Genomic DNA, 51,841 nt, shown 5'->3' with positions numbered 1-51,841 from the left:
AATTTTTGTCGTAACAAGATTAACTATCGGGCATGACTCATTCGGTCGTTTGGCCCTTACAACAGATCTTAATGCAGGAATTTTCATAAAAACAATAACTGATGTGGCCTCGTTGGGCTCATGGTATGATAGTCCCTAGTGTTTTTGTTTGAAGTATGAGAAGAGAAACACTATCATAGACACCGAGCAGTCCTCGATCCTAGCACTTGGCTAGTCTTCTTTACTAAATTAACACACTGTACGTTGTTGCCTCATTAAAAATCTTGCCGAAAAACCCGCTTTGGGACAAAATCGAGCTAAGGGGAAAAGAGTGCAACACTTGTTTTCACGTCTAACTTCTAATCTTCCCAACTTCATTTGGGCTTTTGCTCCTGCAAGGACAAAAAAGCGGTAAGTGGAAAAATTTATGAAGGGGATTAAGGTTGTACCTTAGCAATAGTATCGCTTTAAGTGTGCGACATTCCAATTGCTTGACAATTGTTGGCCATCCTCTGACGCGAGCTGGTACGATCCTTTACTGGTTATACCAATCACTTTGTACGATCCCTCCCAGTTTGGACCAAGCTTCCCCTCATTAGGGTCTTTTTTGTGTAATGTGACCTTTTAGAGGACCAGGTCCCCGATCTGGAAATGCTGAAGATTAGTCCTTTTGTTGTAGTACCTACCCATCCATTGTTTTTGCGCTGCCAATCGGACTAACGCTGCCTCACATAGCTCCTCCGTTAAATCTAGTCTTACTGTCGTCGCTTCATTATTTAACTCCTCGGTGGCATTATAGAATCTCACACTTGGTTCTCCGACTTCAACGGGGATTAGAGCCTCTACTCCATACACCAAGGAAAATGGCGTTTCACCGGTTCTTGACTTCGATGTTGTCCTGTACGCCCATAGTACTTCCGGCAAGATTTCATTCCACCTGCCTTTGGATTCATCTAACCGTTTCCTCAAGTTTTAGATGATTGTCTTGTTCGTTGATTCTGCCTGTCCGTTTGTACTTGGATGATACGGAGTGGACATTATCTTTTTGATCTTTAGGCCCTCGAGAAGGTTTTTGACTTTGTTACCTGTGAACTGTTGGCCATTGTCACAGGTGATCTCAGTTGGGATATAGAATCGACATATGATGTGATCCCATATGAAATTGATATCCTCCTTTTCCTGTACTTTTTCGAAGGCCTGTGCTTTAACCCATTTGGAAAAATAGTCAGTTATAAACAAAATAAAACAAGTCTTACCTAGTGCCCAAGTTAAAGGGCCGACAATATCCATTCCCCATTTCATGAACGGCCATGGGGATAATATTGAATGGAGCAATTCTCCCAGCTGATGGATCATAGGGGCGTGTCTTTGACACCGATCACACTTCTGAACGAAATTCTTCGAGTCTTCCTCCATGTGATCCCAGTAGTAACCGGCTCGGATCAACCTTCAAACTAATGATTCAGCCCGGAGTGATTACCACAGGTTACTTCATAGACTTTGTGCATCGCGTAGTCTGTCTCTCCGGGCCCCAAACATCTAGCTAATGGTCCGTAAAACGAACACCGATACAGTTTTCCTTCGATCAACTTGTATCTTGCTGCCTTGGTCCTAAGGGTTCGTAACTCCTTAGGGTCCACTGGTAATTTTCCATCCTCCAGATAGTCTATGAACTTGTTCCGCCAGTCCCAAGTTAAACTCGTCATGTTAACTTCAGTGTGGCTACTTTCAACGGCGAAGTTCATTAATTGGACCACAGTCCCCTAGTTAAATTCACCTGTTCCAACCATAGATCCTCGGTTTGATAATGCATCTACCTCGAAGTTTTGTTCCCTTGGTACATGCTGCATAGTCCACTCTTTGAATCGGTACAAAACTATCTGTATCTTCTCTAAATATTTTTGCATTCGATCATCTTTCACATTGAAAATATTGTTTACTTGATTCACGACCAAGAGTGAGTCGCATTTTGCTTCGACAGTTTCCGCTCCCAAACTTTTGATCAGTTCCAAACCAGCAATCATAGCCTCATACTCGGCTTCATTATTAGTTAATTTTAAAGTCCTTGTAGACTGCTAAATGATATTCCCCGCAGGGGCTTTAAGTACAATACCGAGACCAGTCCCCTTTACATTGGTGGCTCCATCCGTATACAAGGTCCAAATCCCCGAGGTTTTACTCGAGGTTAAAAGAAGTTCCTTCTCTACCTTGGGCACCATTGCTGGGGTAAAATCTACCACAAAGTCCGCCAAAATTTGGGACTTTATAGTTGTTCGGGGCTTATATTCGATGTCATATCCGCTGACTTCGACTGCCCATTTTGCCAACCTACTTGGCAATTCTGGTTTATACATAACATTTTTAACGGGTATGCCGTTACCACATAGATAGGGTGACATTGAAAGTAAGGTTTTAACTTTCTAGATGCACTTAATAAAACTAGGGCCAGTTTTTCTAAGTCGGGGTAGCGTTTCTCCGCATCCCCCGGGGTCCTACTAACATAATAAATCGTAAATTGCGTACCTTCTTCTTCTCGGACCAGCACTCCACATACTGCAAATTCGGACATTGTCAGATTTAAGTATAGCTGCTCGTCTACCTTTGGTGTGTGCAACAGATGCGGGCTTGATAAATAGATTTTCAATTCTTCTAGGGCCAACTGACACTCCAGTGTCCACATGAAGTCATTTTTCTTTTTAAGTAGTGAGAAAAATTGGTGGCTTTTGTCTGAAGACCGAGAAATGAATCTACTTAAAGCTGCGATCCTTCCGGTCAGTCTCTGCACCCCTTTTACGTTCTCGACTACATGAATATCCTCGATGGCCTTGATCTTATTCGGGTTAATCTCGATTCCTCTATTTGACACTATGAAACCCAAAAACTTTCCAGAACCTACTCCGAAGGCGCATTTATCCAGATTCAGCTTCATGTTGTATTTGCGCAATATGTCGAAGGTCTCCTGCAAATGCTTTAAATAGTCCTCTATTTCCAAGAATTTGACTAGCATATCATCAAAATAAACTTCCATTGTTTTACCTATTTTCTTTTTGAACATTTTTTTACCAGGCATTGATAAGTGGCACCGGCATTTTTTTAACCCGAACGACATTACGTTATAACAGTAAGTTCCGTACTTGGTTATAAAAAAAGTCTTTTCCTGATCCCCCGGGTTTATTCGGATCTGTTGTATCCAGAGTAAGCATCTAGAAAGCTTAATATTGCATGGCCAGCCGTCGCATCGATCATGCGATCGATTTTAAGCAAAGGAAAGGAATCTTTCGGGCATGCCTTATTCAAATCTTTATAATCTACACACATTCTAAATTTGTTCCCCTTTTTGGGCACAACCACTACGTTAGCTAACCAATCCGGGTACTTAACTTCCCGGACGGATCCTATTTTCAATAACTTTGTTACCTCTTCCTTGACGAATTTATGCTTAACCTCGGTAATTGGTCTCCGTTTTTGCTTTAACGGGGTGAATTTTCGATCCAGGCTTAGCTTGTGAGTGGTGACTTCGGGTGGAATACCTGTCATGTCTAAATGGGACCATGCAAAACAATCGACATTAGCTTGACGAAATTTAATTAATTTACTCCTGAGCTCTGATGTTAACCCCATGCCCAGGTATACCTTTTTATCCGGTAGCTGAACGAACAGAACGATTTGCTCAAGTTCTTCCACTATTGATCTTGTTGCATCCGAATCATCGGGGTAGTACAAATGACCTAGGAAATCCGAAGTCGTCCTCTTCCATGTCCATCTTTTCTTCCCCTTCGACTCTGGTCGGACCCGTGTCCTATGATTGCTATTTTGCGTTTTCCATTTCGTCCGCGTCCTCAGCATTTTTGGGGGCTCTTCCCATTGTTTGAATAGTTTCTTTAACTGCGAACATTTCCTTAGTTGTGGGTTGTTCTCCATGAATGACCTTCACCCCTTCTGAGGTTGGAAATTTCAACATTTGGTGTAAGGTTGAAGGTGCTGCCCTCATGATGTGTAACCATGATCTTTCGCGCAGAGCGTTATATCTCATTTCCCCGTCAATAAGATAAAACTTCGTGTGCTGGACGATACCGGTTGCGTTCACCGGAAGTGTAATCTCACCTTTTGTTGTTTCGCATGCTATATTGAATTCGTTCAGAACATGGGCCGCTGGTACGATCTGATCTAGCGGTCCCAACTGCTCCACTACCTTCTATCGAATAATGTTGGCCGAGCAACCTAGATCAATCAAAATACGTTTCACATGAGTTTTATTTATAAGGACGGAAATTACCAAAGCATCATTATGAGGTTGAATGATACCCTCCGCGTCTTCGTTGCTGAAGGCGATAAATCCATCCGGTCCATAGTCCCTGGTTTTTTTTCTCGGGTGATTGAGAACTTCGTCTTCTTCATCATCGGTCCTCCGGGTGTTTCCACTCCCCTAATGATCATGTTGATCACATATTCGGGTTGCTTCATTTCGCCCTTTTTGCTAGATTCCCGATTCTTGAAATGATTATTTGCTTGCTCACTCAGGAATTCTTGAAGATGACCATTCTTTAATAATCGAGCCATCTCATCCCTTAGTCCTTTACAATCGTCAGTTCGGTGCTCGTGTGTTCTATGGAACTCACATATCAGGTTCGGATCTCGTTGCGAAGGGTGTGTTCGTAGCGGCCTAGGCCATCTCACACCTTCGATTTGACCGATCGAAGCTACAATTGCTGCCGAGTCGACATTGAAGTTGTATTCAGATAATTTTGGACTTTCACCGGTATCTGACCCCCCAACGTAGTTGTTTTTGAATTGTAAACCCCTGCTCCCCGAACCTCGATCGCTCCATCTGTCACTCCTTGTTATACTGGGACCGGGCCGCTTCTTCCCTTATTCGATCTGAAGGTGGAAATTTCAGGTTAGGAATACGGATGATACCTATCCCTTGGTGGTTGAAATCTAATCTCAGCTACCCTTTTAGGTCTATCCGAATTTTTAGTCCGATTAATCGGACCTGGCGGAAGCCCAAGCTGATCATCCTCCACCCGTATCTTGGATTCATACTTATTGTGGACATCCGTCCAAGTAATAGCTCCAAACTGCAATAGGTTTTCTTTAAGCTTGAGAGAAGCGTTAGAACTTCTGGGATGAAGTCCCTTCGTGAAAGCATGTGCTGCCCACTCGACAGTAACCGGGGGAAGCAACATCCTCTCCTTTTGGAACCTTGTCACGAACCTCTGAGTCGTTCATCGTCCTTTTGGAAGATCATAAATATGTCAGCCTTTCTTGTCTGCACTTTCCGGGCCCCGGCATGCAATTTTACTAAAGCATCTGCGAGCAACTTGAAGGATGGAATGGAGTTTTGGGACAGTGTACAATACCACTGCATAGCTCCTTTAGTCAATGTTTCACTAAACCTTTTTAGCATTACCAATTCAATTTCATCATCTTCCAGGTCATTCCCCGTTATGGAACAGGTGTAGATGGTTATATATTCTTGTAGGTCTATTGTCCCGTCATATTTCGGGATATCTGGCATTTTAAACCTCATCGGTATTAGTTTTGGGGCTGCGTTCGGTGGGAAAGGCCTTCGGACAATATACTTGGTCTCCGGTCCGATCAGAATTGGCGACGCTCCTGGAATCTGATCCACTCGGGAATTATAGTCTTCCACCTTCTTTTTGTTGGAGTCGATCCGTTTAGACAGTGCCTCCAACTTCTTTATTATTGGGAAGATCCATCAGGCACCGATCGTTCTCGATCGCTGCTTACCTCAATTTCCCTACGGGCTGGCATGGGCCTTCAGTTCGGCTCCGCTAACCTGACCTCATTGTGGTTCTTTTAGAGTTGGGAAATAGCCGCCTAATGCTGCATCAGGGTTGTCTGTTGTTCCTGCAATACATCATAAATCACACATAATTTAATCTCGTCTCCCTCCTCTCCGTTCACCCCACGGGCAGTTCCCTTGTCGGCAGGCGTGTCTCCGCTGTCGTGAACAGCTACGTTCCAGTGGGAAACACTTGCATCAGCGGGAGGGTTTTCGTTCGGATGAGTCGGTGCCATGATGTTCAAAGGTATGCCATTGTTGGGGTTAATGTCGTGGTTGTCATTGTTCGCGTCGTTTATGTTTGACATATCGGTGTTAACCTGAAATCAAAGATAAACGACAAAAGAATAAGTGAAAGCCGATAAAGTGAAAATCGATAAACAAATCACCGCTATTATCCTTAGCCCCACGGTGGGCGCCAAACTATTTATCCCTAAAAAGATAACAATTGAATTTGTAAGTGGTTTAAAAGATATGCGATTTGATTTGCTATAGAACGGGAAAATAATAGCAATGAAATACAATTTGCGAAGTAAAGAGTAAGAAGTAGCTTTTGACTGATCGGACAGGCTGGCCTGGAGCTTAGATTTGCTATGACCGAACTGTGAATAACTTTAATAAACTTATTGCCTGACAAAGCTATGGGGATAGAACAATGGAGTGATTGTGTAGAAGATGGTAAAAAACTGATGGCCTTGAGGGTTTACCCCCCCTCCCTATTTATAGTACAAGAATTTACATTCAAATAGGTAACTAAATCAATTTGGAGATAAGGATCCCCGAAATCACGGAAGTGATAACTGTCACTGCGTCGTGCGGAGTGAAATCCGCAACGAGCCGGATTTCACGCAATGTTGTCAACTGCTGGTGTGCTCCTCGGGAATCATCGGTGTCACGCCCCGAACCTAGGCCTGGACGTAACACGGCACCTGGTGCCTGACTGCATGTGACCGAGCGAACCAACTGGCTGACTGAATCAACATGTGATATCAAAACATAACTAAATGTGGAATAACTAAACACATGCTGATATACTAAAGGTCTAACTGAAATCATAATGCGGAAATACTTAGACAATCTGAAATATATCTGACAGTAGCCAACATGGCTAAACCAAAACGATTGAACAACTGCCAACAAGATTAACATAATAAATATCTGACTGTCTGAACTGTGTCTATGAAGCCTCTAAGAGTACTGAATGATAGATCTGTCTATAAACTGAAATAACCGGATAGCTGACAATGCCCCGAAGGAATGTGGGGCTCACCAGTAGCTGATACGTGCACTCCTAATTAGCTGAGTCGTCAACCTGTGTATCGTTACCTGCATCGCGAGATGCAGGCCCCCAAGCAATAAAAAGGGACATCAGCACATTTGAATTGTACTGGTATGTAAAGCAACTGAAGCAATAAAATACTGGAACTGAAACTGAAAACTGAAACTGAACTACACAGGAAAGCAAGAAGCTGAAGTACTCCCTGTTCTGGATGAAGAATCACCTGTAAAACTGTATATATATAAATGTAGCCTAGGGCCCAAATAATGTGCACAAAATTGTGGCCTCTGGCCCAAGAAATACGTATGCATAAATTGTGGCCTAGGGCCCAAAAGTACAGATACAGGTGTTCAACATTGATATTTTACAAAACTGAGACTGGCTATAGCTGATAGCATGATAACTGTTTCTGATTCTGGGACTCTTGCAGTTAACTGGTTATACACTGACTGAGACTAATGTGATAATAATGCATAAGTCTATAAGGATTACGTGCTGGGTTCATGATGTTCAAAGTGACAACCATGAACGAATTCTGTAACTGCAACCCTAGAAGATAACAGTTCTATATCATTTCATGAAACTAGAGTTAACTATATTCTGAGTCAAATTTCTAACAAGTATGAAGAATGAGGCGTAGGGAGAATCATGAACATTCCCTAACGTAGACAGTTAGCCTCACATACCTCAATTCCAGCCTTTGAGCGTAATACAATGTTCGTCAACCCTCTTAACTTTGATCTATATCAATACAAGTCAAAGGGATTCTATATTAGCAATAATATTCATGTTTTGGTCATCTAAGCATTTTATCAAACACTTGGTGGGCATGAAGCTCCACAACCTTCATTAATGGTGTTTTCGTCACCCAATCCCATTCTATTACTTCTAGATGATTCTACAATCTCAATTAGATGTAATTAACATCATTCTTCATCACTCATATGAATACAACAAATCCCAAGTCAACAATCCAACAACTCTAGCATAGTTCATATAATTCCCTTCATCAAACCCAATTATTATTCTCCCAAGAATACATCAACACTTTAATCATCATGAGAAAGTCATGAAACTTACCTTAGATAGTGGTTGAACAAGTCTTGAGTGGAGTTACTCCTTTAGCACCAAAACCCTACTTCACTTCCCTTGGGTTTTCTTGAATTAGATGAACTTTGGCTAGGTTTCATACATTTGGGTTCATGGATTTGGTGTTATTGATCATGGATTTCCCTTGAATTTTCTTGTGGATGAATGTTAGAGAGTATTTTAGAGGTTTTCTTGAGCAAGAATGATGAAAATATGATTTTGGACGAGTTGGGTCTTATTTAAAGTAGTCCAGAAAAGTCTGGACAAAATCTCTCTGGCACAACTTGCGACGGGACTGCGGCGTCGCATGTAGTGTTTGCGAGTCGCATCCTGAGTCGCATCTTGTGACAGAGGGTGATATTCTGTCGAATAGTCTGTCGTAAAATGGCCATAACATTTTGTGTATAGCTCCGTTCAAGACCCATAACATACCGTTGGAAAGCTATTTCAAAGGGCTACAACTTTCATCAAGGAAGCTTTCCCAAATTCTCAATTAATAAAGGGGTTATGGTCGTTGGAAGTAAGACCTTCTATAAACTCACTTACAAACATGCCCGTAGAGTGGTTTTCAACTTTGCTTTGCCTAAAGACATTTCTTATGACTTAATTGGTTTTCATAACACTTCCTATAACCCTCATATTGGTTCCATTATATTATCATCTTATGAGTCAAACTTACGTCCGAAGTTACGAGGTGTTACAATATCTCCCCCTTGGGATCATTCGTCCTCGAATGATAACCATTCGAGATTCTACAAAAATTTCGCCAGAGTTTCCCCTGTAATAAGGCACTACCAACCTATCACAACAACCCATAATATCATTGCCTCACAGGGCTACATCACAATAGCATTATAAATTGGCCACACACGACCAATAGCATGAAAAGAAAGCTTACATACCTCAAAATCTTGGTGCTTCATCATAAATCTCTTCTGCAGGCTGAAACAAGTGTGGGTACCTAGATTTCATATCCTCCTCGGCTTCCCATGTTGCTTCCTCAACTTTCTGACTCCTCCACAGGACTTTCACTGACGCTACTTCCTTAGTTCTCAACTTGCGAACTTGACGATCAAGAATGGCTACAGGGATCTCCTCATAGGTGAGGCCATCCTTAACTGTTATAGCATCAGCAGGAATAACCAACGAAGGGCCTCCCACACACTTCTTCAACATTGACATATGAAACACTAGATGCACCATAATCAAGACTTGTGGCACCTCAAGCTTATAAGCCAATTGACCAACCTTTCGTTGGATTTTGTATGGTCCATATGGCGGGACTATGCTTTCTCCTTCTTACCAAATCTCATAACGCATTTCATAGGCGAAACTTTCAGAGACACTTAATCATCAACTTGAAACTCTAAGTCTCTACGCTGCATATCCGAATAGGACTTTTGGCGACTCTGAGCCGTCTTCAAACGCTTCTAAATCAACTTGGCCTTCTTTATAGCATGATAGACCAAATTTGGTCCTAACAACTCTGCTTTCCCAACTTTAGACTAACCAATCGGTGATCTGCACCTTCGCTCAAAAAGGGTTTCAAACGGTGTGATCCCAATACTAGCATGGTAATTACTTTTGTAAGTAAACTCAATAAGAGCTGGTGGTTATCCCAATTACTATTGAAATCAAAGGCACATGGTTACTGAACCGAATGAATACATGATTACTAAATTGTTGAGACATTGAACCGAATGTCTACTGAACTAACTGAATACTAAGCTGACTGAATACTGGATTAACTGAATACGAAACTAACACACTAACTGAATATTGAGCTGACTGAATACTGGATTAACTGAGTAACATTAACTGAATACTGAGCTGACTGAATACTGGATTAACTGAGTAACATTAACTGAATACTGAGCTGCCTGAATACTGGATTAACTGAGTACGGGACTGGCGTGAATACGTGAGTACTGGACTGATATCTAAGTACTAAGCTGACATAAATATCGGAGTATTGAACTAACATGAACATTATAACATGAGATCTGAATAGCGTATCTGTCTGACCATTTGTCTGAGGATGAAAAGTTGTACTAAGGTTCACCTTGGTACCCAATCCTTTTTAAAGGATTTTTAGATGTTCGCTGTGAACCGAGCACCATAGTCTGAAATAATGGACACTAGGGTTCCATACAATCCGACAATTTCATTAACATATGACTTCGCATAATCTTCTGTTCAATATGTGGTCTTAACTGGCAAGAAGTGCGCTGACTTCGTAAGTCTGTCCACAATCACTCAAATTAAATCATGCCTCCTATCTGAACGAGGTAGACCTAGAATGGTGAGCTTCTGACATAATTAGCTCTCTGATCCCATCTACATCTGGAACGCATAATCTGCCTCGGTATCTCAAGGTACCGTTATCTCCCCTTTGTTTAAAAGCTAAGGCTTTATATTCATGAATCCCCTCTTTCATCTGTAACAAGTAGGAATCACCAAACTGTTTCTCTCTAACTTTAATGACTAAGAAGGAATGCCATGTTCTGGGCAATAACTCCACCCGCTTCAGAGTCTGGAAGTCAAATTCCCTAGCTTGGATAAGCGGTGAACTTCTTTCACCTTAGTTCTCTTGTCTGCCTAAATCATGAGCTGTACTTCCTGTACTTGATTTTTTTTTTGACATACTTCCTAAAATACTCATGGTACTGTTGTGTGCTAAGTTTTTCACTAGCCCCTTAAAGATTAGAGTCTTGTACAATGGCACTACCCTTTTGACACATAACTAGGCATGATCTTATAGCTTTTCTGTGATCGCCTAATCGATAGTAATTGAACTTGACACGATTCGTCCAACAATTATTCTATTCATTTCGGGTTAGGCATATTCCCTATGGAGACTATCTCATTATGCCAACCTAACTGAATTAAGGTTCTTCATATCTCATACTAATCCTTCGGGTCTTCAATTATCTCACTGGACTTACTAGCGATTTATGCATCTCCCCCTTAGACCAAGGCTAACGTCTTATACTTACAAATTCTTCTCTTTTGATGGGATCCAATCAACCTTCCTTATCTTCTGTAATTCCTTTGTACTCTACAAAACTGACGACCCTTTTTTTTTTTTTTTACTCACTTCTGAGCAATTTCTCATTGGGAAAAACTAAATTTACTTACATGAACGGGTTGCTACTGTATTCATAACTGGCATACTCCATCTTAACGACTTAACTCTGCTCACATTGTAAATCTTAGGACAGCCCCTTTTGACAACTCTTAAAGGCTATTCTTCTGCAGTTTGCTCTTTTATGGCTTAGCTGATTTCTTTTCCCACTAATCACTCTACTCTGAACTTAAATTAAGCCCTTGGTTTTTAACACACATTCGGATGTATCCGAACTGTCACCCGCTCAAGGTGTTCATCTGAATAGGAAATCAAATCATATTTCTAATAGTTCTGCTGAAATTGTTAATGCATTGTATCTACTCAAAACTTACTTACTATTTTTCTGTTAATCACCTGCTAGCTTCATATTTTCTTATTATGCTCTGAATAACCTAAGTTATTTCTAACTCTCCCTCATCATCTGACGCTATTCTATGGCCGTATACTATCTTTTCTGAACTATGGATCACACTTAAGAAACTTTTATCTACCTTATATGAAAGATACCCAAGCTTTCTATACACTTCAAAGTCATATCAGACTATACCCATCTGGAATAAACACTTACTCACATAGTTTAAGAGAGAACTGTCACATCTCCTTATCTCATAATAATAATTACTTCTGAATTAACTTACAGCCGTCGTACTCTCTAACTCTGGTCTAACTAAAACTTAAACAAACTGAAATCATTCATATTCGTCACAACTCTTCCTTCTTGGTATTCTTGTCTCAATCATACTATTACTTCTTTTAAATATAAACTCGTCATAATTTATCCCTGCTTATCAATTCAGTCAATACTTCAATATAAGACTCCATTAAGATTGGCCAACCTTTTCCATATCATCTCTTAGTATCACAAGTCCTTCCAAATTATCCTAGCATTACTTTTTACCATATCGATATTGACCTCATAATTACTATTACTATCAATTTGACAGTTAACTTTATTTCTCGAAGTCAGACTTGTAAATTGGTAAAATCCTATAATTACTGTTGACACGACCTTTCAAGACATATTACGAACTTATATCTCATTCTCCTTCTATTTCTAGGAAAATTTTGGCAGAGTTTCCTCTGCATTTCTTATTATCCCAAAACCTGCACGTAGGAAATACCAACAATGCCTCACAAGGCCAACATATATATACATATATATCATATCATATCATATCATATCATATCATATCATATCATATCATATCATATCATAGCCACACAGGGCTCCCAATTTCAACAATAGTATAAAAAAAACGATGAACTTACCTCATATGTCCAAATCAAACTGTACCTGTTACACTTTCCTGTTTATTTTCCCCTTCAATCTTTAACTGCAGATGGAGTGGGTCCTCATGACCTCCGGTAGAAAATTGTCTGCCACTACTTCCTTGAGATCCTCCATGATTTACCTTTTTCCTGTTGACTTAGCTCCTTTTCTAATTTCTCTGTTATCCTCTCCCTGTTGTATTTCATTCTCCTTTCTTAAGAACATCATTATTATTCAACATACCATTCTTTCTACTACACCCCTTCTCAGGCATCTTACATTGTATTACATTTTCAATAGCACTTGAAGTCTGATTCGATACCGGTAAGTACTACACAATTGTACCCTCTATGGGTGAACATCCTTACTTGGACCTTGAATTATCTGTCTGTCGCCTGCGCATTCAAAACGTACGTAATACGATAGGAAGAGAAGTTACTTATCGCTCTAAGCTTTATGGCACGATCTAGAGTAGAAAGAAATGAGACAAATCCTGAATGTCTTGGTGGTCAACTGTTTATATATGTGGGGCCCTCACACATATAAAAGAGACCCCGCTAGACACGGCTTCATAGACTCCCTAAGACACTTGAACCTAGGGCTCTGATACCAAGCTTTGTCACGCCCCGAACCTAGGTCTGGACGTAACACGGCACCCGGTGCCTGACTGCATGTGACTGAGCGAACCAACTGGCTGACTGAATCAACATGTGATATCAAAACATAACTAAATGTGGAATAACTAAACACATGCTGATATACTAAAGGTCTGACTGAAATCATAATGCGGAAATACTTAGACAATCTGAAATATATCTGACAGTAGCCAACATGGCTAAACCAAAACGATTGAACAACTGCCAACAAGTCTAACATAATAAATATCTGACTGTCTGAACTGTGTCTATGAAGCCTCTAAGAGTACTGAATGATAGATCTGTCTATAAACTGAAATAACCGGATAGCTGACAATGCCCCGAAGGAATGTGGGGCTCACCAGTAGCTGATACGTGCACTCCTAATTAGCTGAGTCGTCAACCTGTGTATCGTTACCTGCATCGCGAGATGCAGGCCCCCAAGCAATAAAAAGGGACATCAGCACATTTGAATTGTACTGGTATGTAAAGCAACTGAAGCAATAAAATACTGGAACTGAAACTGAAAACTGAAACTGAACTACACAGGAAAGCAAGAAGCTGAAGTACTCCCTGTTCTGGATGAAGAATCACCTGTAAAACTGTATATATATAAATGTGGCCTAGGGCCCAAATAATGTGCACAAAATTGTGGCCTCTGGCCCAAGCAATACGTATGCATAAACTGTGGCCTAGGGCCCAAAAGTACAGATACAGGTGTTCAACATTGATATTTTACAAAACTGAGACTGGCTATAGCTGATAGCATGATAACTGTTTCTGATTCTGGGACTCTTGCAGTTAACTGGTTATACACTGACTGAGACTCATGTGATAATAATGCATAAGTCTATAAGGATTACGTGCTGGGTTCATGATGTTCAAAGTGACAACCATGAACGAATTCTGTAACTGCAACCCTAGAAGATAACAGTTCTATATCATTTCATGAAACTAGAGTTAACTATATTCTGAGTCAAATTTCTAACAAGTATGAAGAATGAGGCGTAGGGAGAATCATGAACATTCCCTAACGTAGATAGTTAGCCTCACATACCTCAATTCCAGCCTTTGAGCGTAATACAATGTTTTTCAACCCTCTCAACTTTGATCTATATCAATACAAGTCAAAGGGATTCTATATTAGCAATAATATTCATGTTTTGGTCATCTAAGCATTTTATCAAACACTTGGTGGGCATGAAGCTCCACAACCTTCATTAATGGTGTTTTCTTCACCCAATCCCATTCTATTACTTCTAGATGATTCTACAATCTCAATTAGATGTAATTAACATCATTCTTCATCACTCATATGAATACAACAAATCCCAAGTCAACAATCCAACAACTCTAGCATAGTTCATATAATTCCCTTCATCAAACCCAATTATTATTCTCCCAAGAATACATCGACACTTTAATCATCATGAGAAAGTCATGAAACTTACCTTAGATAATGGTTGAACAAGTCTTGAGTGGAGTTACTCCTTTAGCACCAAAACCCTACTTCACTTCCCTTGGGTTTTCTTGAATTAGATGAACTTTGGCTAGGTTTCATACATTTGGGTTCATGGATTTGGTGTTATTGATCATGGATTTCCCTTGAATTTTCTTGTGGATGAATGTTAGAGAGTATTTTAAAGGTTTTCTTGACCAAGAATGATGAAAATATGATTTTGGACGAGTTGGGTCTTATTTAAAGTAGTCCAGAAAATTCTGGACAAAATCTCTCTGGCACAACTTGCGACGGGACTGCGGCGTCGCATGTAGTGTTTGCGAGTCGCATCCTGAGTCGCATCTTGTGACAGAGGGTGATATTCTGTCGAACAGTCTGTCGTAAAATGGCCATAACCTTTTGTGTATAGCTCCGTTCAAGACCCATAATATACCGTTGGAAAACTATTTCAAAGGGCTACAACTTTCATCAAGGAAGTTTTCCCAAATTCTCAATTAATAAAGGGGTTATGGGCGTTGGAAGTAAGACCTTCTATAAACTCACTTGCAAACATGCCCCGTAGAGTGGTTTTCAACTTTGCTTTGCCTAAAGGCATTTCTTATGACTTAATTGGTTTTCATAACACTTCCTATAACCCTCATATTGGTTCCATTATATTATCATCTTATGAGTCAAACTTACGTCCGAAGTTACGAGGTGTTACAATCGGGTCCGAACGTTTGTATCCGGTTTAGTCGAGCTTTTTCTATCCAGTGCTTCTTTCTCCGAACTTGAACCGTTGAACCTTAGGTCGGGGTTACCGACCCCAATTTTAACTGTATACAGTCATTATTTTTCAAGAGTACAGTTTTTGGGCATTGTGCTACAAAGAGCTCATGGAAATAAATGGTCAACTTATTAAAACAGTTACCTCCTTTACAATAATGTTGCTAATCACCATAATTCTAACACATGAACATGCCAAATTGTAATAGGAGGATAAATACATCACCATTTACCTAAAAACCTACCAAAGGCACCTTTCTACTTTATAACTTTCCTAAAGACAAACATTATTTTGGTGTAACATTAATGAAATCTTTTGGCTTACAAAAAATGGGCTCGTACCAATTCTTCCGCACTAAGTTTACATTTTACAACAAGATTGTCCTGCATGCACCAAAAAAAGACTTCTATGTTCTTCTCTTTCCAGATAAGGAGAATTACAGTAAATACTTACCCCTTTGGCGCTTGCACTTTAATGTACAACTTATATATTCATACAATTGGTGCAAATATCAGTTGTGAGTAAATTTTATGGGAAGAATTACACACTTCCCCTAAAGTTTAGACTCTAAGAGTAAAACACACATATTTACATATATACCTCCAACCTTTGGTAGTATTTTATATCCTAAACGATACTGTAGCATGACAAGTTTATCCTTCACGTGTTCCTTAAAAAAATTTATTTTTATTTTTATTTTTTATTTTTTGAAAATATATAAACCATCCCGGCATAGCTATTATCAGTTGTGAGTAATACTGTAGCACTCGTGTAGACTTATTATTAGTAATATCATAGCTAGTATACCTTTGTTATATAAGATTAGGAAAGAGGGGAGACAGGTGTTTTATCTTTAAGTTCCCTGTGGGGTGGGGGCATTGCTACCGTAGGATTCACCTGAAAAATAAACTAAGAGCAAATTTTAGCATCTTGAAGCTGCAATATTAGTCATCTCGATGATATGATTTTGCATACTATGCGACCCATCAAACTTCATGGTCGTGAGTTCAGCCATTAGTGTACCAGCGAGAGACTTATCAGCAGAACGAAAACGTTCTTCCACAAACTTTAGGTATTCCCTAGCACTTTCTGTCTGTGGAATAGTGCTCTTAATGTTGTTGGCAATAATCATTCGCATAAACATAAGGCTCAATTTGTTAGAGCGTTCCCATGCTTTATGGAAAAACTTCTCATCCTCACTGTTTGTATCAGTAATAGCAGTGGGTTTTTCTTTCAGCAGAGCCAAGTCAAGTTCCATCACACCTAAGTGGAACTGGACTTGTTCATGCCATTCAGAGAAGTTCAATCCATTGAACACAGTAACAGATGAAGCAAGCGAATGAAGAGGAATAGCTGCAAAATAGATATACATACAGGGGCGGATCTACGTATATCCTGAAAGTGTAAGGGGGGGGGGGGGGGGGTGAATTGTTAAAAAATTTCGATCTGTTAGTCGACTAGGTTAAACCAGTAGTCGACTACCTACTCAGTGAATACTAAAGTAAGGTGCAGAAAATAAATGACACACGTATTTTATACTGGTTCAGATTCAATGTTAATCCTAGTCCAGTCCCCTTGGGTTGCAAGGGTGTTCTCTGCAGCTCTTTTATAAGGTTTGGTACAATGAAGGTTTTGAATGAAGTTCCTACGTCTACACTCAAAACACTCTTATTCTTTTTGATACAAAGCCTCACAAACTATAACTCTCCTTTCTCTCTTATTACACTATGAATCACTCAGACTAACAATGTTTATTTGAAAGTAAAGCAGAGCAACGGAGGTAATGAGACAATTGCATAAATCTTGTGTTTGTGAGGCAGCCCTTTTTATAGTGTTTTAGGCTCTTCACGCAGAGAGATCAACCCAAGGGATTTGATCCTTGGAAATGGAATTAAAGAATAAGACCGAGCTTTTGCTGCTTTCCTTGTGCATCGAGGCAGCATCAGAATTATTACACTTCATGAGATATGCCTTTTAATGTTGGAGATGGCTTTTCCTTCTTGAAACGATTTGATGCTGTTGGAATATTGCTTCTTTATTGTGCAGATATCTTTTCCTTTCTTGAAAGATTTTATACTGCTGAAGAGTACTGTTGTTTGCACCGTTAGGGCTGGGAAACCATTTCTCGAGTGAGCCCAGCTCGTTGGGGCTGTTATGTGGGCTTCCATTTTGTTGGGGCTGTTTTGTGGGCTCACATATATTCCTTGTGTGATTTAATTACTATACCTGCACAAGTAAAATTGTCATCATAAAAACTTGACACTAACATATCCCAGGGTGTTCATCCGAACCCCCTCAGTCGAAAAATTACACTGTTTATATAAGGCCAAATTTTTATTTTATGTGTATATATTTAATATTGAACCCCCTCAACACAAACGAAAGGCACAGCTCAGTGGCGCAGGGGGTTCAGAGTTGCACATTGCACGCGGGTTCGAATCCCTGCAGCCCCGTTTAAATATTTTCTGAACATTTTATTTCAGCTGTTTCATTAAACTAAATGACGTAGTTTAGTAACGTTATATTTACTGAAAATAAATGGACAAAACGGTGTAGTTTTGTAGGGGGACAAGTCTAATTGGATTCAAATCCCTAAATAAGTCCAATACTAAACAAACCAAAGGTTTTCTTTCTTTTCTCATCCGTCACTGTGCAGTGTCCACACCTTCTTCTTTTTTTGGCTCAGTATTGTCTGTTGATTTAGCTATTGCTGGCTGTCGACCTTGTCCTCTCCTTAACGTCAATCGTCTCTGTGGTCTCCGTTCATGGCTTCTTCGGTAAGCTTTTAGTTCCCTCCTTTCTCCATTTTTTTTTATCTTTTCTAAAATTCTATATATTTGCTTTATTGCTTACCTTCTTCATAGTTCATACCCCACTTATGAGAATAAAATACTGGGTATTTTGTTGTTGTTGTTGTTGTTTTTGTAATTTTGTATATTTGCTATAAAGTTTAGCTCGATTGCTTCAAATTGCCCGGAGTGACTGAGAATTGATCAGTTGCAAAATTTTCTCTCATGCTTTTTAGATTATACCCATGAAGTATTTTTTGTATTTGGAGATATGATAGTTGAAAATGTAATTCTACTAATCAGTTAATCATTTTGGGAAATATTATAAATGACTCAGTTTAGTTTCATGTATAATTAATTAGTGTACTGTGTAGAGATTAGATTTCTTGCTGTGTTTAAATAAATTATTTTAGGAAGAATAATTTTTTCTAGGAAGAAGGAACTGAATGAGTAAAATTGTCTACATAACTGTTTATTTCTTTTAAGTTCTAACAAAATTCTTACTTTTTACGATTCAGTCTCAACGTTCAGTGAAGAAGTATTTTACCAAAGTACCGAAATCAAGTGTAGCTTCTTCTAGTCAACCTAACCAGGAAGCAAATGCCAACCATTCAGAAGTACCATTACCTTCTTCTCAAGAATTTGATTTGAGTACTTTAAATTATGATCCGGGTGAAAGAACCCCAATCTTGGACTATCATCCAAACCATCGTGATGTTATTAGAAGAGCATACCTTATTAATGGTCCTTGTCAACCTCGGTTGCTTCAGCATGAGTATCCTGAAACGAATATTTCTGGATCAATGCGCCTTTTTAATTCTGAATGGTTTGATGATGTATATCATGATTGGTTGGAGTATAGTGTTAGTAAAGATGCAGTCTATTGTTTGTATTGTTATCTATTTAAAGGCTACAACACCAATCAAGGTGGGGGTGAAATATTTTCAACTGTTGGGTTTAAGAGTTGGCAGAAAAAGAAGAATCTTGGAAAACATATTGGTCTACCGAATAGCCCACATAACCAGTCAAAAACGAAATGTCAAGATTTATTGCGGGTACAACAGTCTATTCATTTGCACTTGAGATGCAATTTAGTCAATTTAAGCATGCGTATTTGGTCCGCTTAAGTGCTTCCGTCGATGTAGTAAGACTTCTTATAACTCAAGGATTGGCATTTCGAGGTCATGATGAATCTAAATCATCACTTAGTAGGGGTAATTTTCTTCAAATTCTCTCATGATATGCAAAAAAGTGTGATAATATTCGTGATTATGTACTGGAACATGCTCCTCAAAATGATCAAATGACTTCTCCAATGATTCAAAAAGATATTGTGAGTGCTTGTAAGACAGAAACAATTAAAGCTATTCTTGAGGAATTAAATGGTCACTACTTTTCTTTACTAGTTGATGAGTCTTTTGATGTGTCACGCAAGGAGCAAATGGCTATTGTCTTACGATATATTGATAGAAATGGATTTGTGATGGAGCGGCTTCTTGACATTGTTCATGTTCAAGATACTAGTGCTTTATCTCTAAAGAGAGCAATTGTTAATTTACTTGCTCAACATTCCTTAAGTCTATCATATGTGCGTGGACAATGTTACGATGGGGCAATCAATATGCAAGGTGAGATCAATGGCCTTAAAATGTTGATTAGGCAAGAAAGTAGATCGGCCCATTCCATTCATTGTTTTGCTCATCAACTTCCACTAACTCTTGTTGCGGTCTCGAAAAAATGTATTGAAGTGGGAAAACTTGTAGTGTTGGTTTCAAATATTATGAATGTATTGGGATCTTCTTTTAAGCGTATGGATGAATTTCGAGATTCTCAAAAAGAAAGAATTCAAGAGGCATTAGATTTGGGTGACCTTACAACCGGTAGGGGCTTGAATCAAGAACTTGGTCTTGCAAGAGCTTGTGATCCGTGTTGGGGATCTCATTTTAAATCTTTCAACAATTTTATTCTTATGTTTGGCTCTATTCTTAATGTTCTTGAATCACTTGTTCTTGATGCACGATTATTGGATGAAAGAGCCAAGGCAATGGGATATCTCGAAGCTTGTCGAACATATAAGGTTGCGTTCATGTTGCATTCGATGAGGGATGTTTTTAGCAATCACAAATGAGTTTAATAAATGCTTACAAAAAAAGGAGCAAGATTTGACAAATGCCATGTTACTTGTTGAAGTAGCCAAAATAAGGTTGCAAGCGTATAGGGATGAAGAATGGGATTCTCTTATTGCTAGGGTGTCTTTGTTTTGTATCAAGCATGAAATTTTGGTACCTAACTTTGAGGAGCCATATGTTAGCTCTTTAAGATCACGAAGGAGACTTGGTGACAATAAAGTCTGTCATCATTATCGTGTTGAGGTATTTTGCAATATTATTGATTGGAAACTTCAAGAACTTAAAGATCGTTTTGGCGAAGCAACGACTGATTTGCTTCATGAAATTTCTTGTTTGAATCCAATTGACTCGTTTTCAAGTTTTGACATCAGGAAAATAATGAAAATGGCTAAATTATATCCTAATGACTTTAATGAATTCAATATGGGTTCTCTTGAGAATCAACTTCTAAGTTACATTATTGATGTTCGTGATGTTGATGAAAGGTTCTCCAATCTAAAAGGGCTTTGTGATCTTTCGAAAAAATTAGTTCAGACAAAGAAGCATTCAAATTATCCTCTTGTATTCCGCTTAGTGAAACTTGCTTTGCTTCTGCCGGTTGCCACTGCATCTGTTGAAAGAGCTTTTTCAACAATGAAGTTTATCAAGAATGACTTGCAGAGTCAAATGAGTGATGATTTTTTAGCGTTTTTTGGTGCCTTATCTAGAAAAAGATGTATTTAATAATGTTTCTAATGATGCTATTATTAAGACATTTCAAGATATGAAACCTCGTGGAGTACAATTGTAAAACTCCATGGTTCTTGCTTGTGTAGTCTAACTTAGTTTCTTTGTTTTTGCTTCAAAAGCTCTCAAGCTTTTACTTTTGTAATATGGCATCTTCAAGTTGCCTTTATTAATGGAAACTTCTTACTTTATTAGCTTTTGCTTAGTTTATTACCTTTATTGTGGCATTTTATTGTGATATTTTTCTTCATCATGAGCGGAGGTGGCTTCACCCAGCTTCGAGGTTTATGTGCGCCTCAAGCAGGCCTTTGACAACACTATTCTAGCTTCGAGCATGATTTTTAGTATTGTTTGTGCAAGAGATGCTTGATTTATTATATAGGAATTAGTTCCTATGTGTAGTTCTGCTTTGATTTCTAACACTTCGCTACATTGATGACATTGTCTCAAATATAGAAGCTCTTTTGAACCATTTACAGAGGAAGTATGCCTTACTGCGTGATTTAGATAAAAGTCTGCAAGGTATTACTTATATTCCAAATTTTATATATTATTGGACTATTAAGGTTCTCTCATGCAAGTTAGTTGCTTTCTGACTTTCCATTGCTATGTGCTTCATTAAGTATACTTTATGTATTTAAGTTATTCCTGATCCGACCCACTCATTTGCCAACACAAGCGTGCTTATTTTATTTTTTGAACCCCCTGAATGAAAATCCTGCCTCCGCCACTGTATACATATGCTCACAAATTAGAAAATAATGTGGATTCAGTAAAACAATAAAAGTATATTGTAATTCTTCTTTGGGTGATACTACGACATACTATCATAATTTAAATCTCATTTCAGCTTTAACAGGCAATTAAATATTTTCAATCAAACATATACGACATCTTTGGATATACAATACATATTTGATTAAATAATATTAATTTACCTCATTATGTTCACTACTCATAGAATAATTGATTCACCTTTGGGCAAATCCTTAAGTTCTAGCAATAGTGAAAGTCCATTTATCCATTTATTTTCACTAATTGGCATTTCATTAGATTAATGGATAAATGAAAAATTTTATGTATGCATATTTTTCGTAAACATACTAGTTCGGCCACTTTGGTGACTAACAAACTATATTAACATAAATGCACACATAAAATAAAGGCTTAATACCTAGATGGACCCTTAAACTTGGCATGTTTTGTAAGATAGGCATATAAACTTATAAGGTGACCAGATAGACACTTAAACTTACTCAAAGTGTATTTTTCAAGTTTTTCAGTTGTTTTGAAAACAAAAACTATATTTTTCAAACACTCACAATTTTCATGGCCAAACAAGCCCTAAATATATCACAAAATATTTTTTTTAAAATGCAAAAATAAGGCAAACGCATATACATGAGACTATAAATGTGCACTTAAACCAATAAATACTCGCTAATCGCAATTTTGCAGCTTTCAATTAACTCGGATTTTTTTTTTACACTTGAATAATTAAAAAACAATAACTTTAACCAATAAAAATCCTTAAAAAAAGAAATTTCAAATTAAGAAATTTCTAAGTTCAGTATTTCAAGTGTAAAAGAAATTTCAAATTAAGAAAATTGTAAAGCCGAGAAGAAAATCCTTAAAAAAAAAGAAATTTCTTAATTTGAAATTTCTTTTTTTAAGGATTTTTATTGGTTAAAGTTATTGTTTTTTAATTATTCAAGTGTAAAAAAAAAACCGAGTTACTTGAAAGCTGCAAAATTGCGATTAGCGAGTATTTATTGGTTTAAGTGCACATTTATAGTCTCATGTATATGCGTTTGCCTTATTTTTGCATTTTAAAAAAAATATTTTGTGATATATTTAGGGCTTGTTTGGCCATGAAAATTGTGAGTGTTTGAAAAATATAGTTTTTGTTTTCAAAACAACTGAAAAACTTGAAAAATACACTTTGAGTAAGTTTAAGTGTCTATCTGGTCACCTTATAAGTTTATATGCCTATCTTACAAAACATGCCAAGTTTAAGGATCCATCTGGGTATTAAGCCTAAAATAAATATCATAACTTTCTATGCATATGAATATTTTCAACATTCTAGCTTGGCCACTTTTGGTGACTAACAAACTATATGAACATTAGTACATGCATAATGTTAACATGAATATAATGTATGTGTAAATATTAGACATTCTAGTTTGGACACTTTGGTGACTAACAAACTATATAACTTTAGACACATACACTATCACTTAATGTAAAGAACACTTTTCATGATTGCACATATAAGAATTAAATCACATACGTGTAAGCGCAAAAATTATGCATTCCGGAATCTTTCATAATGAAAACATCACTTTAATGGTCTAAAAACTTAGACAGTAAACATAACATTATAACCCATAATCATTACATCATGTGAAACTAAAGTGTAGTTTCAGAATATGTGCAAAGTAACTTTGTTGATAAAACTTTATAACTCAACTACTAGCTGAGCGTAAATATTTAAATTGATTAATTGGATAAAATCAGCTTCCATGCAATCATAAGAAATCAAATTAAGATTATATAAGTACACCCAATAAATGTCACCGTACCTACAAATTGACACTATCTTGGATATACAATACTCCAAAATTATTCACGCCTAGAAACAAACGTCAGTAAATTCCCATAAAACCTTTTATTACCCAATCATCAATTGATTTAATATTAATTTACGGATAACTTAATAACTTTAAGAAACCCTAAGAAAACATGATGGATCAGCCACCGTATACAGTTTAATCAAAGTTCAGTCTTACGATTTTTTTCCAATAAGCACAAGTTCCAATATATCATAATATTGTCTCTCTTATATGAAGATTATTGGTTTAAATATCCAGGCTCTTGATTCCACATGATTAACTTAATTCATACAGGATCTTGAACACAATAATCTTACATGGAGATAATACGGAAAATATACCTGATGCGGAAGATATTATCATGAAAGCGGAAGCGTTGTTTGTAAAAATTGGTTTCTACCTCCTCGCCCTAACCTTATGTTATCACAGCCGTCAATGATGGAAAAGTATATAAAAGAAGTGGTAACCCTAATGGGTGGAGGAAGGACCAATTTATAGGGGTTGAGACTTAATCCGGTACGTCCATCAAGTAACCGATCTAACGGACGGGATTTATTCTTCATTAAATATTATTATAGGCTTTACATTAATTGAGCCACACGTAAAACTAATAAAAATTCTTACACATTCTGCTTAGAGAAGCCCACACACATTACAAGTGGTGGTGGACGAATGTCAGCTTAAATAATGTCAACAATATTGGTGAGCATCCAGTGCCTTATAATTTAAAGGTTCGTCCATGAAAGATGAGTAAGTGTGTTGATAAATAACATGTCAATATTTTTATATACCCCTCGTTGGTGGTAAAGGATGAAGAAGTCTAGGTTAGCTTTAAGATGATTAAATTAAGGAAAGTTTGATCATACATATTTTTAGGGTTATTTTATGTATGGTCACTAGAATTTATCTCTCATAACATTTTATCATATTAATAAACTGAACTTGTGCAGATGCAGTGCTCCCTCCATTTCAATCTACTACTTTCCTTTTTAATTTGTCTTAAGAATTTCATACTTTCTTATTTTAAAAAACATAACTTAAAATTTTTCATTCTATGCATAATGAGATAATTTATAATCAAATAAATACTTATATCTTGTTATAAACTACAAGTTTTAAAAGTCTTTATGCACATAAATTAAGACGGAGGGAGCATAACAAAATAACAATATATTCACTTAACTTTATCCACTATAACTATAAAGTCACAAAATCAATTTTTTATCACGTTGAAATAACTAAAACTTTACCCAACTCTTGTTAGGTGTGGAATTGGCCAAACAAGTCAATTCTTTTGTTCACATAGTCGTGATGTAAGCGCTTACCTCATAATAGTCGTGATGTAAGCGCTTACCTCATCATAGGAAATTCATTCCTATAAATAGGTAGCTTATGGTTCATTTGTAAGATATCATTAAGATCATTTGCTATACACATCCCAAGAGAGAGAAAAAAAATCTAAGAGAAATACTCTTAGTGAAAGGCCTAAGTAAGAGAAGGTCTTTAAGAGAATTTTCTGTGGTAAAATTCTTGAGTGTAATTGGGATTGGGGTTGTGAGGTTGAGTGTTGTAAACACTTGTAATATTTCTTCTTTAATAAGATCTGCAGCAGCAACGTGGACGTAGCTCTCACATTGAGGGTGAACCACTATAAATCTGTGTGTGCTATTTATTCTTCGCTTACATCACGGCGTAAGTAGGTTCTGTCTAAGGAGGTTGGTATTTAAGTGGTCCAGCTGTGACCCTCCAATCTTTCCTGGGAACCTGCTTACAAAGGTCGGATTTGGGATTTAAATCCTAACAACTCGTATCAGAGCAACAGGTTGTGTTGTGATTTAGAAACGATGGGAGGCGAAGATGGTACGACGCACGGCATCGGTAAATTCGATGGTACAGATTTTGCGTTCTGGAGAATGCAAATTGAAGATTATTTATATGGCAGAAAGCTTCATGAACCTCTGAGTCCGAAACCAGAGGAGATGAAGCAAGCAGATTGGGATCTCCTCGACAGACAAGTTCTGGGAGTCATTCGACTGACGCTTTCGAAGAACGTTGCTCACAACGTGGCAAAGGAGAAGACCACCGCAGATATGATGAAGGTATTGTCTGACATGTATGAGAAACCTTCGGCAAATAATAAGGTATTTCTCATGAAGAAACTATTTCATCTAAAGATGATGGAAAATGCTCATGTTGCTGCACACATAAATGAATTCAATACCATTGTAAATCAATTGTCATCGGTAAAAATTGATTTCGATGATGAAGTACAAGCTCTAATTTTGTTGGCATCTCTACCAAATAGTTGGGAGCCAATGAGAGCAGCGGTTAGTAATTCTGTCGGCAATGACAAACTAAAGTTCAATGATGTTAGGGATCGTATCCTTGCTGAGGAGGTGCGCAGGACAGATTCGGGAGAGGCATCGACGAGTTCTGCTTTTAATGTTGAAAACAGAAGCAGAAATTATGACAGAAACTACAACCGAAATAGGGGCAGATCGAAGTCAAGGAATGGCAGGGGTCAATCCAGACTAGGACGAACACATGAGTGTTGGAACTGTGGAAAACCAGGTCACTTCAAGAAGAACTGCAGGGCGCCAAAGAAGGAGGACAACAAGGGGGCTGGAATCAACGCTGCTACGGAAGACATTGGCGATGCGTTGTTGCTATCGGTTGACAGCCCGATAGACTCTTGGGTGCTTGACTAAGGAGCGTCCTTTCATACCACCCCACATCATGATATAATGACAAACTACGTGGCTGGGAATCTCGGCAAAGTTTATTTAGCCGATGGAGAGCCGCTAGACGTTGTTGGCACGGGAGACATTAATTTGAAGATGTCAAATAGATCCTCGTGGAAGATTACAAAAGTTAGACATGTTCCAAAGCTGATGCGAAACCTGATTTCAGTAGGTCAGCTTGATGATGAGGGATATGATCTCAACTTTGGTAATGGGTCTTGGAAGGTGGCGAAAGGTGCTATGGTAGTTGGCCGAGGAAAGAAGATTGGCACTCTCTACATGACGGATAGCTGTCGTGATATTGTTGTTGTGGTTGACAACACAAAGAAGACAGATTTGTGGCATTGTCGGCTTGGGCATATCAGCCAGAAGGGGATGAAGCTGTTGGTGACAAATGGCTTAATTCCGGAGCTGAAGACGGTGGACCTTCATACGTGTGAGAGCTGCATTCTCGGAAAACAAAAGCGAGTAAGCTTCTCAAGTACAGGCAGAGAGTTGAAGGTCGAAAAGCTGGAATTGGTGCACACAGACGTGTGGGGACCTACCACTGTACCCTCCCTTGGAGGATCACACTACTACGTGACCTTCATTGATGATTCAACCAGGAAGGTATGGGTTTATTTTATGAAAAATAAATCCGATGTGTTTAGTGTATTCAAAAGATGGAAAGCCATGGCCGAGAATGAAACAAACCTCAAGTTGAAGTGTTTGAGGTCCGACAACGGCGGAGAATACACTGATGGTGATTTCAAACGGTACTGTGCCGATAATGGGATCAAGATGATGAAGACTATTCCTGGAACGCCGCAACAGAATGGAGTAGCCGAAAGAATGAACCGAACGTTGAACGAGCGTGCTCGGAGTATGAGAATACACTCTGGACTGCCCAAGACATTCTGGGCAGATGCAGTCAATACCGCGGCCTTCTTAATTAACCGAGGACCTTCAGTTCCCTTGGATTTCAGAATTCCAGAAGAAGTCTGGAGTGGCAAGAAGGTAAATCTTTCATTTCTAAAAGTGTTCGGTTGCTTATCATATGTTCATAATGATGATACGGCTAGAAGCAAGCTTGATCCAAAATCAAAGAAGTGTTACTTTATTGGCTATGGTGACACCGAGCTTGGGTACCGATTTTGGGATGAACAAAATCGGAAGATCATCCGAAGCAGGAATGTTGTCTTTAACGAAGAGGTACTGTACAAAGACAAGCTGCAAAAGAATTCAGAATGTCAGGACAAGGAATCGGAAATAGTCGATTTGAGGGACTTTCCGGCACCTGAGCCGCAGCCAGGTACAACCGAGGCAGAGGAACAAACAATCCGAGAAGGTGCTGATGAAAGTGCTGATTCTGAAACAAATGAACAGACGCCAATCACAGAGCTGCGTAGATCATCCAGGATCAGGAAGCCGCTTCACAGGTACTCTCCATCCCTCAACTACATTCTACTCACTGATAGAGGGGAGCTGGAATGTTATGAAGAAGCAATGCAAGTCGATGAATCGACTAAGTGGGAGCTGGCAATGAAGGATGAAATGGATTCACTATCGGCAAATCATACATGGGAATTATCCGAGTTGCCAAAGGATAAAAAGGCATTGCAAAACAAATGGGTTTATCGGATAAAGGAAGAACCCAATGGAAGCAAGCGTTATAAAGCAAGGCTGGTTGCAAAGGGATTTCAACAGAAAGAAGGCATTGACTATACGGAGATCTTTTCTCCCGTAGTCAAGATGGTGACTATCAGAACTGTTCTTGGGCTGGTAGCAAAGGAAAATCTACATCTGCAACAGATGGACGTGAAAACTGCATTTCTTCACGGTGATCTAGACGAGGAAATCTACATGCGACAGCCGGAGGGATTCAAAATCAAAGGAAAGGAGAATCTGGTGTGCAAACTTCAAAAGAGTCTGTACGGACTAAAACAGGCTCCAAGACAGTGGTATTTAAAGTTTGACAGCTTTATGAAGAAAGCTGATTTTTCAAGGTGCGAGGCAGATCACTGCTGTTACTTCAAAAATTTGAAGACTCGTACATGATACTGCTACTCTATGTCGACGACATGCTAATCGTAGGAGCAAACCTACAGGAGATTGATCGGTTGAAAAAAGGGTTATCGGAAGAGTTTGCAATGAAGGATTTGGGAGCTGCAAAGCAAATCCTTGGGATGAGAATCGACCGAAGCAAGGAGGGCATCAAACTCTCACAAGAAGAATATGTGAGGAAAGTTATCAAAAGGTTTAACATGCATGATGCCAAGCCAGTCAGCACTCCCTTGGCTGGACACTTTCGGTTGTCAAAGGATCAGTCGCCGACAACCGAGGATGAGAAGAAGCAGATGGACAAGATACCTTATGCATCTGCAATCGGTAGTCTTATGTATGCAATGATATGTACAAGGCCAGACATTGCACATGCAGTGGGAGTTGTCAGCCGATTTATGAGCAATCCGGGAAAGCAACACTGGGAGGCTGTGAAGTGGATATTCAGATATCTGAAAGGCAGCTCGAGTTCAGCTCTGTATTTCCGAAAATCAAAAACAGGATTGCAAGGGTATGTTGATGCTGACAACGGTGGTGATATTGATAGCATAAAGAGCACATCCGGGTATGTTTACACCTTCGGAGGTACTGCAATCTCTTGGGTTTCCAAGTTGCAAAAGATAGTAGCTCTCTCTAGTTGTGAGGCTGAGTACGTTGCTGTGACGGAGGCCACAAAGGAAATGATGTGGCTACAATCTTTTCTGCGGGAATTGGATCAGGACCACGAGGGAAGTGTGCTATATTGTGATAGCCAAAGCGCCATTCATTTGGCAAAGAACCCGGTTTACCATGCTCGAACGAAGCACATACAACTCCGGTACCATTTCATTAGATCAGCTTTGGAAGATGGAGCGCTGGTGCTTGAGAAGATCGCAGGGAGTCAGAATCCAGCAGACATGCTGACAAAGGCAGTGACGATAGATAAACTGAAGCTATGCTCAACTTCAGTTGGCCTGCACGAAGTATGAAAGTAGGAAAGAGCTGTTGCATCGATCAAAGTGTGAAGACAAATTAAAATTAGTCTTCAAGTGGGAGATTTGTTAGGTGTGGAATTGGCCAAACAAGTCAATTCTTTTGTTCACATAGTCGTGATGTAAGCGCTTACCTCATAATAGTCGTGATGTAAGCGCTTACCTCATCATAGGAAATTCATTCCTATAAATAGGTAGCTTATGGTTCATTTGTAAGATATCATTAAGATCATTTGCTATACACATCCCAAGAGAGAGAAAAAAAATCTAAGAGAAATACTCTTAGTGAAAGGCCTAAGTAAGAGAAGGTCTTTAAGAGAATTTTCTGTGGTAAAATTCTTGAGTGTAATTGGGATTGGGGTTGTGAGGTTGAGTGTTGTAAACACTTGTAATATTTCTTCTTTAATAAGATCTGCAGCAGCAACGTGGACGTAGCTCTCACATTGAGGGTGAACCACTATAAATCTGTGTGTGCTATTTATTCTTCGCTTACATCACGGCGTAAGTAGGTTCTGTCTAAGGAGGTTGGTATTTAAGTGGTCCAGCTGTGACCCTCCAATCTTTCCTGGGAACCTGCTTACAAAGGTCGGATTTGGGATTTAAATCCTAACAACTCTGATGACAAAACCTACTCATCAAGATGATTTTACTGTTATAGCGGATAAAATTGTGACTTTAGTATTCATACATTAGGTAAAATTAAGTTATTTTAACAATATTATAATATATAAGTTACTGACTATTATTGTAATGGATAAAGTTTAAATACTTTAATATAATTAATTTAAAGTCGCACATGTGCATCGCGTGAATCAATAAATAATTTATATAAGAAGAATACATTTTTCATTAAAATAAATACAATTGTCGGAAAGATGAAAATGGATACTATGTATTATTACACGGACAAAATAGTTGAATTAAATATCTACTGACAAGGCAAACAATATGAATTTAGTTAAATTAATTATATATTATTTGTGACTAACTAACTATAGATATTTAGTCTATGAGAGACAAATATATTATGTTATTGTATCTCACATAAAATCTTTTTTATAACGACGTTTTTAGCGTTTGTTACGTTCCCTTATCAAATGATAACTTTTAGTGGGATTATTTTTCGCGATGACATTAATAAAGTATTGTCAAACAATAGCTAAATATATTTGCCGTAGTAAATTTTTTCACATGGACAATTATGTTACACTTTCAAAGGGAATATCAATATCAAAGAATCATACACTCAGAATAACGTCTACAAAAAATATCAGTCAAGATACATTAACATTGCATGTCATTATGTCAAATAATAAAATATCTATAATTACAAAATACTATATAACTAACCCACATAAAATCCTCATCTTTGCAAGATACCCAATTACACTATTTATAAATAAGTCAATTTTAAATTGATAGCCATATATTAGACATTGTAACAAAAAACACAACTGGCAACTTTTCAATAATATGCAATTGTCTATCAAGAATACACGATCATTTATCTAACTTCTAGAACAAAAACTTAAAAGTATAAAAGAAATCACAAGCAAGTTACCTCTGCAATCATCGACTCTATCAAAATTTCATGTTTAAAAATGTTCTTCTTTTATAGTAGTGTTCATCTCCTTTCTAATCTAAATTACTTTTGTTTTAATATTCTAGAATATTAATGAAAGTAATACTAATCGGTGAATTTTAAACCTAAAGGGATTTTAATTGCATAATATTCCTAAACCTAATGTTTCTCATTTGTTGCCTTGACAGTTTTGTTAAAAGGGTCTTACTAAAGTGAATTTTAAACCTAAACAAAATAAGACACAAAATAAGTAGTATTAATTGTGATTCTAAATTAGTATTAATCCTTGTTTATTTCTTCAGATTTGCATTTATAACTGATTCATTCTATTTTCTGATTTCTTTCATAGATATTAGGTTTTTTTTAATGAAATTAACTTATGTACCCTAAGATATGCATTAATTAACTTGTAAAATAATTCTACTAATATAACATATTTGGAAGAGAATGAAATTGAATTCTTTTGCTAATAAATAAATTTAAATACTTTATTTTTTATTCTCAAAATTAATAAATCGTCTTTTAAAATCAATATAGTGATATTAATTATTGAATAACCTATTATATTTTTATTTATTCAACGAAGTATAACGCCACATTAATTATTCAATTATTTGTCTACTTTTTTTAATCATTGAATCCTGAACCTATTACCTAACCAATTTTACATTAGTTTCTGAATCCTAAACATAAAATGATAATACATAGTTGAGTAATTAATTGGCTAAAATTTAATTACAAAAAAGGACTCTTGAACGTAAACGGAGTGCTTAGACGTTTCCTAACGTGACTTTTCCTTACAAATTTAATCTATTACATACACAGTAGTATAATGGATTATAAACCATAGTAAAATCTTGAATAAACCACAATCCATAGTCTTTTGGCACCCTATTATCATCTTAACCACAAACATTCTTTTATCATCCAGTTTAAGTTTCTTGCTACTTTACACAAAATTCAAGAACCCCGTCAAACAATTTACTGAAAATACTTCAATTTCACGTCATTACCCAAGAAAATTATTATGTACCAAAGTGAACAACTATAACTCCCACCCTTAATTTTCTTTTTATACATACCAAAGGATCAATTTAAGCAGTGTAAAGACCCCAAAAGTTTATTATTTGCCTGGAGTTAGTTTTGTCTTTAACAGAAAAGAACAATAGTTTCATGGATTATACTAATTAAGTAAAAGGCAGTTAAAAACATCAGTAATAAACAAAATTGGTTATGTTGATATTGATACATGAACATACAATCTAAAGAATAAGGTAAAGATAAAACGAACTCCATAATATATAAGCATAATAATATAACACAACTAATAGACAAATTAACTATAACAGAAAGGAGTATGGTATGGTAGAAGATGACAACCTAGAATTTGCAATGGAAGAAAATTGAAATCATATTTTACACAATCAATTAACCAACATCACAATTATTTGATTGAGGCCAACCTCCATTAGTAATAGAAGGCCATGATTCTTGTGTTCACCTGAAATAAAATTCACAAAGAATCAAGTCAATACTCATTACCCTGAAGACAAACAAATTATACAAAATTAAAACAAAATATAAATAAGGTAAACTCTTAATTAATTTGAGAAGCATTACGGAGCTCTTTAGCTTCCGTTTTAAAGAGAAAAATGGATAACAAAAAAAAAGTACTCCTATTATTGAGTGAAAATGACCTTGCAAATTTTTTTGGCCGGTCAATTATGATTTATGAGTTTTATTCCCGAAAAAAAAAAGGAAACTATGAGATCTTACAAGATTTACTAACCCCCTGTTTGGATGGTGGTTTCCCGTGGTTCATTAACGTATGGTTTTGTATGAAACCATATTTGTTTTCATTGTTCTTAAAATTATGTGGTATGGTGTTGTAAACCCGTGGTTCATCTCATGGTTATATAACCATGAAAAATCTCAATTTTTGTAACCACGGATTTGGTAGTTTTTCCGTGGTTACGTATTTCATTTCCCATTATACCCCACCTTCCACGATCCACCCCAACCCACCCTCACCCTACCACTCACCCCCACCCTACCCTCACCCTCACCCCTCACCCCACCCACCTCACCACCACCCTACCCGACCCCCACAACCACTCACCCCCACCCTACCACCCACTACCCCCATCCTCATCCCATAACCATCTAGTTCACACCACCCACTACCCCTCACCACCACCCAACCTCACAACCACTCACCCCACCCAACCAGCCACTACCCTCACCCTCATCCCACAACCACCCACCTCACACCACCCACCCCTCCACCACCCCCACTCACTACCTACTTATTTTTTAAAGTTCCTATTTTATTCTTTACCTGAGTTTTATTAATATATATAAACTAATTTTTAATTAAGAGTTAAGGGTATTTTAGTAAACTTACAAGTTATTACACAGTACCATACGGTCAAACCAAACAACACAAATGTTATTAAACCACAACAAACGATACAGTCTATCCAAACATTATGTTCATTAATATAGTACAATACAATACAACACCATACTGTACCATATCATACTGTACATTAATGAACCACGGGAAACAACCATCCAAACAGAGGGTAAAGATATTTGAGTTATTAAGTATACTTTTAATTACCTAGTAATAATTAAGTGATCTAATTGGTAAGTAGTCAATGAAATAAACTGTTAGGAGGAGAAAAGGTCATTTACTTCGTAAACAAAAAATCAAACAACATGGCGGTGCTATTGATTAATGTAAAAACAGTGTGTTAAAAAGCTGTCCTGCTTTCGTCTAATTTGTTACAAAGTCCATAATTAAGTTTTTGTGGTTTCCTGCCTCCGATTAAATTCGGATAACTGATTTATAGTTTTAAATATTTATACTTTTAGTCAATTTAAGAAATATTTAATAAATAAATTTAAGTTAATTTTAAAGTCCTAAATATTATTAAATGACGCTTTTGTCTATTGTGGAGTCTATTAATGAAGGGCAAAAAGTTCAATCAACATTTCTAAAGACCTTTGTGCTTTTAATATAGTATAGATATAGATTAATACACGTATAAATTACGTAAATCTATATATTTATTTATACTAGATAAAATGTAGATTGAGAATATGACTTAAAATTACCAAAATCATATAATAAACAATTTTTTATCTCGTTAGAAAGTGATTTTTAAAATTAAAAAAAAAATTATGCTATATATTAGTCTTTTGTACAACAAATCAAATGCCTAATGAGTAATAAATAATCTTTCACTACAATTCATACATTAGAATCTCAAGATTAATAACCTCTACGTTATAATCCTTAACATTACTAATTCCTACATAATGAATATAATAAATACCGCAATTATACACTACAATCTCAACATTAAAACTATTACTACATTATTAATCCTGCATAACTTGTTTCACAACCAAACAATGTCTTATACTCTCTCTATCTCTGTTTATGTGATATACTTTTCTTTCTAGTATGTCCCAAAAAGAATGATATATTTTTATATTTAGAAATAATTTAGCTTAAAATTTCTCATTTTACCCTTAATGAAATGATTTACGGCTATACAATATCTACGATTTGTTTTAGATCAGATGTCTCAAAATTTCTCCTTTCTTTCTTACACTTCTTATCTAGTCAAAGTATATCACATAAATTGGGACGGAGAGAGTATATATTAAAAAGAAAAAATGGGATCAACTCAAGATTAATTTGGCTCCATCTACAGGTTCTCTTTCCTGCAGCAAAATATATCATGACATAAATGACTTACTATAAAATTCTTGTTATAAAATAAAGACTATAAAGTAAATACAGAGAGAAGTATATAGGGAGAAACTGATTGCATATAGGAACTCCTATTTATAGGAGAAAACATAAATTTGGGGGCCAAGTATTTTAAGAAGGAAACTTGGTGGCCACTTTTCTTGGTGGCCACTTTTCTTGGTGGCCAAGATTCGTGTTGACCAAGTTCCTTGTGGGACATCCACTAACAAATTAATATTTACAACACTCCCCCTTGGATGTCCATTAATAGATGATGTACCTCATTAAAACCTTATTAGGAAAAACTCTGTGGGAAAAAATCCTAAAGAAGGAAAAAAAGTACACATATCGAGTAATGCGCTTTGAGAGCTGTCTCATTAAAAACCTTACCAGAAAAACCTAATGGGACAAAACCTTGGTTAAGGAAAAAAGAGCACAACACATATCTCACTCCCCCTGATGAAGATCAAAATTCAGATGTCGAAGTGTTCGCATTCCAATCTTGAATATCATTTTATCAAGAGTTGAAGTTGGCAAAGATTTGGTGAATGTCACTTGAACAGATTTGTTGCACATCAATATCACTATTCTTCTGGAGATCATGTGTGAAGAATAATTTTGGTGAAATGTGCTTCATTCTATCTCCTTTTATGAAGCCTCCTTTTAATTGAGCTATGCATACAACACTGTCTTTATATAATGTTGTGGGTATTTTTGTATCACACTTGAAGCCACATCTTTCTCTGATGAAATGTATCACTGATCTCAACCACACACATTCTCTATTTTGCTTCATGAATAGCTATTATCTCAGCATGATTGGAAGAAGCAGCAACGATTGACTGCTTCGTAGATCGCCACGATATAGCAGTATCTCTGCATGTAAATAAATAGCCTGTTTGAGATCGAGCTTTATGAGGGTCAGATGAGTAACCTGCATCTGCATGACCAATAAGATCTGCACTGCTATTGTTAGCATAAAACAGACCATATCAACAATCCCCTTTAGATATCACAGTATATGCTTAATTTCGTTCCAATGTCTTCGTGTAAAAGAAGAACTATATCTTGCTAGCAAATTAACAGAAAATGTTAAATCAGATCTTGTAGCGTTAGCAAGATACATAAGTGTACCAATGGCACTAAGATAAGGTACTTCAGGACCAAGAAGCTCTTCACTTTCTTTTTGAGGTCGAAACGGAACTTTACTCACTTCAAGTGAGCAATCCACCATTGGAGTACTTAAAGAGTGTGCATTGTCCATGTAAAATCGTTTTAAAACTTTTTTGGTATAGGTAGATTGATGGATAAAGACCTCGCTTGCAAAATGCTCTATTTGCAGAACAAGACAAAGTTTTGTCTTTCCAAGATCATTCATTTCAAATTCCGTCTTTAAATATTCAATTGCCTTTTGGAGCTATTCTAGAGTTCCAATGAGATTTATGTCATCAACATAAATAGCAGAATAGCAAGTATAACAAACTCTGATTTTGTTTTCTTAATAAACACATGGACAAATGGCACCATTTATATAACCTTCATTTATCAAGTACTCACTGAGGCGATTATACCACATGCGCCCTGATTATTTTTAAACCATATAATGATCTTTGTAATCTAATTGAATACATCTCCCGAGACTTTGAACTAACTGCTTCATGCATTTTAAATCCTTCAAGAATTTTCACATAGATTTCATTATCAAGTAAGGTAAGTTGTAACCACGTCCATCAGATGTATTTCAAGGTTTTCATGTACATCTAAACTGATGAGATATCGAAATGTTATTCCATCCATAACGGATGAATATGTTTCTTCATAGTCGATACGGGGTCATTAAGAGAATCCTTGTGCAATAAGGCATGTCTTATAACTCACAATTTCATTTCTTTCATTCCTTTTCCGCACAAAGACCCATTTGTGGCCAACTGGTTTTACACCATCAGGCGTTTGGATTACCAGTCCAAAAACCTCATATTTAACAAGTGAATTCAATTCTGATTGAACTGCCTCTTGCCATTTTTGCCAATCATATCTTCATTGACATTCTTCGACAGATTGAGGTTCCTGATCCTTAATGTCTTTCATAATATTCAGAGCAACATTATATGCAAAAACATTATTCACCATAATTTTCGATTGAGTCAAATCTATCCCATCACTAGAATAACTTAATGATAGTTCTTTACTCACTTGAGTCTCGGGTTTCCTGATATCTTCAGGAGTATCGGGATTAATCAGATCTTGAATATCTTCATGATATTCTTTCATAGTGTCATTCTGATCATTTTTCGTGTTTCTTTTTCTAGTATTTTCATCCTTAGAACCCAATGTCCCACCAAGCTTCAAGCGTGTATGAGATTCAGAGGCTATGACACTAGTAGATTGTCCCTTTGGGACATCAATTCGGATAGGCACATTCTCTGCAGGGATATGTGACTTAATTATTCTTTTCAAATCAGTAAATGCATCTGACATTTGCTTTGCTATTTTCTGTAAGTGAATGATCTTTTGGATCTCATATTCACATATAGGGGCACGTGGATTAAAATGAGATAGTGATAAAATTAATTGTATATTTTTTATACAAAAGAACTCTTATTTATAGGAGAAAACATGAAATTGGGGGCAAGTATTTTAAGAAGGAAACTTGGTGACCTCTTTTCTTGAGTCCACAACTTTTTTAACCCAAAAAAGTGTAAAAAAGCACCAAAATACCTCCCAAAAAAAAAGTGACCGAGGTAACCTTTGTGCACTAGTTTAGTGCGCACTAGGATCAAACTGCAATTTTGCAGTTTAGCCCTATTGCGCACTGATTTAGTGCGCAAAGGCTAGTTTTTTTTTCACACAATTTTAAAGCTCTCAAATTCACGTTTTTTTCATACTTTGACGCAAGATTAGTCTTGTTTCAAAACTCCGAAATATTAATATTTTATATAGAACTTGATATTTTTTTTTGCGAACAATAATGTCGGCTCATGGCATCAAGTTTACCTAAACGTTTGGATCGTCGTTTTAGGGGTTGTAAAGTGCCCCGAAGTAACTTTTGTTTATTTGAATCTTGTTATGTTTAGGTTTAAGTCTTTTATTTTATAAGGTTTTGTTTTAAGTGTTTTATTTTTTAGTCAAGGCATTACTTTTTTTCGAATTTACAAATAAAAATATTATATTCAAAAATAATTCATCCAATACAAGAGGCTCAAAATAATTGATTGCAATAACCAAATAATACATCATTATTTACAATAACAAAATATTTAAAAAAATACATCAAGTACGGGAGGCTCTTCTACTACGAGACGTACTTACACCACCACAGCCTCATAGGCTACACAAACGCTTATCATGGTCAAACTCCTTACGCCTCGAGCACCTTCAAGAGTATGTCCTATCCAAAACATCCATTTGATTAGGAATCCGAGTTCGTGCGCTAACCGAAATTTTACGGATATACTCTTTGTTAGCAACCATTGAAAATGGCTCGTTTGGCCAATAAGCTTGATCACCAAGTGGGCAGAAGGGGCCGGCATATGCTTTAGCATAACTTTTAACGTTGTATTCTGATGCCACATAACTTGTTACCTTTTTTCCCATTGCCTCGAAACACTTAAAGGCATGAGAACACGGCATGTGGTATGTTTGCCACTTACCACAACTGCACGTTCTCGTGCCCTCATAAACGGTATGTATGTTTCCTCCCTTACACTGGTAATAGCCTGTTCTGACTCCATACACATGTTCAGTCAGGCTACACTCGGTCATCTTGTGCAGCTGACTTTTTTGCCTGTGATACTCCATCATTTTGAAGGGTTTTGGCATCCATCTTCCATCCTCTGCTAATATAGCTCTATCTTTCTTGGTTCTTGTCACAAACCTCTCCACAACTTGTATGAAAGTCATTCTTCCATTGCAGTAACGAGTAATCCCCGAGCAGATTTTAGCAAACCATTGAATGACTTTGAGCTGTTTGTTGTCAGCATCCCCCATCTCCTGCCTTCACAAGCATGTAATGTCCATTTTCCAACTTTAATTTTCTTCAAGTATATGCTCCTGGACTCACTGCCTTGATCGTCTCCATCCTCGCGAGCCATTTTTTTGTTGATGCTCCATCGCAGTAACCCACATCAATTTTTTGAGTGTGTCTTTTCCAAACTTCATTTGAAAATTTGTGATGTGCCTTAAACAATAGCTATGGTAAGCAAAGGGAGGTTGTCAGCCCTCCAAAGTAGACATGCACTGCATTATACCTTAATGTCTATCAGATAGCACACATATTGTTATATCCTGCATTTTCGAACGTCAAATTATTTGTAAGCTGAGGTGGGGCCCACACATCAATATTTTCTTGGGGACATGTGAAAAGTTATATGAATCGTATATGTAAAGTTAAACACAACCCGTGAAGGGCCCTGGGGCCAAATCAAAGTGGAAGCCCTCCAAACGAATATTTTTAAGAAAACATTTTCGGATGACCTGACTTGGAGGGGAAAAAACGGCATTATAAGTTTAGAATTTGGGAAAATGCCCAGAGATAAAAGTTGTAGATAATTGAAATATCTTTCCAACGGTAGGTCGTGGGCTCCCAGGCGACGTCGGTACAAGGAGATATGGACATTTTAAGGCGGAAAGGTCAAGCTGGGCAGTGAAATGGGCCCAACCCGATTCCAATCCGGGTCAGGCCCATTTCCTTATTATTTAAGGGAGTTTTCAGCCTCCTCCTCCACATTTCAGATCAGAAAAGATCCAGAAAATTCCATTAGAGAGAGAGAGAGAGAAAACTTCAAGGCTAAGAAGATCATTTTGATCAAAATCCGAGCTCCGAATCCCGAAGCTCATGAAGAGAAAAACGTTGTACGTTGCGTTGCCTTCAATTTGAGATAAATATTAGTCTTGGGGGATGAAATTTTCGTGGTGGATCTTCTGATAAGGTATTTATAAAATTCCTTTTATGTTATTAAAGTGTTTATTTAGAGTTTTAACGAATTAGAACGGAGAAAACAGCATTATAAACTCGTTTGTTGTTTTGTTGAAATTTATGGGTGAGGGGCTGTTTTAATTGAAATTGATGGACTGATTTGAATTAATATTTTGGTTGTTTTAATCATGGATTATGTGAGGAGAGTGAAGGAACTTAATGGTTATTAAGTTGTTGTAGGAAAACATACAACTTTGTTATGGTTTATGTAAAAATGGAAATGAAAGTATCAAGAGGAAAATTATGATTATTGTGGATGAATTTGGAAGATGGAAATGTATAATGAACTTGTATGTTGAAGGTTAGGAAAAATTGGAAAAGTAGTGGCTTAATGGAAAGTTTGAATGTTCGCATACCTTATGAATATTGGGTGAAAATGGTATGGATGCTTCCGATGTATGTTGTAATGAATTTGGTGGGTGATGAATATCAAAATAACAAGTTTGGTTTGGAAATGTAAGTTTGAAACGAAAGATGTGTCGTTATGCCGAAACGATGGCTAGTGATGCCATAGTGTGTGTTTTAATGTCTGTTGTTGTTTTTGCTGTTGTTCTAGGTTGTTGTGTAGTGAATTGAGCCGAGCTAAGTCTCGGGGATGTCTTATATACAGAGGAAATGCTGCCGAAATTTCGGTAGGCAAACATGTGTTAAGTTGGATTATTGAAAAGTTTGAAACTAACAAATGGTAAACTTGACCATTTCTAGATTTTGGACGAGATTGGGATCGACGCCAAGCGAGCGTAAGGCGCTATCGAGGTATGTGAAGCATTTTCCTTTGTTCCTAGGCATGTTCTGGATGTGATAGGCTCGGCCGCGAGCCTTAAGTACGACTCCGTTCCCCGGAATTCGAGACGGAAAACCGCTCCAATTCCTTCAATTCAATTGAAGCTATTTTCTTACAAATTGCCTTTAAAGTGAATTTTTGTACAAAACTCCCCTAAACGGAGTCGGAACACTTCCAAACGATTATGGATGACCTCATAAGGTCTATTAGCGATAATTTACATATGTTGCCTCGAGTTGGTCCGAGGCGGGCCCGCAAGGCCCGATATCTTCTGTAATACTTTAAATACTTCCGTTTTGTCCGATTTTCTCAGAAACCATCTGAACTATTATTTTGATTATGATACAACTATTTTTATGAAATTCTTATAAAATAACTTCTGAACATCTGAGAATCCGATTCTGATAATAATTTGTCGTGCCTTCCCAAGTAGGATATAGGCGCGTACTATGCATACTATCCGTATACTCTGATTTTGGCTCGCCGTTTGGCACCCTTTAGTCTGATTGAGTCTGTATGTGAGTCTGTATGTAGGTGGTTTCCCATGGATCTGTTCGTGGCTGTCTCAATGCATTCCTTCACTGCGTCCCGGGCCAGGTTCTGTTATCGTGCATATTTCTCTGCATTGTTCACCGCGTCCCTCGGCGTACGGGTCGGGATCTGTATGTCTGTATGATACTATGATCTGTGTATGGGGATGGCGGCCAGGATGGCATATGATCTTATCTGATTCTGTCTGTCCACCGCGTCCCGTACTAAGAGGGTCGGGTTATGTTTACCGCGCCCCCAGACAGGGTCGGGATCTGTATGTCTGTATGCATGTGCCATCAGTATGTATATAAGCACATGCCTCTGTATGATTCTGTATGATTCAGTATGACTCTGCACTACTCTGCATGCATAATTCTATCAGGTATACTTCTGTCTGTCCGTCTGAACTACGACTATGTTTGTATATCCGTATGGATTCTGATTCTGTATGTCCGTATGGATTCCGATTCTGTATGTCCGTATGAATTCTGATTCTGTCTGTCTGGACCATGATTATGTCCGTCTGTCGGGACTATGACTTTGTCTGTCCGGCTTATGAGCCAGTCTAGTATATTTATGCGCTTCCGGTCCAGATCATGATTATGTTTGATATATTTCTGCTTTACATACTCGGTACATTTTTGTACTGACCCCCGGTTCTTCGGGGGCTGTGTTACATGCCCGCAGGTACAGGCGCACTCGGTGACACGCCGCCAGTCTAGGGCACAGGTTCTGCTATCTTGAAGAGCTCCTTTTGATTCGGAGCATGTACTTTGGTTTATATATCTTCTGTTTCCGCATGTTCTGTATGTATGGAAGTTCTGGGTACGGCGGGGCCCTATCCCGTCATATGATTCTGTATGTCTGTAGAGGCCTGTAGATAGATGTGTGGGTTACGGGTTTCGTCTGTATGTTAGCCTTATCGGCTTATCTGTAAATGTCTGCATGTTCAGGTATATATATATGTTTGCGCGCGTGTCGTATCTGTATCGGCCTACTTCTGTAATATCCGTTTGAAAAAAAAAATCTGTACGATACGAAATTCGGTCAGGTAGGTATGTACGGGTACCCAGCTAGGGTGCCAGTCGCAGCCCACGGGGTTGGGTCGTGACAGAAGTGGTATCAGAGCGGTTAGTCCTCGGAATGTCTACAGGCCGTGTCTAGTAGAGTCTTGTTTATCGAGGTGTTGTGCACCACATCTATAAACAGAAAGCTACAGGGCATCTAGGATGTTACCCTTCTTTGAATCTTAGATCATGCGATAGAGCCAGCTGTAGGATATGAATTCCTTTCGACTAACTTTTAATTTCAGCCAAAGGACGGCATCGACAGAAGGCAATGGCTGATGATATTGGAGGCCGCACAGTACTCAGGTAAGCAATAATATGAAAGCTGTGTGTCGGAGAAGTTGTTTGATGTGTGGTAGAAATATAAAGTTGAAGATTGAACAGAAAAGTGAACAGGAAGAAGCCTCTGATGTTGTTCGAGTTGGGCATGTGAGGTAAGCCTCGACATCTGTATAATTTTATCTGTAATTGTTAGCCCCGTGTGGCTACGAGACGACATGATATGATGTATATATATATGCGTATATGTGTTGGCCCTGTGAGGCATGGTTGGTATTTCTTGTGTACAGGTTTCGGATAGTAAGAAATACAGAGGAACCTCTGCCCAAATTTTTTTCCAGAGATATGGAAGTAAATATATATAAAGTAAGTACAAACAGTTTCCGCGATACTTGTCGGAATTTAGTTTTCTTCTGTCGGTGGTTGGAGAGCACCTTATGGTGATATTTTATCAGATTTCACCGACTATTTGGAGACGGAATTCGTGGGACGAAGACTTAAATCTGTGGCCTGTCTGTAATTGTATGTATATGTGTATGAAAGTGAATATCGGAGATTCAGAAAGGCAATATGGTAATTGTGCAACTTAGCCGGGGGTGGGACCCGCTACAAAAATTTACCGAAAATTTGTTAAGACCCCGATTTGCCCTAAAATTATGTGACAAAGGTCCTGCAGGGCAATTGACGAAATTATATCAGCCCTAACGCGTCAAAATGCATGAAAGTTTCGGGGTTAAGCGTGCTCAAGCCAGAGAAATTCTGGGATGGGTGACCCCCCTGGGAAGTAATGCAAAATTTTGCACAAGTGTAAGTATGATAGATATAAATGAAAATTTGGGGTAATCTAAAGGAAAAGAGAATGTGTGGAGTAATTAGTGCCCTTACAGGAGTCGCACAGAACGAGGCGGACTAAATGGGCAAAAAGAAAAGGTGCAACACCGCTCGGGAAATTGAGCGGATTTGAATAACAGTCAGAGACGTTCGCCAGTAAGATACTAGTAAATATATCTGTAAGTGTGTATGTGTGTGTGTATAATTTTCGTTTGGTGCCCATATGGATCAAGAGCCGAGTCCCGGCAACTAATGTTGTGATAGACGAAAGGTTTTACTAAACCGAATACATGAAACGACGCGGAGACGGGGATTCGAATGTCATCAAAGGATAGAAAAACCCCTATTCCATTATAACTCGGTCTGGTATGACGATGTCTGAAAAAGCAAATGAGTATGGATAGTAGGAAAGATGAAAGATAAGAAGTGTGAATAAGCGGAATCTTTGAAAAGGTCGATAAGCGACACGTAAGACGATTTGTATGATAACTTGGCGAACAAGTTTACAAATAAGGGAAATTTTCATAAAACACTGGAGCCTTAATAGGAGTGATCTGATTCTAATTCAGATCCTATCTGTTATACTTCTGCACCCCCGATTCTGATAAGGCTCTGCCTATTACGCCTCTGTACTTCTGAACTCGATTATGTTCCCGTCTGATAAATCTTTGTACATCTGATTCTGAATACGTTTCTGTTTGACACACCCCTATACGATTGACTCTGATTACGAATATGTCTGACACGCCTCTGTGTGTCTGATTCTGGATATGAATCTGTCTGATACATCTCTGTACGTCTGATTTTGATCACGCATCTGTCTGATACATCTCCGTATGTCTGATTCTGATTACGACTCTGTTTGATACATTTTTGTACGTCTGATTCTGATTTCGAATCTGGCTGATACCTCTTTGTACGTCTGACTCCGATCTCATGTTTGTCCGACATACTTCCGTACATCTGGCTTCGACTATGAATCTGTCCGATATGCTTTTGTGCGTCTGGCTCTAGTTATGAACCTGTTTGATGTAACGTGAAATTATGATAACGTTGTAAGGAATCGAGAAGTGTGACAAGAGGTGAAAGATGTTGACAGCAATCGTAACGTTGAATGGAATTTTGAAAGAAAGGAAGGAACCTCCCCGAAGTGTCACGAGGCCCGCTAAGGTCAATCGAACATTCGAGGACGAATGTTCTAAAGGGGGGGAGAATGTTATATCCTGCATTTTCGAACGTCAAATTATTTGTAAGCTGAGGTGGGGCCCACACATCAATATTTTTTTTGGGACATGTGAAAAGTTATATGAATCGTATATGTAAAGTTAAACACAACCCGTGAAGGGCCCTGGGGCCAAATCAAAGTGGAAGCCCTCCAAACGAATATTTTTAAGAAAACGTTTTCGGATGACCTGACTTGGAGGGGAACAAACGGCATTATAAGTTTAGAATTTGGGAAAATGCCCAGAGATAAAAGTTGTAGATAATTGAAATATCTTTCCAACGGTAGGTCGTGGGCTCCCAGGCGACGTCGGTACAAGGAGATATGGACATTTTAAGGCGGAAAGGTCAAGCTGGGCAGTGAAATGGGCCCAACCCGATTCCAATCCGGGTCAGGCCCATTTCCTTATTATTTAAGGGAGTTTTCAGCCTCCTCCTCCACATTTCAGATCAGAAAAGATCCAGAAAATTCCATTAGAGAGAGAGAGAGAAAACTTCAAGGCATAGAAGATCATTTTGATCAAAATCCGAGCTCCGAATCCCGAAGCTCATGAAGAGAAAAACGTTGTACGTTGCGTTGCCTTCAATTTGAGATAAATATTAGTCTTGGGGGATGAAATTTTCGTGGTGGATCTTCTGATAAGGTATTTATAAAATTCCTTTTATGTTATTAAAGTGTTTATTTAGAGTTTTAACGAATTAGAACGGAGAAAACAGCATTATAAACTCGTTTGTTGTTTTGGTGAAATTTATGGGTGAGGGGCTGTTTTAATTGAAATTGATGGACTGATTTGAATTAATATTTTGGTTGTTTTAATCATAGATTATGTGAGGAGAGTGAAGGAACTTAATGGTTATTAAGTTGTTGTAGGAAAACATACAACTTTGTTATGGTTTATGTAAAAATGGAAATGAAAGTATCAAGAGGAAAATTATGATTATTGTGGATGAATTTGGAAGATGGAAATGTATAATGAACTTGTATGTTGAAGGTTAGGAAAAATTGGAAAAGTAGTGGCTTAATGGAAAGTTTGAATGTTCGCATACCTTATGAATATTGGGTGAAAATGGTATGGATGCTTCCGATGTATGTTGTAATGAATTTGGTGGGTGATGAATATCAAAATAACAAGTTTGGTTTGGAAATGTAAGTTTGAAACGAAAGATGTGTCGTTATGCCGAAACGATGGCTAGTGATGCCATAGTGTGTGTTTTAATGTCTGTTGTTGTTTTTGCTGTTGTTCTAGGTTGTTGTGTAGTGAATTGAGCCGAGCTAAGTCTCGGGGATGTCTTATATATAGAGGAAATGCTGCCGAAATTTCGGTAGGCAAACATGTGTTAAGTTGGATTATTGAAAAGTTTGAAACTAACAAATGGTAAACTTGACCATTTCTAGATTTTGGACGAGATTGGGATCGACGCCAAGCGAGCGTAAGGCGCTATCGAGGTATGTGAAGCATTTTCCTTTGTTCCTAGGCATGTTCTGGATGTGATAGGCTCGGCCGCGAGCCTTAAGTACGACTCCGTTCCCCGGAATTCGAGACGGAAAACCGCTCCAATTCCTTCAATTCAATTGAAGCTATTTTCTTACAAATTGCCTTTAAAGTGAATTTTTGTACAAAACTCCCCTAAACGGAGTCGGAACACTTCCAAACGATTATGGATGACCTCATAAGGTCTATTAGCGATAATTTACATATGTTGCCTCGAGTTGGTCCGAGGCGGGCCCGCAAGGCCCGATATCTTCTATAATACTTTAAATACTTCTGTTTTGTCCGATTTTCTCAGAAACCATCTGAACTATTAATTTGATTATGATACAACTATTTTTATGAAATTCTTATAAAATAACTTCTGAACATCTGAGAATCCGATTCTGATAATAATCTGTCGTGCCTTCCCAAGTAGGATATAGGCGCGTACTATGCATACTATCTGTATACTCTGATTTTGGCTCGCCGTTTGGCACCCTTTAGTCTGATTGAGTCTGTATGTGAGTCTGTATGTATGTGGTTTCCCATGGATCTGTTCGTGGCTGTCTCAATGCATTCCTTCACTGCGTCCCGGGCCAGGTTCTGTTATCGTGCATATTTCTCTGCATTGTTCACCGCGTCCCTCGGCGTACGGGCCGGGATCTGTATGTCTGTATGATACTATGATCTGTGTATGGGGATGGCGGCCAGGATGGCATATGATCTTATCTGATTCTGTTTGTCCACCGCGTCCCGTACTAAGAGGGTCGGGTTCTGTTTACCGCGCCCCCAGACAGGGCCGGGATCTGTATGTCTGTATGCATGCGCCATCAGTATGTATATAAGCACATGCCTCTGTATGATTCTGTATGATTCAGTATGACTCTGCACTACTCTGCATGCATAATTCTGTCAGGTATACTTCTGTCTGTCCGTCTGAACTACGACTATGTTTGTATATCCGTATGGATTCTGATTCTGTATGTCCGTATGGATTCCGATTCTGTATGTCCGTATGAATTCTGATTCTGTCTGTCTGGACCATGATTATGTCCGTCTGTCGGGACTATGACTTTGTCTGTCCGGCTTATGAGCCAGTCTAGTATATTTATGCGCTTCCGGTCCAGATCATGATTATGTTTGATATATTTCTGCTTTACATACTCGGTACATTTTTGTACTGACCCCCGGTTCTTCGGGGGCTGCGTTACATGCCCGCCGGTACAGGCGCACTCGGTGACACGCCGTCAGTCTAGGGCACATGTTCTGCTATCTTGAAGAGCTCCTTTTGATTCGGAGCATGTACTTTGGTATATATATCTTTTGTTTCCGCATGTTCTGTATGTATGGAAGTTCTGGGTACGGCGGGGCCCTGTCCCGTCATATGATTCTGTATGTCTGTAGAGGCCTGTAGATAGATGTGTGGGTTACGGGTTTCGTCTGTATGTTAGCCTTATCGGCTTATCTGTAAATGTCTGCATGTTCAGGTATATATATATGTTTGCGCGCGTGCCGTATCTGTATCGGCCTACTTCTGTAATATCCGTTTGAAAAAAAAATCTGTACGATACGAAATTCGGTCAGGTAGGTATGTACGGGTACCCAGCTAGGGTGCCAGTCGCGGCCCACGGGGTTGGGTCGTGACACATATGCCCATACGATCCTTAATAATATGTTGCCTCAAATGTGTCAAAAACATCCCCCATGTGTCGTTGCTCTCGTTAGTGGTAACTACGAAAGCAAGAGGGAATATCAACCCATTGGCATCCATTCCTACTGCAATCAGTAGCTTAATGTTGTATGCACTATATATATGTGTGTCATCTATGGATATGACTGGCCGGCAGTAACCAAAACCATCAATAAATGGTTTGAATGCCCAAAACACATAGTTGAAAACTTTACCGCCCAGAAACCTCCACTCTACAATAGTTCCTGCATTGAATTTTTGTAAAGCTACCACATACCTCGGCAACGTCTTGAAAGAGCCCTCCCAATTTTCATAAATCATCTCAAACACAAGCCTGCACCCAAGATATCCCTTTTCTCTTGCTTATTGTTTTTTAATATACCATCTTAACATTTCTAATGCAATTTTTGATGGGGATCCTGTACAAGTTTAAACAAGCAACTCTTACCAATGACAAATTAATTGATGTAAGAATTATAATGAACTAGGTCGGATAGGTTACCTTGGGTTTCGGCAACGTCTTTAAGTAGCACTTGAGCAATCATATTTATATCTAAATTAAAATGATCTGCTCGATTCTCTCCCATATCACAAATGTGACGTTTGTGGAATTTTGTGATAACTTACATGCCAGCGGGCTTTTCAATTCCCTGAAGCATCGATTGACAGCCTTGATATTGTCGTCTACAAACTAGTCTCCATAATTTTTTGGTTAAATCATCAACCCTATACTCCCTATGTTCCTTGTAACAATAAATTTTTACTGCCCTTTGCAATGCCTTTTTTGATCCGAACACCATCCCTTTTCAAGGTAGCAATCATCTTTTATAAGATCTGCCGGTTCTTTTCATATTTTTTGACGACATTGATCATCTTCTTTGGTGAAGACAAAGGCATCATCCCGACCTTTAAGATTGTCTAGATATGGAATATTATCAAAATGCCATTGCATTGGGCTTTCAGGAGGGCTTTCCGGAGTTGGGTTTTCCGACAGTGGGCTTTGCATCAATGCTATTAAATTTGTTTGCTGCCCACCAGATTGAACATCGACCTCTTCGTCATCATCATCAGTTTCTTCTGCATTATTCGGTTCGCTATCATTTGATGATGTCTCACAATAATTTGGACAATCATCACCATCTAAGAAAGGCCTCTTCCTACATGAAAAGTAACATATTTTAAATACTAACATCAAATATATATGGATTATTTAATATCAAGATGATGAACCTACCGATGTTGATGTATATTGACATGGTTTAGAGAAAGATCATCTCCACCGAACTGAGTGGATTTCCCAAAATCATCATTGGTACCACTGGCGGGTTTTGTGAATAATTTTCAACTCCACTGAACTGAGATTTTTTCCCAATATTACTCATATCAGGTGTGTAACCCCTACAAAGATACCAAAAATGAATATTTACCAATAAATAAAATAAACACGTGCTACTACACAAAATAATAATTTAAAAATGGATATTTATCAATTTTCAGTGTAAGTTTGATTAAATTGCTGGCTTAGAGTTTCCAACTGGACTTGACCACAAATGTGTATATAAGAACTAAAGTCCCCATAAGTGCTATCATGATTAGGCTGGACTTGAGGGACTTCTTCAGGTTTCTTTTCTATATACATTTCAATAACATAAATGGCGACTAAATCCCTATATTCTTTAGACGCCCTCAAATACTACCTCAAAGAGTCATCATCATTGATATTTCACATACCATAAAGCACTAAGCCTTGTGCAGCGCTGAGTGGATATCTGCCAATTATAGATAATCCATACTCTGTGGGATAAGTTTTCATTTTTTTATGTAGGTAAGTGACTAATGTTTCATAATTTAAGGTTGTTGGAAACTTTACATGGGCTTTTTTTTTTATACTATAACGAACGGTATTATTGTCATCAACTATATCTCCATCCCAAAATAGAAAAACCCTAACGGTTGAAGAAGGAAAAGACATTTTTTCTTTGAAGTTTGAGTTTTTTCAAGAACTTAAAAGACTTAAACTTATGAAATGAATGAGTTTTTACCTCATCCAACATTCATATTAAATAGGAAAAATATGAGCGCAAAAGTGAACATTTAAAAAACGTGAGAATCCTATTGCGCATGAAAATACTGTGCAATACTTTTGCGGATAAAAATATTGAGCAATAGGATAAGAGTTTTGAAATAATGCAGCATGTGTTGTCAAATCAAGCATAGTGTGTCATAAAAAGCCGTCAAATAATGCAGCATTGTATTGTCACATCAAGCATAGTGTGTCATCTATGGCTCGTGTATTTCGCATTTAAATGTTGCGCAATACAAGTTAGTGTCATAAAAAGCGAACAAACAATGCAGTATTGTATTGTCTCATCAAGCATAGTGTTCATAAAAAGAGGTCAAATAATGCAGCATTGTGTTGTCACATCAAACATAGTGTGTCATAAAAAACGGCCAAATAATATGGTATTGTGTTGTCACATCAAGCATAGTGTGTCATAAAAACCGGACAAGCATAGTGTGTCATCTATGGCTTATATATTGCGCATTTAAATGTTGCGCAATATAAGTTAGTGTCATAAAAAGCAGACAAATAATGCAGCATTGTGTTGTCACATCAAGCGGTCAAATTGTCACGACCCGGCTAGGGGCCGCGACGGGTACCCGGGGCTAACCACCGAGCACCGCTCGTGCTATCATTTTCTTAATCTATTCCACAATCGCTTATCGATTTCCTGTTAACTTAAGGGGAATATCTGCTTTCCATTACAAAATATAATACTCGGATATACAATCATATTTCAATATACTTATACACATGCATACTACCCACGTCGTGGAACCACACAACCCACATCGAGCACCTACGAGCCTCTATTGAGTGACATACACAATATATACACAAAAGAATCAACCAATTAGCACCTCCGGAAGATGGAGTGCTCCTCAGCTCAGCTGGTAACTCCTATTAGTCTGGACCGCTTTCCTGTCTACCTGTGGGCATGAACATAGCATCCAAAGAAAAGGATGTCAGTACGAGCATTGTACTGAGTATGTAAGGCATACATCTAAGAAATAAGGTAAGAATAAGAAAGTAAAGTAAAACAAGAAGATAACCGATAACTGCTTGTCTCTTAAGGCGGATCCATGCATGCATAATAGTGCTTTGCTGCGGAACGTGCAGCCCGATCCATATATCAGTACAATGTTAGTGCCGAGGAACGTATGGCCCGATCCATAAATATAATATGTTAGTGCCGAGGAACGTACGGCCCGATCCATAACCCATATATCCCGCGTCCGGGCACCCCACGTCCGGGATGAAATCATGATATGCCAGCTGTCCAGGTGGCTATGCGTCTATAGCGCCTCACCTTCCCCATGTCCCCTGAATACACACACACACACACACACACACACATATATATATATATATATATATATATATATATATACTTATATAGTATACATAGCATGCATGAGAGCCCAAGGAAAGGTTGTAGCTCTATCGGAGTGACGTAAGGTCGGTAACCTCCGATTATGTTATGGAATAATCATCGTCGCTTTGTCTCACCTTGAAGGAACAAGGGTCATAAGGTGAGAATACCAACAATGAAGGAAATTAAGAAATTTCAAAAAAGCTCAATCACCTCATAATAATAATAAGCTCATGTACATGAAAATCTCTATGAATAAAATCGTCTCATAAAAGCATTGATCTCATAACTTAAGACTTTTAGTCATAAAATCGTCATCATCATAATCATCATAAAAATATGCTCATCGTTGTTATCATAAGAGATCACAGAATCATAAACCTGTGGTTTGGAAAATACGACATTTTGGGAAAACAACTATGAGTTATTAGGAAAGGAATTATGCCTTGGAGTCGTAAATATTTAAATTTTGAAAACGAGGAAATATGGAAACATTTATGAAGCCATAGCATCGGAATCATGCCTTCAGAAACTCAATAACATTAGATCATGAAATTCGTGAGCTTCGAACATTTATGGATTCAATCATATTATGAGTACGACACAAATATTTATAACGAAAGGATCATGCCTTTAGAAAGAAGGGAACTAGCCTTAACATACCTTTGACGTTTACTATTCTTATCGCTTGCTCGTTCTTCCTTTATTGCACGTGTATATATATACCTTCAAGAGAATTCATGTCGTTGTTAGCTAAGCAATTATAAGAACGGACTACTCTTTCTAGGGAA

General features: G+C 37.9%; 4 protein-coding genes across 4 annotated transcripts; 3 read left to right on the top strand and 1 right to left on the bottom strand.

The window, feature by feature from the left end:
• Nucleotides 1-16,332: 16,332 nt before the first annotated feature.
• LOC132637296 (uncharacterized) lies at nucleotides 16,333-16,782 on the bottom strand. Its single transcript, XM_060354410.1, has one exon. The coding sequence runs from the start codon at nucleotides 16,780-16,782 to the stop codon at nucleotides 16,333-16,335; it is 450 nt and encodes a 149-aa protein (XP_060210393.1).
• A 1,393-nt stretch (nucleotides 16,783-18,175) lies between these two features.
• Nucleotides 18,176-19,326, top strand: LOC132637295 (uncharacterized). Its single transcript, XM_060354408.1, has 2 exons — nucleotides 18,176-18,187; nucleotides 18,718-19,326. The coding sequence occupies exons 1-2, from the start codon at nucleotides 18,176-18,178 to the stop codon at nucleotides 19,324-19,326; spliced, it is 621 nt and encodes a 206-aa protein (XP_060210391.1).
• Nucleotides 19,327-19,502: 176 nt separating this feature from the next.
• Nucleotides 19,503-20,327, top strand: LOC132637294 (uncharacterized). Its single transcript, XM_060354407.1, has one exon. It carries the CDS (start codon nucleotides 19,503-19,505, stop codon nucleotides 20,325-20,327), a length of 825 nt encoding a protein of 274 aa, XP_060210390.1.
• Nucleotides 20,328-20,373: 46 nt separating this feature from the next.
• LOC132637293 (uncharacterized) lies at nucleotides 20,374-21,051 on the top strand. Its single transcript, XM_060354406.1, has one exon. It carries the CDS (start codon nucleotides 20,374-20,376, stop codon nucleotides 21,049-21,051), a length of 678 nt encoding a protein of 225 aa, XP_060210389.1.
• Nucleotides 21,052-51,841: the final 30,790 nt, after the last annotated feature.

Source organism: Lycium barbarum, chromosome 4 (assembly GCF_019175385.1).
Source record: "Lycium barbarum isolate Lr01 chromosome 4, ASM1917538v2, whole genome shotgun sequence".
Classification (NCBI taxonomy): domain Eukaryota; kingdom Viridiplantae; phylum Streptophyta; class Magnoliopsida; order Solanales; family Solanaceae; genus Lycium; species Lycium barbarum.
The sequence above is the reverse complement of the archived record's forward strand: the minus strand, read 5'-3'. Positions and strand labels throughout refer to the sequence as shown.

Coding starts and splice junctions, on each gene's coding strand:
- LOC132637296 (XM_060354410.1), bottom strand. CDS start 16,782: ATGTATATCTATTTTGCAGCTATTCCTCTTCATTCGCTTGCTTCATCT.
- LOC132637294 (XM_060354407.1), top strand. CDS start 19,503: ATGACTTCTCCAATGATTCAAAAAGATATTGTGAGTGCTTGTAAGACA.
- LOC132637293 (XM_060354406.1), top strand. CDS start 20,374: ATGTTACTTGTTGAAGTAGCCAAAATAAGGTTGCAAGCGTATAGGGAT.